General features: G+C 46.3%; 1 protein-coding gene across 1 annotated transcript; it reads left to right on the top strand.

The window, feature by feature from the left end:
• Positions 1-44,834: 44,834 nt before the first annotated feature.
• TRH (thyrotropin releasing hormone) lies at positions 44,835-68,382 on the top strand. The gene is made up of 3 exons (XM_040358855.1): positions 44,835-44,942; positions 63,815-64,012; positions 67,394-68,382. The coding sequence occupies exons 2-3, from the start codon at positions 63,820-63,822 to the stop codon at positions 67,933-67,935; spliced, it is 735 nt and encodes a 244-aa protein (XP_040214789.1). The 5' UTR covers positions 44,835-44,942; positions 63,815-63,819; the 3' UTR covers positions 67,936-68,382.
• Positions 68,383-72,089: the final 3,707 nt, after the last annotated feature.

Raw genomic sequence — 72,089 nt, 5'->3', positions numbered from 1 at the left:
TTTAAAAGCCAGCAGCTACAAATACGGCAGCTGCTGCCTTTTAAAAAATGGACACTTACCTGTCCAGCGCGCCCGCGATGTCGGCAGCTGAGGCCGAGCAATCGCTCGTCTCTCGGCTGCCCCCGTCGTCATCCTCGGTGAGGGAATCAGGAAGTGAAGGGTTGCGGTTTCACTGCCCAGTTCCCTTCTGCGTGCGTGCGAGCGGCGCGGCCCGTCCTTACTGGTCCCCGCTCTCTCCTGGGACCTGTGTGTTTCCCAGACGACAGAGGGGGGGGGGGGGTGAGTGGTGTGACATTTTGCCCACCGCCCTTGGCTCCACCTCGGACTCCACCCCCTTTGCCCTGCCCATGCTGCAGAGAGAAGAGAGTAGGAACACCAGTGGCCAGGCGCCCTAGGCAGGAGGGCGCCATAGGCGGATGCCTAGATTGCCAAGTGGTAGCCTAAACCTTGTGGACGGCCTTCCCAGAAGAGTTGAAGCTGTTGTAGCTACAAAGGGCGGGGCGAACTCAATATTGAACCCTACGGACTAAGACTGGGACGCCATTAAAGTTCATGTGTGTGTAAAGGCAGGCGTCCCAATACTTTTGACAACATAGTGTATGAACCTAGGCTGAGCAAACTCAGCCCGGAGTGAAGTCTGCAGGTTCTTTTCCTCTCCTGTAATGGAATCGTTACGTTTATTGGCTTGTCCAGCAGACAAAGGGTGCTCAGAGAGATGCGCTGACGTCCGCTCGTCGCCTGTCTTTGCGTATAGATCCTCTGTCCGCTCTCATCGATCTCGCGGATTAATTATGACGTCTCCTGACTAGAAATCATTGTTGTTTTGTCGGCTGAAATACGAAACGCGGTTCGTTGGAAAAGCGCCTTTTTAAAATGCATCTGTACCAATCACTTTTTTTTAATCGATCTAAATTATTTATAGCCTCTGCAAACTCTCTAAATGGTTCCCAGTTTTTATTTAAAGGATCAGACCGCCGGAAAGTTGTCTAAAACACCACAAAAAAGGCAAAACATTTATTATATTGCAGCTTACCAATTCTCTGATGGGGACCCTGATATAAGAGGAGGGGGTCTGACTGGGATTATTTCGGCCTGCCAATCTTTATAAAATAATGTGGCCCCGTCATCAGGAATTATGGGGCCCCTTACACAGCTTCAGGCATGGGCCCCCTGGAGCAGAGAACCGGGGGGGGGGGGGGGGGGGGTGCTGCCGCCGCCTGAAATTGCGGGGGGGGGGGGGGCCTTTACAAAAAAAAGAAGAAATAAAGAAAAATATATATATAAAAAAAAATGGGGGGTAGCCATCTGGGGCCCTGGGGACCTCTGGGCCCTTTAACAAAAAGAAAAAAAGAAATAAAAAATATATATTGATTTTTTTTTTAAAAAAAGGGGGGTTGCCATCTGGGGCCTTGGGGACCTCTGGGCCCTTTAATAAATGTATTTATTTTTTTATAAAAAGAAGGGGGGTTGCCATCCGGGACCTCTATGCCCTTTAATAAAAAAGAAACCTCTGGGCCCTTTAATAATATATATATAAAAAGATGTAAAAAGAAAAAAAAAGAAATAAAATAATATACATTTTTTTTTTAATAAAAAAAGGGGGGGGGGGTTGCCCTCTGGGCCCTTTAATATATATATATATATATAAAAATAAAAAATAAAAGAAATAAAAAAATATATAAAAAATAAAAATTATAAAAAAAAGGGGGTCTCCGGGCCCCTGGGGACCTCCGGACTCCTAAAAAAAACAAAAAAATATTGGCCCTTTAATAAAAAAAAATATATATATATTTTTTTATAAAAAAATAAATAAAAAAAAGGGGGGTTGCCATCCGGGTTTACGTTAGGCTTTTCCCGGCGTAAAGTTGCCCCTACTATATGAGGCGCGGCCAATGTTAAGTATGGCCGTCGTTCCCGCGTCGAAATTTTAAAAAGTTACGTCGTTTGCGTAAGTCGTCCGTGAATACGGCTGGACGTCATTTACGTTCACGTCGAAACCATTGAAGTCCTTGCGACGTCTTTTGGAGCAATGCACCCTGGGATATTTTTCGGACGGCGCATGCACAGTTCGTTCGGCGCGGGGACGCGCTTCATTTACCCGCCGAATTTGAATTCCGCCGGGTGATTTACGCTACGCCGCCGCAACTTTACAGGCAAGTGCTTTGTGAATAAAGCACTTGCCTGTTGTGAATAAAGCACTTGTAAATCGGATACGTTACGCCGCCGCAGAGATACGCCCAGTGGACAAGAATCTGGGCCCGTGTGCGTGTAAAGGCAGGTGTCCCAATACTTTTGGTAATATAGTGTATACTGTATATTGTACATTCACATCTGATGAAAATGATCAGTTTACCTGCGCAAGCCTGAAAAGCTCTTTCCTGTTCCATCGGTCCGTGGCGCGCATGATCTGCTACCCCCAAGTTATTATTTTCTTGAGATTATTTTATTAAAGTTTGTACACTATGGAGATCTTTTGCACTTTTTTTCTGTTTCTTTTTATAAAGTATCTTTTCATCCTCCATCCTCTCTCACCCCTCCCCCATCTTTGATATAATGACACACGCCAAGATGGAGGAAGCTTCATGCATTAAGAACACTTGAGAACCCCTCCGCTCCATAAGAGTCCTTCAGCTTCGGTTACTTGTTAGCGCAGAGATGATTCTTCCAGCCAATCGGGAAAGGTCGGACTTTTAACTAGTTAGAGAAGCCAGCGATCGTTTTACCATTCTTTGCCTCCATGTGACGCTCCGTAAGGGGAACTATTCATCAGATATCCTAAAAGAGGACAGAAAAAATATATTTAAAAATATAGGCCCAGATTCACAAAGCACTTACGCCGACGTATAACAAGTTACGCCGACGTAAGTGCCAATGTGCGCCGTCGTATCTGTGCGCCAGACCCACAAACAGAGATGCGCCTAAAACCAGGCTACACCCCGCCGACGTATCTTGCTTACGCCGGCGTAGGGTGCCGCTCCCGTTGATTAGCCATTCAAACATGCAAATGAGGGAAATACGGCGATTCACGAACCTGCGTGCGCCCGACGCGAGGTGCGCGCAAGATGTACGTCCGGCGTAAAGTTTTTCCCCATAAAGGAGGTGCAACCCGGCAGCAGACATGCACAGGTCTGCACCAGGGAACACAAGCCGGCGTATTTTACGTTGGACGTGTGTCTGGCTTGGCGTAGGTTACGTTCACGCCGTACGCGGTGATTCGGCGTAGTTTAGGCAGTTGTTCCGACGTGGTTGTGAGCATGCGCAGGGGCATGCGTTCACGTCGCATGCGCAGTTTGTGATACGTATCTGTCTGGAGCTCGGCCCATCATTTGCATGGGTCACGCCCACTTCCACCTCCACCTACGCTGGCCGCTAGGTGGCGTTTACGTTGATTTCAGCGTCGCAAATGCAAATGAGCCGATACTCCGATTCCCGAAAGTTTTTGCGCCGCTTCGCCGTAGTTTACGTCGTTTCCGTAAGCATAAGGTTACCCCTGCTATATGAGGGGTAACCTTACGTCGGTCCGCCGTATGCCATGTTAAGTATGGCCGTCAGGACAGCGTCGGGTTTTCTGTCATTTACGTCGTTTACGTAACTCGTCGCGAATAGGGCTGTGCGTTAATTACGTTCACGTCGCAACCAATGTATTTGCGGCGTACTACGGAGCATGCGCAGTGGCCTACGTTTAAGGCCGGCGCATGCGCAGTTCGTTCGGCACGGGGGCGCGCTTAATTTAAATACAAGCCGCCCCCTTTGATTTACGCGGGGATACGCCGGGCCATTTAGACCACGCCACCGCAAATTACGGAGCAAGTGCTTGGAGAATACGGCACTTGCTCCAGTAAGTTGCGGCGGCGTAGTGTTAATGGTTAATGACCCTTTTCCAAAAGAAAGGACAATGTCTGCGCCGCCGCGTTCCTTGAACCCGAGTCTGGTTGTCATTCTGTGGGCTCATGAACAGTATTATGTTGGTTGTGTGTAGGGGGGGGGGGGGGGAGGGGGCGTATCTTTTCGACGGCGTCAAAAGTGCCAAATTTGATAACGCTTTAACCGTTTACACCTTTTGCGGGTTGTTGGATCGCACAGTCGTCCCCATCCTGTAAACTTTGATGCGCCGCAGTTCTGCGGGTGACACGGCGGACCTTCGTCGGGGCCCTGCGGCGAATCATTTGTATTCTATTCCCCCCCACAAGCGTCTTTTCCTCATTTCTCTTCGACGTGCGAGGATAGGATACAAAAAAAAAAAAGCGGCGAGAGGCATTGACATCAGCCGGTGACGTTTTGTTGATTTCTCGGGGTCTTGCGATCGGTGTGGAGAATGAATCTGAGCGCGTTACAAACACGAAGCCCTCCCCCCCCCCCTGCTGCCGCGCTGACAGGTAGAGCGGCTCGCACCTTAATGAACCAGCTGCCGAGGTGGGCACAGACGCTGCGCACGGCGGGCGCCGCGGATTATCCTGGCAGGAAGTGTCCTGTTTCTGGGCAAAAGGGTGCAATTAGGGTCAATTTGTCCATCTCCCTTCGTGTTAACCCTTGTGCTGCTGCTTCCTGCTTCCCGCCGCGGGAACGCGGGGCCCTGCGAAGCGCCATTTATGTGCCGTATATCTACGCTGGCCGCGGGATACAGCTCAACGCAATTCTACTCCGGGTTCTGCTGATTGTATCCTGCAGAAATGAAAAATAAATCTTTTGCCGCAGTACTTACCTTCCCTATGGTGCTGCCCCTTTCCCCCGGCATTTCTCTGTTGTCATAGGTCACTTCCTGTGAGCCCAGGTTGTCATGGGCCTACCCCCCCCCCCCCCCGCCTCAACACAAATACCCAAAATTCACTACTCCTAGCACACCTCCCCCAATTTTTCGCACCTAGAACAATTTTTATCCCCTGCTGCCCCCCCAGGTGTAATTCTTCGGCGCCCGCTGGGTGGAGTTTGCGCCGTTTTCCGCGTCGGGTATGCAAATTAGCTGTTTACGGCGATCCACGAAGGTACGCGCGTTCGTCGCATTCTCTTACATCGTCGCTAGTCGGCTTTTCCCGGCGTATAGTTACGGCTGCTATTAGTGGTTTTACTGAGCCTGGCAACCCTGATGGGGCCCCATTGTGGCATGGGGCCCTCGGGCAGTGGAGTGTTTCTTTAATAAGGTGGGTCAGCCAATCATATCAGAGCGCGAGGGATCGCGCCACCAGGGCTGCAAATTCAGCATCTTTTTTTTGGGGGGGGGCTGTAATTAAGTTTAAGAAAAAAAAGAAGGAATGATAAAATGAGCGAGGGCCGCCGCGGGCTGCGGGCACCGCGCATTATCTTATAAACGGAGGCAGAGAAGAGGAAAAAAAAAATTGCTGTTTAATTTCAATAAATCATGGAAATGCCAACACTCTCCCCGCTGCTTAATATCCCTCCTGCGACGGCTAATAAATTAATCCATCGCGAGCGGGCGGCTCCGTAATGAGCAGAAGGAATATTGCTCCGGGCGAAATGTGGGCACCGCGCTTTTAACGCCTCATCTGCCAGGCTGAGTCATGAAAAATCAGCCCGCCCGGGTAACCATTTCAAGGGATACCACTGGCACCTCATGAGTTTGGGTCAGTGTGGGTTGGGTGGTCAGCGCCCGGGGCAAGGCAAGTATTTTGCACCCCCTAACCTGTGGACTTTTAGAAACCCTCCACCCCGATCACACCCCAGATCCTTCCACTCTGATCACACCTCCAGATCCTCCACCAGATCCCTCCACTCTGATCACCCCCCAGATCCCTCCACTCTGATCACACCCACAATTACCCCCTCCCTGATCACACCCCCACATCCCTCCACTCTGATCACACCTCCAGATCCCCCCAGATCCCTCCACTCTGATCACACCTCCAGATCCCTCCACCCTGATCACACCTCCAGATCCCTCCCTGATCACACCCCCACATCCCTCCACTCTGATCACACCTCCAGATCCCCCCAGATCCCTCCACTCTGATCACACCTCCAGATCCCTCCACCCTGATCACACCTCCAGATCCCTCCACTCTGATCACACCTCCAGATCCCTCCACTCTGATCACACCTCCAGATCCCTCCGCTCTGATCACACCTCCAGATCCCTCCACTCTGATCACACCTCCAGATCCCTCCGCTCTGATCACACCTCCAGATCCCTCCACTCTGATCACACCTCCAGATCCCTCCACTCTGATCACACCTCCAGATCCCTCCACTCTGGTCACACCTCCAGATCCCTCCACTCTGGTCACACCTCCAGATCCCTCCACCCTGATCACACCTCCAGATCCCTCCACTCTGATCACACCTCCAGATCCCTCCACTCTGATCACACCTCCAGATCCCTCCACTTTAATCACACCTCCAGATCCCTCCACCCTGATCACACCTCCAGATCCCTCCACTCTGATCACACCTCCAGATCCCTCCACTCTGGTCACACCTCCAGATCCCTCCACTCTGATCACACCTCCAGATCCCTCCACTCTGATCACACCTCCAGATCCCTCCACCCTGATCACACCTCCAGATCCCTCCACTCTGATCACACCTCCAGATCCCTCCACCCTGATCACACCTCCAGATCCCTCCACCCTGATCACACCTCCAGATCCCTCCACTCTGATCACACCTCCAGATCCCTCCACTCTGATCACACCTCCAGATCCCTCCACCCTGATCACACCTCCAGATCCCTCCACCCTGATCACACCTCCAGATCCCTCCACCCTGATCACACCTCCAGATCCCTCCACTCTGATCACACCTCCAGATCCCTCCACCCTGATCACACCTCCATGCAAAAGAAGAAAGATATGGACAGCCGCACTCCAATTTCTTAAAAAAGTTGTGCCCTTTATTGGGTAAAGGAAAAATGCACTACAAGTATCAGCACACAGTGGGGAAAACAGCTGACGCGTTTCGCATTGGATATCAATGCTTAGTCATAGCAGATGATATTTTCTTATATCCCTGTGCTGAACTTTAAATGCTCTGTATGAAGTTCTGACACTTTTTCACATGTGCCTCATTCCTTATAATGAGTTGAATGTCAATCCCCAGACTGGATTTATCGATATGACGTACAAAGCAGCAGAGCGGCGCTCAGAGACCTGGCGCTGGTACTGTACATTGAACAATGATGAGGGATTAAGGAGATGGATCTGATCAGATCTACTTATAAATACGGTGACCTCAGAGGCAGAAAATGTCACCCCCCCTCCCCCTCCTCCCCCGATCTGTCTCACTTATCTGGTCTGCGGTGCAGAGCCTGGATTGTACAGATGATTGGGGGGGGGGCAGATTGTTTTTTAATAAAAAAATTATTAACCCAAAACTAATATTTCAGTTGTGTGTGACCTATAGGAAGGTAAAGCAACCCTGTCACCCTATTTAAAAAAAAATGAAAGCAAAAAAAAAAAAAATCAAGTATTTTAAATGCTTGCAGTGGGGTGGATTCAGGTAGGGGCGCGCACTTCTACGGAGGCGCAGCGTACCGTTTTTACGCTACGCCTCCGTAAATTACTTGAGCTACGCTTCATTCACGAAGCATTTTCTCCGCAATTTGCGGGGGTGTTGCGTAAAAGTGGCCGGCGTAAGCACGCGTAATTTAAATGATCCCGTAGGGGGCGTGGATCATTTAAATTAGGCGCAGTCCCGCGCCGAACGTAGTGCGCATGCTCCGTCGGGAAACTTTCCCGACGTGCATTGCGGTAAATGACGTCGCAAGGACGTCATTTGCTTTGACGGGAACGTAAATGGCGTCCAGCGCCAATCACGATCCACTTACGCAAACGACGCAAATTTCGAAAAAACGCGACGCGGGAACGACGTCCATACTTAGCATTGGCTGCGCCTCCTAATAGCAGGAGCAGCCTTACGACGGAAGCGCCGTACGCAAACGACGTAAAACTCGAACGCCGGGCGCGCGTACGTTTGTGAATCGGCGTGAGTATGCAATTTGCATACTCTACGCTGACCACTACGGGAACGCCACCTAGCGGCCAGCGTCAGAATGCAGCCTAAGATACGACGGCATAAGAGCCTCATGCTAGTCATATCTTATGCCGCATACACACCATCACTTTATGTGATGAAAAAAAACGACATTTTCTGTGAAGTAAAAAAGTTGACGTTTTGAAAAACGACACATAAAATTGAAGCATGCTTCAATTTTTTTTGGTCGTTTTTTAGAAGACATAAAACAACGTTTTCCCCCACACACGGTCATTTAAAGTGACGTTTTTAAAAACGTCATTTTTTTCATCACATAAAGTGATGGTGTGTACGGGGCATTAGGCTACAGTCGGCGTATCTAGCTTTCTGAATACAGAAAGTAGATACGCCGGCGCTACTTAGCAATTACGCTGCGTATCTATGGATACGCAGGCGTAATTGCTACTTGAATCTACCCCAGAGTTTTTCCTTTCTATAAATACTTTTTTTATTCACTAATAATGTGATTTTGAACTTGCTAGGTAGTTTAAATTAAATTTATAAAATATTTTTTTTTGTGCTATAAACAGAAAAAGGCCAACAATTAAAAAAACAAAAAAAATATATATATTTTTTACATCTTGCTATAATAAATATCCCCCAAAAAATAAAAAAAAATGTCTTCATCACTTTAGGCCAATACGTATTCTTCTACATATTTTTGGTAAACCAAAAAAAATCGCAATAAGCGTATATTGATTGGTTTGCGCAAAAGTTATCACATCTACAAAATAGGGGATAGATTTATGACATTTTTATTATAATTTTTTTTTTTTTTTTTTTACTAGAAATCGCCGGTGATCATCGATTTTTAGCGGGACAGCAACATTGCAGCGGACAGATCGGACACTTTTGACACTTTTTTTTTTTTTTTACACTGATCAGTGCTATAAAAATGCATTGATTACTGAATAAATTACACTGGCAGGGAAGGGGGTTAACACAAGAGGGCGAGTGGTCTTTGGCAAAAGTCTAATCGTGTCACATGATTGGGGGGGGGGGGGGATAGCATGCACAGCCCTGCCTAAGCTTTGACTTCTCAAAAGGTCAGCATTAATGGAGCCATTCCTGGGGACTGGGAGTGTATTGAGGTGACTATGCCACGCAGGTTCCAATGTACCGTATTTATCGGCGTATACCGCGCTCCGGCGTATAACGCGCACCCCAAGCTTAGAAGGGAAGTTTAAGGAAAAAACTTACATTTTGGATGTCTTGCCCGGCGTCCATCTGCGGCCTTGCGTGGGGTCCGTCCAGCCTTGTCGGTGTCCGTCTGCTGTCTTGCCTGGCGTCCATCGGCAGCATTGTCTGGCGTCCTTCTGCAGCCTTGCGCGGGGTCCGTCCAGCCTTGTCGGTGTCCGTCTGCTGTCTTGCCTGGCGGCCTTGTCCGGTGTCCGTCTGCTGTCTTGCCCGGCGTCCATCGGCGGCCTTGTCCGGCGTCCGTCTGCGGCATTGCGCGGTGTAACGTCCAGCCTTGTCGGTGTTCGTCTGCTGTCTAGCCCGGCGTCCATCGGCGGCCTTGTCCGGCGTCCGTCTGCGGGGGGTTGCAGCGTTGTGTGTTTGAGTTTGGAGCCTCGGTCGAGCTGTACAGAGCCGGATTTCCGGTGTGTTCAGCTCCTCTCGGCTTCTCTCAGCTCCCCTCGCGTGGCTGCGGGCGGAGCCGAGCGTGGCCGAGCTTAGCCCAGTGCCCAGTACACTCGGCTCGGTCGGCGGCGCTCTGAGACAGCGAGGATCGGCGTATAATGCGCACCCACGATTTCTCCCTGATTTTAAGGGGAAAAAAGTGCGCGTTATACGCTGATAAATACTGTATTTATTAAAAAAAATATTCTATTGGTTAATGGGAATATTTGTATTAAAATTCTATGGATTTGTACCTTTTTCAACCTTTATGACTACATAACTCTGCCTGCTATCAAGTGAAGCAGACACTTAGCCCACCATTGTCAGAGTACAAAACCAAAACGCACTTCGAGCCGAGGGATTTCCTCTGACAGCTCAGTGCTGGGAATCCCAGAGCGGTAAATTCTGACGCATTTTCGGGTCAGTGTCTAATGGTCGTCTGCATTTTTGATTCTTTTCTCATAGACCGGAGGCAAAAGTATTGGACCAGCAGGGGCCCACGTGGGAGGTGTCAAAGTCAGAGGGGGAATGGAAAATAAAACCTCTTTCTGAGACGGGGGTGGCTCGCGGCTTTGATGCGTCAGAGGAATCTCATATCGTGTGTGAAAACTGCGGCCTCGGCCTCCCCTGAGTGAGAGATTGCACGGACGGATGGCGCTCTGTCAGGCCCTGTTTATTTCTAGTCATTTCTAAGCTCAATGTTCCTTATAGAAGAACACCGGTAAAAAAAGAAAAGTATAACTGTTCTTATTCAAAAATATGCTTTATGGTGAAATCTTTGTACCGGTAGCATGTTCTTCATGAATAAACACTGCTCTAGTCAGGGCCGATCCTAGGCAGGGTGCATTGCACCCAGGCGCCTGCAGAGGTGGGGGCGCCGAACATCTAACAGACTCTCTAACAGAAGCCCTCTCTGTATCCATCAGAGATCCCCCCCCTCCAGGTCCCAATAAAGTACTCTGCTTCTCTTCCTGTATTTTGTTTATTGTTAAGAGATCATGTAAGGATCCCAGGTGATGAAGATTTTGTGGGAGGAGCATCTCTGTGGTTGAGTCATTGCCATAGAAACATTTGTAAAGGGGAGGAGTTAGTAAAATGACGACGCCCATGTGGGGGCGCTAGAAATATTTCTGCACCCAGGCGCCTGTGACCCTAGGATCGGCCCTGGCTGTAGTTGTTCTAATCATCACTGGTCCGACACAAACTACTACACAGTACAAGCAGTCCCCGAGTTACGAACATCCGATTTACAAACGCGAGGCGGCTTGACGTCTCTGCCGTTCCGCGCGACCACTTTTTGACGGCGGGCACTTTCGTCAGAACATCGGAAAACGAAGCCTCTGCCGTTCTGAACTGAATTGCTCTAATCATCATCAGCTGACATGCCTGACTAAACACTGCTCTAATCGTCATCAGTCCAACACTTCCACTGAACCTTGCTCTAATCATCATCATCAGTCCAACACTACCACTGAACCTTGCTCTTATCATTATCACCAGTCCACAGCACCCACTGAACCCTGCTCTTATCATTATCACCAGTCCACAGCACCCACTGAACCCTGCTCTTATCATTATCACCAGTCCACAGCACCCACTGAACCCTGCTCTTATCATTATCACCAGTCCACAGCACCCACTGAACCCTGCTCTAATCATCATCATCAGTCCACCACGCCCACTGAACCTTGCTCTAATCATCATCATCATTATCAGTCCACCACGCCCACTGAACACGGCTCTAATTATGATTTTTCCTCCAGTGTTTGCAGTGTTTCCTCCAGTGTTTGCAGTGTTTCCTCCTAATCTGTACGTGTGTGTTTACAGTGTTTCCTCCTAGGTCAAGATTTTTTTAATTTTTTTTTTATGTATGTATTTTATGTTATTTTAAGTTTTTTCCCTATCCACATTTGTTTGCAGAGTACTTGCCATGCTCTTACCAACATTTTGCTACCATTTGCAGCCCTCTAGCCCTTTCCATTACTTTTTTAGAGACATTTTAGTACTCAAAAGTTTGGGTCCCCATTGACTTCAATGGGGTTCGGGGTCAAGTTCGGGTCCCGAACCTGGACTTTTTTCCGAAGTTCGGCCGAACCCGTCGAACCCGAACATCCAGGTGTCCGCTCAACTCTACTCTTAGGTGGTTTACCTCTCCAGCATCTGTCAAGAATGGAACGTCAGCTTTTGGGGTGGACTTACCCTTTAAATTTCCCTAATCTGAATGTGTTCTAGACTAAGCACCTCATGTTGTTAATTAAGTCGGTGTTCCAATATTTGTTATACAATCCAAATATCTCGGCGCTTATTAAATTGTTCAGAGGTGGGGCGGTAGCGAGGAGCTGCGTTCAGTCCGTGGAATGTGATATTCCGTAAAGAGGAAGTGTTAAGGTTATCCGGCCACCAGAGAGGACGCTGCAAATAACACGCCGTGCTCTTTTGTCGGGTTCACTGCCGATTCGTTCAAAAGGCTGCGGTGACCAGAATTTATTTTTAAAGCTGACTTTCAGGCACGCGGCAGTTATAGTGTATGTTTAGCTTAAACTTTTTTTAGGTAGATTCAGTAATCTACGCCGACTTATGTTTAAGCGTATGCTCAAACAGAGATACGCTTAAACATATCTAAGATACGACGGCTTGCACCGTCCTATCTTAGATTGCAATATTTCGGATGGCCGCTAGGTGGCGCTTCCATTGCGGTTGGCGTAGAATATGTAAATGAGTAGATACGCCGATTCACGAACGTACGCCTGGCCGCTGCAGTACTTTCACGCCGTTTACGTAAGAGATAGGCCGCGTAAAGTTAGAGCTGGGCCCTAGTTGGAATAGTAATGTCAAGTATGGCGCAGCACCAGGTGGGTGGTTGGGGGGCGACAGTGGCCATTGTAAATGCCCCCATTATAGTAAAATCTAGGTTCATCCTTAGGAACACATTACACCCGTATTTAGGGTGTATTGTAATATGCTCCCAATCAACTGTCTCCCACCGCCAGCGCCCCTTCCTGTGACAGCAGGTGGCTTTCATGTGCGTTTGAGCTTAGGGGTGCACACCCTAATGCAATAGGCTGCGCAGACCTGCGGATGGGGCACTATTCCTCCTACTGACACCAATGATGGGGCAGTATTCCTCCCACTAATACCAATGATGGTGCACTATTGCTTCCACTGATACCAATAGTGGGGTACTATCCCTCCCACTGATACCAATGATGGGGCACTAGCTTTCCTCCTACTGACCACAGGCACTATTTAAATTTTTTGACTACCATATTCTACTCCACCAGCTACAGTCTGGTCCCCATAAATTTAGAAGGGCAGTAAAGTGGACCTTTGTCTGGTGTAGGTGGATGGAGTTTTTCTTTCTTTTGGCATGTCGGCATCGTTCATTATGTTTGACATAAATCTGCATCGCTGGCTGACATGATTGGCAATGAATGTACCTCGGGAGGCTTTTTTTTTTTAATTACATTTACATTTCTTGAAAGGACTTGTAAAAAATTATGTGTGTTTTATTTCACAATTTTGACATTTTTTTTTTTTTGTGTTAAAAAAATTTAAATGAAATATTCCTTTAAATATCGTGCCTGGGGGGTGTCCTTAGAATGCCTGTAAAGTAGTGCACCTTTCCTGTGTTTAGAACAATACCACAGCAAAATGAAATTTCTAAAGGAATAGAATCAAATTTAAAACTACTCGCGGCTGTAATGAATTGTCGGGTCTCGGCAATATAGATAAAAATCATTGAAAAAAACGGCATGGGTTCCCCTTCCAGTCCATTACCAGGCCCTTTGCATGCCCCCCCCCCCCCAATCCATACCAGGCCCTCATGGGTGTCCGCTGAAATTTTTTCAGGGGGGGGGGCGCGCTTCCGCAGCGACGATACACAGTCGCATTTTACCCTTTCTTCAACCGCTAGCGGGGGTTAAAAGCGCCCCCCCCATGTTAAAATGTAAAAACACCCCATTGTGCCCCCTGCATCTTTCAATATCTCTTTGTCACTACTGTGTACCCCCTCTCCACAACTGCACCTCTGGACCCCTTTACATTACACAGCACCCCACAGCTCTGGACCCCTTTACATTACACAGCACCCCACAGCTCTGGCCCCCTTTACATTACACAGCACCCTGCACCACTGGACCCCTAACATTACACAGCACCCTGCATCACTGGACCCCTTTACATTACACAGCACCCTGCATCACTGGACCCCTTTACATTAAACAGCACCACTTTCCCTTGACTGAAACACTATACTATATTGACAGTATATTTATTTCAGGTCTAAAAGAGGAACCTTTTGGAATGAGGGACAAATGGATTGCTTAAAGCGACCCCAGGGCCAGGTCGGCCCTGCTCCTGGCTCTCCCTGGCGATTCCAGGGGGGGGAAACGACCCCCCTTGCCCTATGGAGGCCCTTCAGGTTTAGTATGGATATTAAGGGGAATCCTGCGACAATTAAAAAAAATGGCACAGGGGTCCCCCCAAAATCCATACCAGGCCCTTCAGGTCTGTATGGATTTTAAGGGGAACCCTGCGCCAAAATGTAAAAAAAAATGGTGTAAGGGTCCCCCCAAAATCCATACCAGACCCTTATCTGAGCACACAACCTGGCAGGCCGCAGGAAAAGGGTGGGACGAGTAGTGTCCCCCCTCCTGAACCGTACCAGGCCACATTCCCTCAACATGGGGAGGGTGCTTTGGGGTCCCCCCCAAAGCACCTTGTCCCTATGTTGATGGGAAAAGGGCCTCATCCCCACAACCCTTGCCCGGTGGTTGTGGGGGGCTCTGTGAGCGGGTGGCTTATCGGAATCTGGAAGGCCCCTTTAACAAGGGGACCCCCAGATCCCACCCTCCCCTCTATGTGAATGGGTATCGGGTACATTGTACCCCTACACATTCACCAAAAAAGTGTCAAAAATAGTAAAAATGACAGTAGACAATTTTAGCATTTCACAATGAAAAAGTTCATACTAAAAAAATGTTTTATGTGTTGAAAAATAATCTTTCTCTTGCCCCCCCGTTGTGTGTCTCGCCCCGCGTCCCTCACAGACGGCCGTGTCAGCACTCTTTGTGCAAGCCCAGCAGAGCCGTAGGGGGAGGGGGGAGATAGGTGAAGCCCCAGCTGCGGCTCCATAGGCAAATGTCAGAATCACACACTCTCCGCTATCTGGATCGTCACTGAGAGACGCGGACTTGTCACCGTTCCCGAAATGTAATCTCTCCATTGCACTCTGAATGTGACAAGGCGGACAAGACTCAGAAAACTGTTCTAACTATTCTTAGCTCAAATATATGATAATGACACAAGATATCCACAAGGCGGCTTCAAAGCTGACGTTTAAAATATAACTAAGGCAAAACATTTTTTTTAATTTTGGAGGGATATAACCCCTGTCAGTTTTATAATTTTTTTTCCCATTAGTGTCCTGTTGGGGGGAGGGGGGGATTTCCTTCCCTTCACTTCCCTTCCCATAGTCAAAACAGGAAGTGAGAGGAAATCCCTCCAAAGTGAGGGAATCCCTGGTTGTCACCAGAGCTAGTGTCTCCATTGGAGGATTTTCCCTCCATTCCTGTTCTGGTGACAGCCCAAAATGTTTCTTTTGCTTTTGGCAATAATGGTGTAACGGTCATCACCGTTTACGATTCTCCATTCCATCGCCCCACGACAGCTTATGCGACAATCCAGCCGACAGGACCCATTCCATTTCCCAGGATAAAGACGAGACATGCAGCTCTGTTCTCTTAGTCAAACGAATGAACACTTTTAATGGTACAGGTTTTTATACAGTTACAAGCATGCTACAGTCGTTACAGGGACAATGAAACTCTCCACCCAAAACATCACACAATGGGTGGTTAACGAGTTCCCCCTTCAATTCACCTTCCAGACAGACACTCTGGGCCAGATTCACATAGAGATATGACGGTGTATCTCCTGATACACCGTCGTGCCCTGTATGTAGATTAGGGGCCAGGGCGCATGGATTAGGAGCGCGGCGCCACTGGATGTCATTGGGCCCCATTGTTGGTGTCATTGGGAGGAATTATGTCCCATTGTTGGTATCAGTGGATGAAATGGCGCCCCAAGGGCCAGATAAAAGCAAGCAAAGGGCCGCTTCTGGCCCCCAGGCTGCAGTTAGGAGACCCTTGTATTAGAGGATTATTGCTACATTCTATAAGCACTAGGGCCAGAGCACCGGTTCTCCGTCTTCCAGGTAATTGGCGGTAGAGCATGTTGGACTGTATCCTTCTACTGTGCGGCTAACAATCTCCTCCATTCTTTCTTCTTTCCTATTTTAGGAAATACAATATTGAATTTATTTTTATTGGTGGTAATTAAAACCGCCTCCCCCCGGGGACGGCCTCTCCACCAAGCTCGCGTCGGATTGCTTGTCCCCTTAGCCGTTCCATGAAATAGCCACTTAGCGAGCGAAACCCGTCAACAGGCTTTCGGCGTTAATGAGAATCTTAATTCCCGGCCACTCTACAAGTCCCCGTCCCGCCGAGGGATCCCGACAAGGACCGCGCGCCACATCCCGACGCGTACAAATATTACCGCAGTGACGGAATCGTCTCCGAAAATTAATTTTCCATCTTTGAATCCCGCGGGGTATAGCCAGGCAAGTTAGCGGCTGGCTCTGATTTTCAGCGGAGAGATTGGGAAGTCTTGTATAATTACCGCTGACGCAAGGTATGGAAATTCAAATTATTTATGCCTTTCCGGGGCGCTAATCTGAAGCGTTCCACAAGATGATCAGAGAGTGTTCTTAGAAGTTAATTGCTGCCAACGAGATCTTGAATGAATTAGGTTAAGGTGGAACCCTAACTTTCTGAAAATTCGGCAAAAAAGTTCCTACCAAAAGATTGCCGTGTTCCATTCTGATTGTACAGCTTCCTGTTGGCTACATTGCATTGGACGCTTATCGTTTACACTTGCTTTGACTTCCACACACATTAAAACTCCTACCGCTGCAACACAACCGCTGCAACACTACCGCTGCAACACAACCGCTTCAACACTACCGCTTCAACACTACCGCTTCATCACTACCGCTGCAACACAACCGCTTCAACACTACCGCTTCAACACTACCGCTGCAGCACTACCGCTGCAACACAACCGCTTCAACACTACCGCTGCAACACTACCGCTGCAACACTACCGCTGTAACACAACCGCTTCAACACAACCGCTTCATCACTACCGCTTCATCACTACCGCTGCAACACTACCGCTTCAACACTACCGCTGCAACACTACCGCTTCAACACTACCGCTTCATCACTACCGCTGCAACACTACCGCTGCAACACTACCGCTTCAACACAACCGCTTCAACACTACCGCTGCAACACAACCGCGTCAACACTACCGCTGCAACACAACCGCTGCAACACTACCGCTTCAACACTACCGCTGCAACACAACCGCGTCAACACTACCGCTTCATCACTACCGCTTCAACACTACCGCTTCAACACTACCGCTGCAACACTACCGCTTCAACACAACCGCTTCAACACAACCGCGTCAACACTACCGCTTTAACACTACCGCTTTAACACTACCGCTGCAACACAACCGCTGCAACACAACCGCTTCAACACAACCGCTTTAACACTACCGCTTTAACACTACCGCTTCAACACTACCGCTTCATCACTCCCGCTTCAACACTACCGCTTCATCACTACCGCTTCAACACTACCGCTGCAACACTACCGCTGCAACACTGCCGCTTCAACACTGCCGCTTCAACACAACCGCTTCAACACAACCGCTGCAACACTACCGCTGCAACACAACCGCTTCAACACAACCGCTGCAACACTGCCGCTGCAACACTGCCGCTTCAACACTGCCGCTTCAACACTACCGCTGCAACACTACCGCTGCAACACTACCGCTGCAACACTACCGCTTCAACACAACCGCTTCAACACTACCGCTGCAACACTACCGCTGCAACACTACCGCTTCAACACTACCGCTGCAACACTACCGCTGCAACACTACCGCTGCAACACTACCGCTGCAACACTACCGCTGCAACACTACCGCTGCAACACTACCGCTGCAACACTACCGCTTCAACACTGCCGCTTCAACACTGCCGCTTCAACACAACCGCTTCAACACAACCGCTTCAACACTACCGCTGCAACACAACCGCTGCAACACTACCGCTGCAACACTACCGCTGCAACACAACCGCTTCAACGTGGACGTAAACAACGTTACTCCCGATTCGCGGACAACTTACGCAAACGACGTAAAAAAAAATCGAACCTCGCGGCGGGAACGGCAGCCATACTTTAACATAGGTGGAATAACTTTAGGCCGCCTAAGGCCTTACAGAAACAGCGTAAATCGACTGCGGCAGCCGGGCGTACGTTCCTGAATCGGCGTACAAACTAATTTACATAATCTACGCCGACCGCAATGGAAGCGCCACCTAGCGGCCATCCGAAAAATTGCAATCTAAGATAGGACGGCGCAAGCCGTCGTATCTTAGATATGTTTAAGTGTATCTCTGTTTGAGCATGCGCTTAAACATACGTCGGCGTAGATTCTGAGTTAGGCCGGCTTATCTACTGATAAGTCGGCCTAACTCTTTCTGAATCTACCTAATAGACTTCTATGGAGGCAGTGCGATTTTGCGCATGCAGTCGTCTGAACCTAGCCTAATAGTATGTGCTGTTGGCTTTGTGCTGCTTTAAGAGAAAATTGGGTTTTACCGCAGCTTTACCGTAAACGCAGTATTTTTGCCTTATGTTACCAATCATCGTTGTCCATTAGGAGTCATCCAGCGGGTCAGTTCCTGTGTCGCGGCTTGGAGACAATCACAGGAACACGATGGGATAAGATGTAAGCAGCCGCCTGAGCACACGGTGTTACCTGCCTGGAGAGACAGAACAGCCGGGCTGGCATCGGAACGCGGTTTCTGACGATGTGAAGTGCCCCCTGCGGCTCAGAGATCAAACATGCAAATAGCCGCTAATTACGCCGCCTGATTTCTCGGTGGGAAGCTGCTGGTAAGTTTTGTAAACACCGAGACCAGGGCCATTTGCATCTGTTTAAATTAATTTGCAAGCATTAAAATTTACCATCTTGAAATCGCATTTCGTAACGGCTGGAGAGGAGTTAGCGACGGCGGGAGCAAAATGTTTCCAAAAGTTCTGAGATAGCGCCAAGTCAGGCCGGCCCTCTTTTTTTTTATCTTCTACATGAAGAACATGACTTTTCAAGGGGTGTTATAAAGTGGCTCTGAAACGGAAAAATGAACAAAGCATATCCTTCTGTAGTGTGCACCTGCCTCCATTTTAGTCTGCTCTCTCTTCCCTCTGAAGAGTTAACCACTTCAGCCCCGAGCCTGTTTTTCAGACTCGGTGGGCTGGATTCAGAAAGATCAGCGGATCTTTCTGCTGGCGTAACGTATCTCAGATACGTTACGCCGCAGTAAATTTGGGCCCAAGTTCCGTATTCAGAAAGAACTTGCGCCCTAAGTTACGGCGGCGTAACGTATGTGGGCCGGCGTAAGCCCGCCTAATGCAAATGGGGATGTTGTGGGCGTGTTTTATATAAATTTAACATGACCCCGTGTATTTTACGTTTTTTGTAAACGGTGCATGCGCCGTTCGTGAAAAAATCACAGTGCTCATGCTCAAAATTACACCGCAAGTCGTCATTGCTTTAGACGTGAACGTAACTTACGTACAGCCCTATTCGCGAACGACTTACGCAAACGACGTAAAAATTTCAAAACTCGGCGCGGGAACGACGTTCATACTTAACATTAGCTACGCCTCATATAGCAGGGGTAACTTTACGCCGGAAAAAGCCTAACGTAAACGACGTAAAAAAAGCGCCGGCCGGACGTACGTTTCTGAATCGGCGTAAATACCTAATTAACATATTCCTCGCGTAACTATACGGAAGCGCCACCTAGCGGCCAGCGTAAATATGCAGCCTAAGATACGACGGTGTAAGACACTTACGCCGGTCGGATCTTAGGGAAATCTATGCGTAACTGATTCTCTGAATCAGGCGCATAGATACGACCACGCACACTCACAGATACGACGGCGTATCCGGAGATATGCCGTCGTATCTCCGTTCTGAATCCAGCCCGGTGTTTACAAGTTAAAAACAATTTTTTTTTTTTTGCTAGAAACCAAACATTATAAACTTTTTTTTCTAACAACCTAGAGAATAAAATGGCGGTCATTGCAATACTTTTTGTCACACCGTATTTGCGCAGCGGTCTTACAAGCGCAATTGTTTGGGGAAAAAAATTTTTGAATTAAAAAATAAGACAACAGTAAAGTTAGCCCAATTTATTTTTTTATATTGTCAAAGATAAGGTTACGCTGAGTAAATTGATACCCAACATGTCACGCTTCAAAATTGCGCCCGCTCGTTGGAATGGCGTCAACTTTTTATCCTTAAAAATCTCCATAAAAAATTCTACAGGTTTGCATGTTTTGAGTTACAGAGGAGGTCTAGAATTATTGCTCACGCTCTAATGATCTAATGAGAACATCAGGGCTCGAGTCCTGCGGGAACGGCGTCCCTGCACTTTTTTCACAGCAGGAACGCCGTTCCCTTTGCAGGACTAGAGCAGCCTCGAGCAGCAATGGGGCGGTAGTACCCCATTGCTGGTATCAGTGGGGGGGGATAGTGTCCCATTGCTGGTATCAGTGGGGGGGGGATAGTGTCCCATTGCTGGTATCAGTGGGGGGGATAATGTCCTATTGCTGGTATCAGTGGGGGGGATAATGTCCCATTGCTGGTATCAGTGGGGGGGATAATGTCCCATTGCTGGTATCAGTGGGGGGGATAGTGTCCCATTGCTGGTATCAGTGGGGGGGATAATGTCCTATTGCTGGTATCAGTGGGGGGGATAATGTCCCATTGCTGGTATCAGTGGGGGGGATAATGTCCCATTGCTGGTATCAGTGGGGGGGATAGTGTCCCATTGCTGGTATCAGTGGGGGGGATAGTGTCCCATTACTGGTATCAGTGGGAGGAATAGTGCCTCATTGATGGTATCAGTGGGAGGAATGGTGCCCAGAGGGCCAGATAAAGGCAAGCAAAGAACCGCATTCGGCCCGAGGGCTGCAGTTTGGAGACCCCTTGTTTTTCATTGGCAGATCCCCGTTCTGGCTCTCTGTGGAGCGGACATTGCGGCCGACGGCCACATGCATCGGTTTCCAGCCACGCGCCGTGGGCGCACTCCCGCGCCCACTGTATCTATTGCACGAATCGATGTACACCTACGGCGATTCGCGCAAGAGAGCCAATCTGCCGCAGTATAATGATGTCGGCAAGTGGTTAAGGAAGGGGGGGGGTGAAATAAAAACGGGGGGAGGGGGGGGCGCAGGTTTAGATGCGCTTTAATGTTGAAAAATGTTAAATATATTCACAGCCAGACTCGCCGGCATTACCGGAGGTCGATATGTGAAATGTCAATTGACATCTAATGCTGCATATGGATGTGTGACAATGACATGTACACGGGCCCACGCGCTGATCCGGGACCTATGGCATGTCTATACATTGCGCTAATGAATCAGTTTGCTTTCCCCCCCGTCCCTTCATTGGCGGATTAATATTCCAGCGTGCGTCGCCCCTGTGCAGGAATTTGCAGCCGCGTCTTATGTATTAGGACAGAGATGGGAGCGGACGGAAGGAGAACATTTCTTTCTAATTGAGCAAATCCCCCTTCAAGCACCCCGACGCCCAACCCGGGGCCCGGGGCTAATTCATATTAATACGAGATCTCTCTCCTCCAGCGTAGAGGCGGCGAAGACACAACGCGAGGCATGAGGCTCCATGGTAATAAGACGATTATTGGGAAGAAATTGAATGAAGCGGCATTAGAGTGGTGTCCGTGAAACGGGAGCCAAGTAATATGTGACAAATAAAAAGTCCTAATCACATTGAAGGGGGGGGGGGGGGCGCGTTTTAACGCTTTCTGTTCAGAGGCTGCGTCTGCCAAAAGCGTATCTAGAACCCAAGAACAAATATTTGATACAGCGCATCTGGGGAGTATTCACAGCGCTTCACTTTTTCCACATTTTGTTATGTTAAAGCTAGGGTTGTCCTGATACCCCTTTTTTAGGACCGAGTACCGATACTTTTTTTCATGTACTCGCCGATACCGATACTTTTTTTTAATACCATGTGACAGTTTGACTGATGGGCACTGATAGATGGCACTGACTGATGGGCACTGATAGATGGCACTGACTGATGGGCACCGAGTCCCATAGGCGTGCGCACAGGGTGTGCCAGGTGTGCCTGGGCACACTCTAATCCCCTTGTGCAGTGCAGATTGCCCCTGCACTCCCAACGTCCTTCCTCTTCTCTCCCAAAGGCTGCTGCTGCTGGTACACACTGGAGAAGTTTTAAAAGGGGTGGGGGAAGGGGTCGATAAATATATCAATTACCGGCCCCTTCCCTTTGTGAATGAACACAGTAAGTGATCGGTACCATGTGTTTGAGCTTTGGAGTGCACACCCTAATGCAATAGGCTGCGCACACCTATGGCACTGACTGATGGGCACTGATAGGTGTCACCTATGGGCACTGGCACTGACAGGTGCCTGGCACTGATGGGCGGCACTGACAGGTGGCACTGATAGGCGGTATTAATGGGCACTGATGGCACTGACAAGTGGCTGGCACTGATAGGCGGCAGTTATGGACACTGATGGCACTGACTGGTGACTGGCACTGATAGGAGGCAGTTATGGGCACTGGTGGCACTGACAAGTGGCTGGCACTGATAGGCAGCAGTTATGGGCACTGATAGGTGGCTGGCACTGTTAGATGGCACTGATAGGCGGCACTTATGGGCACTGATGGCACTGACAGGTGGCTGGCACTTATGGGCAGGCACTGAAATGCAGCAATAAATGACATCAGGAAATGCTATGCTGCAGCGCCCATCTTGGTACACCCTGCACTCGGCATTAGTAAGTATCAGCAGACATCTTGTTGCACCCTTCCCAAACTACATGGGCTGGGTGTAACAAGATGTCAGCTGCTAGCTTACTGTGGCCAAGTGCAGGGTGTGCCAAGATGACGGCGACCGCTCCGCCCACTGAGGCCGCCCGCCCACTAAGCCCGATCCGCCTACTGATGCCGAAACTGACCTCCCCGCCCACTGAATCCGTTCGACTGCTCCACCCACTGAGGCGGCCCGATCTGCCTACTGATGCCGCCCGCCCTCTCCGCTCGCCGCCGACCAAGTATCGGGTCAGGCATTGGGAGCATTTGTTTTTTGGAAATCTTTTCACATTGTATATCCCTGTAGGTTGTGGTGCTTATCTAATAGTTTCTTGAAACCATCGATGCCCCCCGCTGAGACCACCGCCTGTGGAAGGGAATTCCACATCCTTGCCACTCTTACAGTAAAGAACCCTCTATGTAGTTTAAGGTTAAACCTCTTTTCTTCTAAATTTAACGAGTGGCCACGTGTCTTATCAAACTCCCTTCCCTTTCCGATCACTGGGCCGGGTTACATGGGGTGTATGTGGGGGGGGGGGGGGTCAGCTATGGGTGTCAGGGTCTCTCTCTCTCTCACCACAGTGATCTCAGCAGGTCCTCCCGGGGGGGTAATGCTCCTGGTCCTGGGGTCAAGTTGCAGCCAGCGTCCAGCCCTGCGTCGCGATTCCCTGGCACACCCTGCTTCCAAGAATCCGGTCTCCGGGAGTTGTAGTTTCCTCTGCGCTGCTCTGTTTTCCACCCACCGGGAGCTTGAGCGTGGACTACAACTCCCGGAATGGAACAGCTAGTGGTCGGCCGCCGTGGCCATGCCCTCGACCCAACTTCCTAGACCAGAATAAAAAAGAAAATGGTAGCGGGCAGCGGCTGCCGGCCATAAGTCAGGGCAGCCTGGGAGGCAATTGCCACCCTGCCCCCTGGCCCAGCCCCCCCCCCCCGAACCACTGCCATTATTGCCAACACACATATAGAAAACTTTAGTGGACGCCTTTTCTAAATCCCCCATGCTATATTTCGTGTGCCACAGCCGGTACATTCTATTGCACACAATCCATCTTTTTTTATACTTATATCATTCAGTAGATTGGTCACAGAGAGAGAAGAGACCCAAACAATTCTATGTAAACTCAGTAGAGGAGTGTATCCATCTATTATAACGTTCCTGCTGGAGGCGGCCGGCTCTCCAGAAGAAAGTCATTAGAAAGGAGCAAATTAGATCTGTGCAGTGAAGGGGCCGCGCTGTCTATAGAGATGTATGTGGCAGTTCATTGCTAATGACCTTTGTTAGCAGATGTACATTGTGAGATGTCAGAGGGAAGCTGGGATAGAGATGTGTCTGGGCTGCTCCAGACAGCGGGGTCACCTCTGATCACCCATGCTGCCCTTTTGGGTGAATACTGAGCTCCTACATGTTCATATTCTGCAGAGACAGATTGCATAGTCTTTGACATTTTAGATACTATGCCTAACCTTCAACCTAACTTCTTTTTTTTTTCCTTTAACGTCTTTACCTAACTCCAATCCTAATACTCGACCTACTTCTAACCCTTAACCTAACTGCTAACACAAACTGTAATTATCATAAACCTAACTTGTTAACCTAACGCCAAACCCTTAAACTAAACCTAAACCTAAACCCTCAAACTTAATCTAAACCTAACCACAAACCCTCAACCTAAACCTAAACCCAAACCCTGAAACTAAACTTAACCCCAAACCCTCAACCTAAACTTAACCCCAAACCCTCAACCTAAACTTAACCCCAAACCCTCAAACTCAACCTAACCACAAACCCTTAACCTAAACACAAACCCTTAACCCAAACCTAACGCCAAACCCTCAACCTAAACCAACTCCCGGAGACCGGATTCTTGGAAGCAGGGTGTGCCAGGGAATCGCGACGCAGGGCTGGGTGCTGGCTGCAACTTGACCCCAGGACCAGGAGCATTACCCCCCCAGGAGGACCTGCTGAGATCACTGTGGTGAGAGAGAGAGAGACCCTGACACCCATAGGTTGAACCTCAACCTAAACCTAAACCCAAACCCTCAAACTTAACCTAAACCTGTCCCCAAACCCTCAACCTAAACTTAACCCCAAACCCTCAACCTAAACCTAACCAAAAACCCTTGACTTAAACCTAATGCCAAACCCTCAACCTAAACCTAAACCCAAACCCTCAAACTTAACCTAAACCTAACCCAAAACCCTCAACCTAAACTTAACCCCAAACCCTCAAACTCAACCTAAACCTAACCACAAACCCTCAACCTAAACTTAACCCCAAACCCTTAAACTCAACCTAAACCTAACCACAAACCCTCAACCTAAACCTAAACCCAAACCCTCAAACTCAACCTAAACTTAACCACAAACCTTTAACCTAAACCTAAACCCAAACCCTCAACCTAAACCTAAACCTAAACCTAAACCCAAACCCTCAAACTTAACCTAAACCTAACCCAAAACCCTCAACCTAAACTTAACCCCAAACCCTCAAACTCAACCTAAACCTAACCACAAACCCTCAACCTAAACTTAACCCCAAACCCTCAAACTCAACCTAAACCTAACCACAAACCCTCAACCTAAACTTAACCCCAAACCCTCAAACTCAACCTAAACCTAACCACAAACCCTCAACCTAAACTTAACCCCAAACCCTCAAACTCAACCTAAACCTAACCACAAACCCTCAACCTAAACCTAAACCCAAACCCTCAACCTAACCACAAACCCTCAACCTAAACCCAAACCCAAACCTTCAAACTCAACCTAAAAAACAAAAACAAAAAAAAGTCTCCCCCCCCTGTTGCGGGACTGGGACTTTTAAGGCAACCAACAAATGGCACAAAATTGAAATTGAATGGTTTAATCTTAAATATTTAAGAAGCCAAGCATGTGATAACATGTTGTTGACTGATGAATAAAATGTATAGACAAATCAAAAATGCATAAAACATAATCAATTGAATACAAAGTTATCTCCAATCTTTGGGTGATGCCCGACAGGTTTCATGGAGATTCCCTTTCTTCAGGGGTGCATCCTTAAATGGAAGACTTACAGTATCTAAAGAAATATACAAAAAATATAATCGGTGACAAGCATACAAGGGACAGATGAGCAACGTTGAAAAAGGAGCCCAGACCCTCAGCCTAAACGTAACCCCAAACCCTCAACCTCAACCTAACTCCAAACCCTCAGGCTAAACCTAACTCCAAACCCTTAACCTAAACCTAACCCCAAACCCTCAATCTAAACCTTACCACAAACCCTCAAATTAAACCTAAACCTAACTCCAAACCCTCAACCTAAACCTAACTCCAAACCTTCAACCCAACTCCAAACCCTCAAACTAAATTGAATCCCAAACCCTCAACTTTACCCTTAACATCCAATCATAACTTCTTTACCTAACCCCAATCCTAATCCTCAACGCACGTCTAACCCTTAATCTAACTGCTAACACAAACTGTAACACCTAATTATCACAAACCTAACTTGTGGACAGCCTTCCCAGAAGAGTTATTGCTGCAAAGGCCAACTCAATATTGAACCCTACGGACTAAGACTGGGATGCCATTAAAGTTCATGCGCGTGTAAAGACATGTGTCCCAATAGTTTTGGTAATGTAGGGTATATTCCTTAACTCAACCTGTGACCTTCAGCCTCACTCATACCCAAACCCTCATCCTAGCCCTTTTACCCGAACACCCCTAACCCTCAACCTATCCCCAATTCTAACAATCAGCTCCATCCCTAAACCTACAACAATTTCACCCACCACAGGAAATTTTACAAAAATTTTCACAGCTGAAATATAATATGTTAACTCATCGGAACTGAAGAGACCAGACTGGGAACCTTTTGCTTGGAGGCCAAACACAACCAACAAGCTCTTTATGGTAGTCACAGATTTTGGTAGGCAAAAGAAAGTGTACCATGGTGCCGCAGTGATTGGTGGGCATGGGGAAAGGTGAGTGTTCCTAAGGTTTATTGTTCTTTTCACATCTTCCACAGCTCTCTGCTTTCGGTCACATGACCTCTAAGGAGTTGGCGTTAGAAGACTCCTGTCTGCCAGATGTTGGATTTGCAAGTCTGGACAGGCAGCAGGTAGCTGTATAATACCCTAGAGCTGTCATTGTCTCTGATCGATGTCTGAAATGTGAAGTATCTCCATTGAGGGCCACCAACCCAACTTATTAGTACTGGCTCAAATACCCAACTACCCCCAGCCAAATCCTGCTCTATCTGGGAATACCCATGCAAAACATGACAGTGAATGGCATTTCGAGCTATATAACGGAATACAGAGTGAGGCTGCTCGCTCTTGTCACCCTCTATTCTCCGCTCCCGTGTAATTGGATGAATAGAGGGCTTGCAGATCCAGTTATCAGAGTTTAATTAGTCCTGCCACAGCATCTTTATTATGAGTCCAATTATTCCAATTGTTTGTCGCCGCCATCATCACAGTGAGATAATGTTAGACGGGTTTCCCCGGAGTAGGGAGAGGTGATACATAAATTGAGATGACACGGGAAGCTAATGCTGGCTCCTTGCAGGGCTGATGTGGACCAGCAACACCATTCACCTCCCCATTCATTCATCAGCTCATTCATTTCCTAAATATTGTTATAGAAAAAAGGTCAGACCTTCCCCCCATGTGACAGCGACGGGTTTCAGAGTTGGTTAATGCATCACTGAGAAAAGTTAAATGGAAGCCTTATATTTATAGTGACATATCTTAAAGTGCCGGCGACATTTTGTTAATGGTTAGATTGGCGGCAGTAACAGCAATTCGCAGCATTTAAAGGGGGTCTCTGCCGTATCTTTAAATATATATAATACCTGACCTCCCTGATAGTTAAATAAAGATACTAATTCCTGCAGGATTCAGGTTTTTGTTACCACTCACTGTTATGGCACCTCCAGCAGGTGACATGTGCTCAGTGGAGGTTCGGAGTTTAAGTGAGAGTTGTCACCAGAGAAACCTGCAAGGGGTGATGGGCTGAAAACCCTAGTGGTCCCCCCAGACTTTTCTTGGCTGCAAACTTGCACCATGGAATCGCCCCACAAAGGTTTTGTTGAATAGAAGGGCCATGGTGCAGAGACTGTTCAGAGTGGTAGGCAAGAAAGTAGTCAGGTCTAGACAATGATCGAGGCAAGCGGCAGGAAAAATAGTAGTCAAGTCTAGACAATGATCGAGGCAGACAAGAGAGTAGTCAAGTCTAGGCAATAATCAAGGCAGGCAGCAGGCACGAGAAAAGTCAGGTCTTGGCAATGATTGAGGCAAGCAGCAGGCAACAGAGTAGTCAGGTCTAGGAAATAATCAAGGCAGGCGGCAGGCAAGAGAGTAGTCAGGTTTAGCTAATGATCAAGGCAGGCAAAAAAGTAGTCAGGTCTAGGCAATGATCGAGGCAGGCGGCAGGTAATAGAGTAGTCAAGTGTATGCAATGATTGAGGCAGGTGGCAGACAAGAGAGTAGCCAGGTCTATACTGTGGTCGAGGCAGGCAGCAAGCAAGAGAGTAGTCAAGTCTATTAAGTTTATGTAGTGTATTCAGGTCTAATAAATGATTAAGGCAGAGGGCAGGCAATAAAGTATTCAGGTCTAGGCAATGATCGAGGCAGGCAGTAGGCAAGAGAGTAGTCAAGTCTAGGCAATGATAGATGCAGTGGGAGGCAAGAGAGTAGTCAAGTCTATTCAGTGTATGTAGTGTATTCAGGTCTAGGCAATGATCAAGGCAGAGGGCAGGTAAGAGAGAAGTAATGTCTAGGCAATGATCAAGGCATGAAGCAGGCAAGAGAGTAGTCAAGTTTATTCAGTGTATGTAGTGTATTCAGGTCTAAGCAATGGTCAAGGCAGGGGCATGCAAGAGAGTAGTCAGGTCTAGGCAATGATGGAGGCATGCAAGAGAGTAGTCAAGTCTAGACACTAATCGATGCAGGTGGCAAACAAGACAGTAGTCAAGTCTATGCAATGATCGAGGCAGGCAGCAGGCAAGAGAGTAGTCAAGTCTATTTAATGATCAAGGCAAGCAGCAGGCAAGAGAGTAGTCTGGTCTATGTAATGAATGAGGCAGGCAGCAGGCAAGAGAGTAGTCAGATCTATGCAATGATCGTGGCAAGCAAGAGAGTAGTCAAGTCAACGCCATGATTGGGGCAGGCGGTAGGCAAGAGAGTAGTCAGGTCTATGCAATGAATGAGGCAGGCAAGAGAGTAGTAAAGTCTGGGCAATGATCGATGCAGGCAAGACAGTAGTCAAGATTATGCAATTATCGAGGCAGGCAAGAGAATAGTCAGGTCTATGCAATGATTGAGGCAGGCAAGAGAGCAGTCAAGTCTACGCCATGATTGAGGGAGGTGACAGACAAGACAGTAGTCAGGTCTATGCAATGATTGAGGCAGGTAAGGGAGTAGTCAAGTCTAGGCAATGATTGAGGCAGGTGGCAGACAAGAGAGTAGCCAGGTCTCTCTGCAATGTTTGAGGCAGACAAGAGAGTAGTCAAGTCTATTTAGTGTATGTCGTGTATTCAGGTCTAATAAATGAAAGAGGCAGAGGACAGACAAGGGAGTAATCAGGTCTAGGCAATGATCGAGGCAGGCGGCAGGCAAGAAAGCAGTCAAGTCTAGGCAATGATAGATGCAGTGGGAGGCAAGAGAGTAGTTAAGTCTATTCAGAGTATGTAGTTTATTCAGGTCTAGGCAATGATCAGGGCTGAGGGCAAGTAAGAGAGCATTCATGTCTATTCAATGTTCAAGACAGGCAGCAGGCAAGAGAGTAGTCAGGTCTATGCAAATAATGAGAATGAGGCAGGCGATAGGCAAGAGAGTAGTCAGGTCTGTGCAATGATTGAGGCAGGCAAGAGAGCAGTCAAGTCTACGCCATGAATGAGGCAGTTGGCAGACAAGACAGTAGTTGGGTCTGTGCAATGAATGAGGCAGACAGCAGGCAAGAGAATAGCCAGGTCTACGGAATGGTTGAGGCAGACAGCAGTCAAGAGAGTAGCTAGGTCTATGCAATGATTGAGGCAGACAAGGGAGTAGTCAAGTCTAGGCAATGATAGAGGCAGGTGGCAGACAGGAGAGTAGTCAAGTCTAAGCAATGATTAAGGCAGGTGGCAGACAAGACAGTAGCCAGGTCTATGCAACGATTGAGGCAGGAAAGGGAGTAGTCAAGTCTAGACAATGATCGAGGGAGGCCGCAGGCAAGAGAGTAGTGAGGTCTATGCAATGAATAAGGCTGGCGGCAGGCGGCAGACAAGAGAGTAGTCAAGTCTAGGCCATGATGGAGGCAGGCGGCAGGCAAGAGAAGTAGTCAGGATGCAAGCAGATCATGGCTGGTGGGAGGGGCGGGCAGTGTGCTGTACATTATTATTATTATACAGGATTTATATAGTGCCAACAGTTTGCATGGCGCTTTACAATATAAAGGGAGACAGTACAGTTACAATACAATAAAATAGAAGAGGGTTAAGAGGGCCTTGCTCATAAGAGCTTACAAGGAGGAGACCGTATAACTGTACAAGACTAAAGGGAAGGCTTGAGTTCGGCGGTGGAAGTCAAATCGATGGATTACTCTATAATAATGAGGTCAGGGTTCTTCTTTATTATTACAGAACGTGTCGGATTTTCCCGCCGCGGGGGCGATTACAATCATTATTCCGGTGCGCTCCGTCTGCCGGCTGCTCCCCTCGCAGATATATATATATACGGCCTCCCCCCGGCTCAGTGTAATATATGTGCATTTTTTACACCGAGAACATTGGAAGAACATTGTGTTGAAGAAACAGCTTGAAGCATGCGGGGTCCGGAGTCAGCGCAACCCTGTGATTGGCCGCCTAGACTAATGTCATTATTCCTGTGCAGACGGCAGGCAAACACAACGGCCACTGGATCCGAGTTATTCGGGAAAAACGAATGTGTGTGTGTGTAGAGGGGAAAGGGAGGACACAGATGAGCTGGGGTGAACCGTGTCCACAATCATATGGAAGATAATGTCCCCGGTAATGATAAAGCATGGAGCAATTATTGAGCTTCAAAGGCAATCAGATACTCTCTGTTAATTGTATGCATGCTCTGTAACGTGTCGGTGTAATACATCCAGGTATTTATTACCTCTTACAGAGATTACAGGACTCCCCCTGACAATGCCTTCATCTTCTCAAGAAGGCACCATCTTTGTTCAGGCATCATCTACTTCCTAGACTGAGACGCTAGCTCAGAGATGACCTCCACTACTTAACCACTTCCTTCCCCACCCATAGACATATGACATCCGCAGATAGGATCTCCCATCCTGGGCGGGCGTCATATGACGTCCTCGGCTTCCCGGCGGTATAGGGGGTGCGCCACAGCGTCACCGAGGAGCCGATGCGCGTGCCTGGCGCCCGCGATGTCCGCCGGGCACCCGCGATCGCGCGTGACAGAGCAGGAACGAGGATCTGGGTGTGTAAACACAAAGATCCACATCCTGTCAGGGGAGGAGGAGACAGATCGTGTGTTCCTGGTATATAGGAAGATCGATCGGTCTCCTTCCCTAATCAGACCCTTTCCCCCTACAGTTAGAATCACTCCCTAGGTAACACACTTAGGCTGCTTTCACATTGGGCAGCGGAGGTGCGGTGACGGTATAGCCACGCTATTTTTAGCGCCGCTATACCGTTGTATTTACCGCGATATTCGGGCGCTAGCGGTGAGGTTTTAACCCCCGCTATCCGCCGAAAAAGGGTTATTTGCGGGCGGTATTACCGCGGTTTCCCATTGATTTCAATGGGAAGGCGCGGTATAGGAGCGGTAAACACCCCGCTCCTATACCGCTCCAAAGATGCGGCTAGCAGGACTTTTGGAGCGGTCCTGCTACCGCACCGCTTCAGTGTGAAAGCCTTCGGGCTTTCACATTGAAGCCTGCAGGGCACGATTTTTTCATGCGGTATAGCAGCGCTATTTTTAGCGCTGTACCGCATGAAAAACGCCTCAATGTGAAAGGGGCCTAAACCTCTTGATCGCTCCCTAGTATTTAACTAATTCCCTGCCAGTGACATTTATACAGTAATAAGTGCATATTTATTGCACTGATCGCTATATAAATGTCAATAGTCTCAAAATAGTGTTAAAAGTGTCTGATCTGTCCGCCGCAATGTCACAGTCACGAGAAAAAAAAAATCCAGAAAATAGAGATTTTTTTTGGTGATATTTGATCACGTCTGCGGTTTTTATTTTTTTGAGCTATAAACAAAATAAGACCGACAATTTTGAAACAAATAATTTTCTGCTATAAAACATATGCAATAATAAAAATAAAAAAAAGTTGAATTTCTTCATTAATTTAGGCTAATATGTATCCTGCTACATATTTTTGGTAAAAAAAAAAAAATCCCAAAAAGCGTTTATTGATTGATTTGCGCCAAAGTTATAGCATCTACAAACTATGGAATATATACATATTTTCATAAATTTTTTTACTAGTATTGGTGGCGATCAGTAGACATGTGTAGAACCAAAACAAATTGTTTTGTTTCGATTCGTTATTTACATAAATGTGTTTCATTTGTTTCATTTCTTTTCGGAATTCGTTTCATTAATTCATTTTCAAATCGATTCAAATTTTTTGAATTTGGATCGATTCTAAAGGTTTTTAAAACAATTTTGAATAGTTTTTGAATTCGAAAGTTTTTTTCAATTTCCAAAGAGAATAAAAATAGAAAATAAAGGAAGAGAATATACATTTTCTTTCTATTCTCTTCCTTTATTTTCAATTACATTTTTTTTTCTCTTTGGAAATTGGAAAACGATTCGAATTTGAAAAGTTTTCGAATTTAAATTAGAAAACGATTGAATTCGAATTTTGTCTGAATTTTTTTTTTTTTGTTATTTCGGATTCGTTTAAATTGGGTACTATTCTAATTGGGAAATTCGGATACATCCGAATTTCTAAAAATGAAAATTTGTCCAAATTTTAATTCGGAACTAAACATGTTTCGCGATCGATGGCTTGCGATATTGCGGCAGACAAATTGGACACCTAACCTACACTTTTGACTCTTTTTGGGGACCAGTGACATTCATACAGTGCTACAAATATGCACTGTCACTGTACATCAGGAGCGATCAAAGGGTTAAATGTGTCCCTGGGAGTGCTTACTAACTTGTGGGGGAGGTGCTTGTACTGTGGGAAGACAGAGATCTGTGTTCCTGCTTAGCAGAAACACAAGATCGCTACCTTCCCTTGTCACAGAACGGCGATCTGTCTTGTTTACATAGGCAGATCACCGTTCTGCCTATCTCCCGAAAGATCGGCGGATACCGGTGGACGTCGCGTCCGCCAGACCTACTGATTGGATCTCGCTATGTCCAATCACAGCGGGGGCAGGTCGCCGGCAGTGCAAGCTCCAGACCCGGAAGTACCAGATTAGATACAATGTTGCAGAAAACGGAGGGAAAAAAAAGTTTTGACTTTATTCTATTTAAATTTGTTACAAAATTTCAGACATCGTAGTAAGAACATCAATACTTGAGCCATAGGTGCTGCATTGTGAGGCTTTAACCCGGAGAATTTCTCAGCCTGTAATACGCCACTACAGAGGATTCACGGTTGGTTTCCAAACTCCATTCATATTTTTTGCTGTTTATAAATTTCCCCGGTTAGTTGTTGGTAAACAAAAAAATAAATAATCGCAGGGAATAGCGGGCGCAGCACGCAGTCCCTGGATACATAAATGAGAATCAGGATCAATCTCACAAGGTAATTCCGTCGGCAATCAGCAGCCGGCCGCGGCAGATGAAGGGTCCGCGCCTTTGTGGATTAGTTTGCCCGCTTTGTGATAGAGTGCGGCACAGACAGACGTAGTTTGCATTCATTCCCTGGGCGGTCTGTGTTCATTCAGCCGATCGCCTTCGCCGCAGGAATGCAAATCGTCTGGTGCGCAAGATGGCCGGGGTCTAAAAGTCCGAGGCAGATATCCGCAGAGAAGCAGAATTGACTGTCAGGCTTAATGCACAAGGGGGCTTTCGTAAACGGTTGCAGGAAAAAAGCAGGTTCGAAATTGCACCAATGCCGCAGTTTTGCAAACGCGTTTAGCCGTGTCAAGAGTTTGGGCTTTTAATTTCTTTCATTGGCTAGAATATTAACCACCCAACTATCGGCCCCCAACCCCTACTGACAGACCTCCAACCCCCACAACTACTGCCCTTCCACCCATCCCACCAACTTCCACCCCACCCACCACTGACAGACTCCACCCCCAAGCACCGCCCCCCACTCACAGACCTTCACCACCCAACGACCACCCCCCAACCCCTACTGACAGACCTTCAACCCCCACAACTACTGCCCTTCCACCAACTACCACCGCCATCCACAACTGACAGACTCCCCCAACCACCGCCCCCCACTCGCAGACCTTCACCACTCAACTACTGACCCCCCAACCCCTTCTGACAGACCCCCAACCCCCACAACTACTGCCATTTCACCCATCCCACAAACTACCACCTCCACCCACCACTGACAGAATCCTTCCCCCCAGCCACCGCCCCCCACTCACAGACCTTCACCACCCAACTACTGGCCCCCCAACCCCCACAACTACTGCCATTTCACCAACTACCACCGCCACCCACCACTGACAGGCTCCCTTTCCCAACCACCGCCCCTCACTCTCAGACCTTCACCACCCAACTAACATCCCTCAACCCCTACTGACAGACCCCCAACCCCCACAACTACTGCCATTCCACCAACTACCACCGCCACCCACCACTGACAGACTCCCTCCCCCAACCACAGCCCCCCACTCACAGACCTTGACCACCCAATTACCGGACCCCAACCCCCACAACTACTGCCATTTCACCAACTACCACAGCCACCCACCACTGAGACTCCCTCCCCCAACCACGCCCCCACTTTACAACCCAACTAACATCCCCCAACCCCTACTGACAGACTCCCAACCCCCACAACTACTGCCGTTCCACCCATCCCACCAACATAACCCCCTCCCTCCACTGACAGACTCCCTCCCCAACCACCGCCTCCACTCACAGACCTTCACCACCCAACTAACATCCCTCAACCCCTACTGACAGACCCCCAACCCCCACAACTACTGCCATTCCACCAACTACCACCGCCACCCACCACTGACAGACTCCCTCCCCCAACCACAGCCCCCCACTCACAGACCTTGACCACCCAATTACCGGACCCCAACCCCCACAACTACTGCCATTTCACCAACTACCACAGCCACCCACCACTGAGACTCCCTCCCCCAACCACGCCCCCACTTTACAACCCAACTAACATCCCCCAACCCCTACTGACAGACTCCCAACCCCCACAACTACTGCCGTTCCACCCATCCCACCAACATAACCCCCTCCTTCCACTGACAGACTCCCTCCCCAACCACCGCCTCCACTCACAGACCTTAACCACCCAACTACCGGCCCCCAATCCCTACTGACAAACCCCCACCACTACTGCCACCCCACCAACTACCACTCCCTCCCTCCACTGACAGACTCCTTACCCACAACTACTGCCCCCCACTTACAGACCTACACCACCCAACTACCAACACCTATTGACAGACCCCCAATCTGCATAACTACTGTCATTCCACCCATCCCACCAACTACCACCCCCACCCACCACTGACAGACTCCTTCCCCCAACCACCGCCACCCACTCACAGACCGTCACAACCCAACTACCAATCCCAACCCCTACTGACAGACCCCCACAACTACTTACCTTCACCTGAACAAATGTTCTGTGCAAGATAATACAAGATTTATAAAATACATGCAGTTTCACAGAATAAATAGCCCTGCATTTTTTTTAAAAATACACCCCAGGGTGGGGGGGGACGAAAAAAAATTCAGCCAATCACTACATCCCCTTTTATTGATCAACTGCTTTTTTTTTTCTAAATATAGAGCCAATCACAAATGAGCGCACTCTTAAGAGACCTTCCAATTACACTTTTAGAAATTCAGGAGGATGTTGAGTCCTCCAAGGATTCTCCTACTATTTATGAATATTCCACAGATCCTCGCAGAGAGCCCTCCAACAATGAGAGCGTGAAAACGCACCACAGTCCTACAAATTGAGAAGCATTCGCATTCCGCTCAGCGAGCCCTCCGGAGACGGACGCCGGCCTCATTACTACAAATAAAGTTTGATGCACAGAAACCAGATTTGCAGATTTTCTATCTGGCTGGAATGTCATTAGTGAAATGCCTGTACATGGAATCACAGATGGGAGCCGTGCCCGCTCTCCCCCGCTCTCTCCCGCTATGAATCCTCGTGCCTGGGAGTCCCCCTAGTGTCGCTGCCGGTTATTAAAGCTTCATATTGTCTGCCTGTGTGTGGGATGGGACTGACTTTCCTTCCACACAAAGTACTAAAGGATGTCTTTGTTTTTGGTCTCCTGTCCCCAGTCCTCACTGACTAGAGTGTGTTTTGATACTTAGATCTATCTACAGTATTAGCTAGATTCAGGTAGGCAGGCTTATCCTTGCGGCGGCGTAGTGTATCGTGTTTACGCTACGCCGCCGTAAGTTAGCGAGGCAAGTACATGATTCACAAAGGGCCAGATTCACGTAGAATCGCGGCGGCGTAACTTATCCTAGATAAGTTACACCGCCGCAATTTTTCATCGCAAGTGCCTGATTCACCAAGCACTTGCGATGAAAACTACGCCCGTGGCCTCCGGCGTAAGGCGGGTCAATTTAAATGGGCGTGTGCCATTTAAATTAGGCGCGCTCCCGCGCCGGACCTACCGCGCATGCTCCGTTTCCGAACTCCCGCCGTGCTTCGCGCGCCGTGCCGTCATTTTTTTGAACGGCGACGCGCGTAGCGTACTTCCGTATTCCCGGACGGCTTACGCAAACGACGTTGATTTTTAAATTTCGACGCCGGAACGACGGCCATACTTTAGACAGCAATACACTTGCTGACTAAAGTTAAGGCACCAAAAAAAGAGTGTAACTTTGCGACGGGAAACTTGACTAGCGGCGACGTAGCGAACGCAAAAAAACGTTGTGGATCCGCCGTAACTGCTAATTTGCATACCCGACGCTGGTTTACGATGCAAACTCCCCCCAGCGGCGGCCGCGGTACTGCATCCTAAGATCCGACAGTGTAAAACAATTACACCTGTCGGATCTTAGGGCTATCTATGCGTAACTGATTCTATGAATCAATCGCATAGATAGAAACAGAGATACGACGGCGTATCAGGAGAAACGCCGTCGTATCTCATTTGTGAATCTGGCCCAAAGTACTTGCCTGCTAAGTTACGGCGGCGTAGCGTAAATGCGGCGGGCGTAAGCGCGCCTAATTCAAAATAGGCTGAGGGGGCGTGTTTTATGTTAATTTGGGTTGACCTGACGCGATTGACGTTTTTTTGGAAACGGCGCATGCGCCGTCCGTGTACATATCCCAGTGTGCATTGCAGCTAAGTACGCCGCACAGTCCTATTGGTTTTGACGTGGACGTAAATGACGTAAATCCCTATTCACGGACGACTTAAGCAACCAGCGTAAAATTTTCAAATTTCGAAGCGGGAACGACGGCCATACTTAACATTACTATTCCAGCTATTTGATGGAATAACTTTAGGCCTGATAATGCGTTACGTAAACGGCGTATCTGTACTGCGTCGGCCTGGCGTACGTTCGTGAATAGGCATATCTAGTGATTCACATATTCTACGCCGACCGCAATGGAAGAGTCACCTAGCGGTCAGCCCTAAAAATTACACTTTAGGATACGATGGTGTAAGACACTTGACAGCCTTCCGACCGTCGCATACAGCGCGTCACGTGTTACCGAAAGTAGGCGAACGTCGGTGCGCAGGTGCCGTATAGAGCCGCACCGATTTTCGGCTTCTTTTGGCAACTGGTGACGCGCTGTATGCGACGGTCGGAAGGCTGTCAATCAAATAGGAACGCCCAGTCCCGAAGACCATACCCGGAAGCGGCGGAGAACATCTATCTCTAAAACGGTAAGTACTGCATTGATTTAAAAAAAAACACCCGATTGTGCTTCCCACAATTAGCCTCAATCTAATGTTAAAAAAAAAATTCGGGTGAACCCCCCGCTTTAAAGTAACTCTAATGCCGCGTACACATGATCATTTTTCGGGTTCTAAAAAATGACGTGTTTTTTTTTATGTCATTAACCACTTACCCCCCGGACCATATTGCTGCCCAAAGACCAGAGTACTTTTTGCGATTCGGGACTGCGTCGCTTTAACAGACAATTGCGCGGTCGTGCGACATGGCTCCCAAACAAAATTGGCGTCCTTTTTTTCCCACAAATAGAGCTTTCTTTTGGTGGTATTTGATCACCTCTGCGTTTTTTATTTTTTGCGCTATAAACAAAAATAGAACGACAATTTTGAAAAAAATGAATATTTTTTACTTTTTGCTGTAATAAATATCCCCCAAAAATATATAGAAAAACATTTTTTTTCCTCAGTTTAGGCCGATACGTATTCTTCTACATATTTTTCGTAAAAAAAAATCGCAATAAGCGTTTATTGATTGGTTTGCGCAAAAGTTATAGCGTTTACAAAATAGGGGGTATTTTTATGGCATTTTTATTAATATTTTTTTTACTAGTAATGGCGGCGATCAGCGATTTTTTTTTCGGTATTGCGACATTATGGCGGACACTTCGGACATTTTTGACACATTTTTGGGACCATTGGCATTTTTATAGCGATCAGTGCTATAAAAATGCATTAGATTACTATAAAAATGCCACTGGCAGTGAAGGGGTTAACACTAGGGGGCGGGGAAGGGGTTAAGTATGCCTGGGTGTGTTCTTACTGTGGGGGGGGGGGTGGCCTCACTAGGGGAAACACTGATCTTCTGTTCATACATTGTATGAACACAAAATCAGCATTTCCCCCCCTGTCAGGAACGAGAGCTGTGTGTTTACACACACAGCTCCCGTTCCCCGCTCTGTACCGAGCGATCGCGTGTGCCCGGCGGCGATCGCGCCCGCCGGGCACACGCACGGGAGTCGGGGGCGAGCGCGGGTGCGCCCCTAGTGGCGGCTAATAGGCAGGACGTCCATTTACGTGGTCTCGCCTAGGAGAGCCACCTTGTGGACGTATTTCGACGGTGCGGCGACGGCAAGTGGTTAAAAATGATTGTGTAAGGGCTTCGGAGCATTTTTCGGGTTCTAAAAAATGGGCAAAAAAAAAATCGAACATTTTAACGATGTGAAAAATCCGCGCATGCTTAGAAGCAAGTTATGAGACGGGAGCGCTCGTTATGGTAAAACTAGCATTCGTAATGGAGTAAGCACATTCATCACGCTGTAACAGACAGAAAAGCGCGAATCGTCTTTTACTAACACAAAATTAGCTAAAGCAGCCCCAAGGGTGGCGCCATCCGAATGGAACTTCCCCTTTATAGTGCCGTCGTAAGTGTTGTACGTCATCGCGCTTTGCTAGAGAATTTTTTTTTCAGGATCCTGTGTAGGCAAGGCCGTTTTAATGATCAAGTTGAAAAAAACGTTGTTTTTTCTAGAGCCTGAAAAACGTAATTTTTTAGAACCCGAAAAATGATCGTGTGTATGCGGCATAACATTTCATTAGAGGAAGCTAGTTTTGTGAATGAAAGCACACAGAAAGTTTTCATCGTTTCACAATATAGCTGTGTGCCTTCTGGTGTAGTGTTAGGCCCCGTACACACGATAGAATCCATCCGCTGAAAAATCTCAGCGAATGGGTTTGAGCGGATAGATCCTATGGTGTGTACACTCCAGCGGATCTGTTTCCGCGGATATTTCTCCCCTGGGATGGATTCCAGCAGATCGAATATTTGTTGACATGCCAAACAAATCGATCTGCTGGAATCCATCCCAACGGATGGATCCGCTGGTCTGTATAGACTCACCGGATCCATCCGTCCGAAGGGATCCCCCGCATGCGTCGTAATGATTTGACGCATGCGTGGAATTCCTTATATGACAGCGTCGCGCACGTCGCCGCGTCATAATCGCGGCGACGGCGCGACACGTCATCGCCAGAGGATTTCAGCGCGGATTTCAATGCGATGGTGAGTACACTCCATCGCATAAAAATCCGCGGAAATCCTTGAGAGGATTTATCCGTGGAAACGGTCCGCTGGACCGTATCCGCGGATAAATCCTCCCGTGTGTATGGGGCCTTAGGCTACAAAAAGATAATTAGCGAAAAAATAACGCCAAAACGAACGCAAGATTTAAGCTCTAAATATCGCAGAACATAAATATTTACCGCATTTGGTAAACAATGCATTTTTTTTTGTGAATTGACTACATTTGAGATAAATACTACATTTGAGTTATTTTAACTCAAATATTTATGTCGTATTTATCTCTTGAGTGAATTGACCCCATAGTGAGGGGAATAGAGAGCCGAGTGTAAGGCCCCATACACACAGGAGGATTTATCCGCGAATACGGTCCAGCGGACCGTTTCCACGGATAAATCCTCACGAGGATTTTCGCGGATTTCCATGCGATGGAGTGTACACACCATCGCATTGAAATCCGTGCCGAAATCCTCTGGCGATGACGTGTCGCGCCGTCGCCGCGATTATGAAGCGGCGACGTGCGCGACTCGGTCATATAAGGAATTCCACGCATGCGTCGAATCATTACGACGCATGCGGTGGATCCCTTCGGACGGATGGATCCGGTGAGTCTATACAGACCAGCGGATCCATCCGTTGGGATGGATTCCAGCAGATGGATATGTTGTGCATGTCAGCAAATATTCGATCTGCTGGAATCCATCCCAGGGGAGAAATATCCGCGGAAACAGATCCGCTGGAGTGTACACACCATAGGATCTATCCGCTGAAACCCATTCGCTGGGATTTTTCAGCGGATGGATTCTATCGTGTGTACGGGGCCTAAGAGAGGGAGATTGGCAGGATACTGAATGGAATAGAAAGGTGGAGAGAGAAGAGAGAGAGCTACGAGAGATCAGCCGTGATCATCAGGATCTCGGCTCTTCTCTGTTTGATAAATGTACAAGAGAGGTGCCTGTAGATGAACTCAGGGGCTGGTTCTTTCTCTGTCCTTGCGGAACTGTTGTCATTGGAAGACAAACCCTTGTTTATTCCCGGGGATCGTTAAAGTGGAGGTTCACCCGGAAATATTAATTTTTAACCTTAGATTGAGGCTCATTTTGTGAAGGGGAATCGGGTGTTTTTTTAAAAACGAAGCAGTACTTAGCGTTTTAGAGAGCGATCTTCTCCGCCGCTTCCGGGTATGGGCTGCGGGACTGGGCGTGCCTATTTGATTGACAGTCTTCCGACAGGCTTCTGACAGTCGCATCCATCGCGTCACGATTTTCCGAAAGTAGCCGAACGTCGGTGCGCAGGCGCCGTATAGAGCCGCACTAACGTTCGGCTTCTTTCGGCTACTCGTGACGCGATGGATGCGACCGTCGGAAGACTGTCAATCAAATAGGAACGCCCAGTCCCGAAGACCATACCCGGAAGCGGCGGAGAAGATCGCTCTCTAAAACGGTAAGTACTGCTTCGTTTTTAAAAAAACTTGCCGATTCCCCTAGACAAAATGAGCATCAATCTAAGGTTAAAAATTAATATTTCCGGGTGAACCTCCACTTTAACGATCCCCGGGAAAAAACAAGGGTTTGTCTTCCAATGACAACGGAGAAGATCGCTCTCTAAAACGGTAAGTACTGCTTCGATTTTAAAAAAAACTAGCCGATTCTCCTAGACAAAATGAGCATCAATCTAAGGTTAAACATTTTTTTATAGGGTGAACTCCCGCTTTAAGGAATTCTCTAGCACGTGACTAGAAGGTCAATGTTTTCTGCCATCTTTATTTCAACCTTTACTTGTAGTTCTACATTGAACTCAGCTACTGTACATGGGTTGTGACTTCTTTCTTTTTGATAGAGGAAGAGAGAGGGATATGAAGAGAGAAAGAGAGGGATACAGAGAAAGAGAAAGAGAAAGGGATACAGAGAGAAATAGGGGATATGGAGAGAGAGAAAGAGAGAGGGATACAGAGAGAGAGGGGGGGGAGAGGGATATGGAGAGAGGGGAAGAGAAAGAAAGAGAGAGGGATACAGAGAGAGAGGGGAAAAGAGAGGGATATGGAGAGAGGGGAAGAGAGAGAGAAAGAGAGAGGGATACAGAGAGAGAGAGGGATGCAGAGAGAGGGGAAGAGAGAGTGATGCAGAGAGAGGGGAAAAGAGCGGGATATGAAGAGCGGAAGAGAAGGATACAGAGAGAGAGAGAGAAAGAAAGAAGAAGGAAAGTAAGAAAGAAAGAGAAAGGGATACAGAGAGAGAAAGAGAGAGGGATACAGAGAAAGAGAAAGGGATACAGAGAGTGAAAGAGAGAGGGATACAGAGAGAGGGGAAGAGAGAGAAAGAGAGAGGGATACAGAGAGAGAAAGAGAGAGGGATACAGAGAGAGGGGAAGAGAGAGAAAGAGAAAGGGATACAGAGAGAGAAAGAGAGAGGGATACAGAGAGAGGGGAAGAGAGAGAAAGAGAGAGGGATACATAGAGAGAAAGAGAGAGGGATACAGAGAGAGAAAGAGAGAGGGGAAGAGAGAGAAAGAGAGAGGGATACATAGAGAGAAAGGGAGAGGGATACAAAGAGAGGGGAAGAAAGAGAGAGGGATACAGAGAGAGGGGAAGAAATAGAAATGGATACAGAGAGAGAAAGAGAGAGGGATACAGAGAGAGGGGGAAGAGAGAGAAAGAGAGAGGGATACAGAGAGAGGGGAAAAGAGAGGGATACGTGGAGAGAGGGGAAGAGAGAGAAAGAGAGAGAGACAATCAACCGATTCAAATTCTGTGTAAAGAAATAGCTGGTTGTTAGGCAGTGGGCCAGGAAGCCAGCCGCCCGCGTCCTTAGCAACCATGAGTCATCATCTGTCAGCGGGCTTCCCCACTGACAGATGAATGTACTGTAAAGATAAAGAATTCCGGCATTGCCGGCAATAGAATAGTGTTAAGAAAAAATGGCGTGGTGTACCCCCCAGTCCATAACAGGCCCTTCGGGTCTGGTATGGATTTTAAGGAGAACCCTGCGACAAAATTTAAATAAAAACAGCGTGGGATCCCCCCAAAATCCATACCAGACCCCTATTCGAGCATGCAACTCCCCCTCCTGAACCATACCAGGCCATATGCCCTCAACATGGGGTGGTGTGTGCATTGGGGCAGGGGGGCTCTGTGCCCCCCCCCACCTCAAAGCACCTTGTTCTAATGTGTATGGGGACCAGGGCCTCTTCCCGACAACCCTGGGCTCTGGTTGTCAGGACCTGCAGAATTAGAAAGCCCCCTTTAACAAGGAGGCCCCCAGATTCTGCCCCCACCATGTGAATGGGTATTGGGTACATCGTACCCATACCTCAAAAAAGTAAAAAAGTAAGAACCACGGGAAACAGTTTTTAACAAATCCGTTATTGAGAAATAAAAAATCCATATTCTGATAAGCCCCCTGCCCGCAGATCCCGACAGCCAAAGCCCAGGTGTAGAGCCTATGACATTCTATTCATTGATTTTCTACTACATAACCTTACTTCTGGATTCAGTATTATTATGGAATGATTGCTACTCGTCTCCAAGTTTCCATACAGTTATCCATTGGTTATGTATAGTATTAATTGTGTAATTCTGTTGAATTACTGACTTCTCAATGTGGATGTTTTTAACATATTCTTTATATGTATAATACATGTTTTTTTTTATATTTATAACCTGTTCAGTTGTGTCTGTAAAGTCTAAGCCTTCTATTCCATATGTTTGAACCACAGCCCATTGTTTTGCCGGGAAGAGACCCTTGTCCCCATGAACATGAGGACAAGGTGCTTTGGGGTGGGGGACCCCCTGTTAAACAAATTTTATGAATGTAACGTATAATCTTGTAAACTTGAAAATTCTTTAATAAACACCATTGAAACCAAAAAGTTGCAAAGACCACAATTTTATTCCATTTGGTGTCTGCCAAAACAATATATATAATGTTTGAGGGTTCTAAAGTAATTTTTTAGCAAAAAAAATATGATTTTTACATGTAGGAGAGAAATGTCAGAATTGGCCTGGGTGGCAAAGGGTTACTTACCATAAGTAATATACAAATAATTATTATAAGCCCTGTGGCTCATCCTCTCAGTCTGCTGCAGAGTGTGCCAGCTTGTATTTAAACTGGCCGCTCTGTATGTAGCTTCTGACAGGCAGCGCAAGCAGGCCCGTATCCCCGGGACCATAAATGTTATATTCCCCATATTTTAAATAGTGATGGGGTAGGTCTTCATCTACCTACCTCCCAAATTTGGTGTCTCTGTGACCCCTGGTCGCCGAGCTACAACCCCTTTTGTTTTGTTTTTTGGGCAAATGGGCCTATATTGAGAAAGGGGCCTGGAGCTGCAGCTCCAATAGCCCCTATGTTAATCCGGCCCTGGAGGTAAGAGGGGTAGACCTGTCCAAGGGTGACAACACTTCTTCTGCATTGATAGGGTACAGGGAGTGTTGTCACCCTAGGACAGGAAATGTGTTACTGGCAGGATCACCAAGTGAAAATAAAGGGGGGGGGGGATGCAGCCACCACAAGCTGTAATATGTAAAATTTTTGTTCTTTAGATTTCCTTTAACAAACTGCATCAATATACATATTGTTAAAGGTTTTAAACTTATAGAAACCAAGGTGTGAAAATTTGTATATCTCGCAGCATTCAAGCAGAAGTCATTCTTCATTGATCGGAATTTGGTAAACTGAAACCTGATTGGTTGGTTGCTATGAGTTATGCCAATTTGCCTATCTTCATTGTTCATTGCTTTGCCTCATTATATAATCTTCCAAGAGAAGAGGAAGATATAATTCCGTACGGGGCGGGGGTCTCCTCTGCAATATGACTGAGATTTTATAAGGTGAGGCAGTCATAGGACCCTGTGTTCCTGTGTTCCCAATATTCACAATATTACTCTTATGAGACCTTTATTAGCTCTGGCATTGGGTTGCGTCATATTTTTTTAAGCAATAAACTCAGTTCGGATTCCTGGTGACCAAATATATATTCTGGAGCAGAAGAGGTTAATGTGGATTTATTTAGAGTCTGCTTTTCTGACATCAAACATATAGAGGAGACAGATGAAGACGTACCCCAAATTACATCACAGGCAGCGCCATCATTGGGCCAGGGGAGGTATAAATAGGGGAGGCAGGAGGCTGGAATAGAATAGAGGAGCCAGCATTGCCACCACTGCACACAGCCTGTCCCTGACTACTGGAGCCAACTGCCTGCAGAGGAGAAGAGCCTGCACCATACAGGTAATACCCCCCCACCATGTCCCTGACCCCCCACCTGACACAGGGTTACCTGTCTTTGACTCTTCCCTGCCTGCAGACAACAATACAAGAGACTCTGAGCAAGCTGGGGAGGGGGAGACTGAGAGATCCACACCAGATCACACTTTACAGTCAGGGGACTTGTTACTGTGTACCGGAGCCATGTATTTCTGTGTACCGTCTGTGTGTGAGTGACTGAGTGTATGTATGTGTTCCACTGGATTATAATTAGAGAAGACATTATACTGCAAGAAGAAAGAATGAGAACAGGGGAGACGAGGGATTAAAGTTATAGAGATAGATAGATAGATAGATAGATAGATAGATAGATAGATAGATAGATAGATAGATAGATAGATAGATAGATAGATAGATAGATAGATAGATAGGTAGATAGATAGATAAATAGATAGTGTAGAAAAGAAAGAAAGAAAGAAAGAGAGAAAGAAAGAAAGATTCTGTAGATAGAAAAGAAAGAAAGAAAGAAAGAAAGAAAGAAAGAAAGAAAGAAGAAAGAAAGAAAGAAAGAAAAAGTTTCTGTAGATAGAAAAGAAAGAAAGAAAGAAAGAAAGTAAGATACTGTGTAGAAGAACGACCTAACCCTAAGAACAGGATGATCATGTCTGTATACATTTTTCTAAAGAAAAATTTGTTGACAATCATAAAATAGATACATGGATAGATAGATGGATAGATAGATAGATAGATAGATAGATAGATAGATAGATAGATAGATAGATAGATAGATAGATAGATAGAGAAGAAAGAAAGAGAAAGAAAGAAAGAAAGAAAGAAAGAAAGAAAGAAAGAAAGAAAGAAAGAAAGAAAGAAAGAAAGAAAGAAAGAAAGAAAGACAAAATTAAAATAAACTACATTCTGTATTTATGATTTTTCTAAAGAAAAATTAGTTTACATTCGAAAATAGTTAGATAGAAGATGGAGGATAGATAGATATACAGAGAAGAAGGAGAGAGAAGGAAAGAAATATATATAGAGAGAAAGAAAGAAAGAGAGGGAAAGAAAGAAAGAGAGAGAAAGAGAAAGAAATAAAGAAAGAAAGAAAGAAAGAAAGCTAGACAGAGAAAGAAAGAAAGAAAGTGAGAGAGAGAAAGAAAGAAAGAAAGCGAGAGAGAGAAAGAAAGAAAGAAAGAAAGAAAGCGAGAGAGAGAGAAAGAAAGAAAAAGATACAGTAGATAGATATATATGCAGGAAAGAAAGAAAGAAAGAAAGAAGGAAAGAAAACAATGATGTGCATAGATAAGAAAGAAAAAAAGAAAGAAAGAAATTAAGGAAGAAAGAAAAATAAATGAAATTCTGTAATTATGATTTTTCTAGAATAGATAGACTGGAAAGAAAGAAAGTGAGACCTAACCCTAAGAATAGGATGTCTGTATGCATTTTTTAAAGAAAATGTTGTTGACAAGCGTAAAATAGTTGGATAGATAGATAGATAGATAGATAGATAGATAGATAGATAGATAGATAGATAGATAGATAGATGTACAGGGAAGGAAAGAAAGAAAGAAAGAAAGAAAGAAAGAAAGAAAGAAAGAAAGAAGGAAGGAAGGAAAGAAAGAAAGAAAGAAAGAAAGAAAGAAAGAAAGAAAGAAAGAAAGAAAGAAAGAAAGAAAGAAAGAAAGGAAAAGATACTGTAGATAGATATATATGCAGAAAAAAAAAAGAAAGAAAAAAAGAAAGGAAGAAAGAAAGAAACCGATACTGTAGATAGATAGATATATGCAGGAAAGAAAAATTAAGAAAGAAAAAAAAAGAAAGAAAAAGATTCTGTAGATAGAAAAAGAAAGAAAGAAAGAAAGAAAGAAAGAAAGAAAGAAAGAAAGAAAGAAAGAAAGAAAGAAAAAGATTCTGTAGATAGAAAAGAAAGAAAGAAAGATACTGTAGAAGAACGACAAAAAATAAATTGTTGACAATCATAAAATAGATAGATAGATAGATAGATAGATGATAGATAGATAGATAGATAGATAGATAGATAGATAGATAGATAGATAGATAGATAGATAGATAGATAGATAGATACATGGATAGATAGATAGATAGATAGATAGATAGATAGATAGATAGATAGATAGATAGATAGATAGATAGATAGATAGATAGATAGATAGATAGATAGATCTCAGCATTTCCTTAATTTGACAACAAAATTCTAACTAGAGAAAAAGGAACATTCTACTCTCTGTATAATTGGCGATCTTTCCCCGGGTATCGCACAATTAGATGGATTTATCATATCTGAGAATCCCTCTTCATTTGTATTGGATGAACTCTGTCGCTGTAGTGCGGCTCTGTAGAACAATGCAGAGGGGGGATTATATATCGGGGGGGGGGGGGGGAGATGAATAACTTTCAGAAATAATTTGTACAAATAAATAATTAGAAGACTGCAGAAGTGATATAGATACATAGTTATTGTTATTAATATAGACACAGAGTCTAATGCATTGTGCGCCGTCTCTGTAACATGGAAACACCTGCAAAGTCCATCATGGAAAGTTCCGTAACTAGAAAATCTTTTTACAAATTCATGGTGTTGAGTGTTAGTAGCCTCTGGTATATAATCCGTTTCCATCGCCTTCATTTAGAACGATGACATAGGTGAGAGCGATTTTTAAAGGTGGTTTGCTGTGCGTTTTTGTTTGCATGACAGCCGCAACAAAGTTGCACCTGATTTGAGATGTCATTCAGAATGAATTCCACCCAACGGCGCGTCGTGACTTTTACCACAATTACGAATCGCCAAGCGTGAATGGGGCCTGAGTGCTCTGTGCAGGTCAAATGATTAGACATTTATACCATTTTGCAAAACATTTTAGAGAGCGCAACTCTTTGATCCAAATGTTCCTCTGGAATAGGGTTTCCACCTTTTCTTCAAGTCAAACCCGTACACTTAAAGGGGTTGTAAAGGAATTATTTTTTCCCTAAATAGCTTCCTTTACCTTAGTGCCGTCCTCCTTCACTTACCTCATCCTTCCATTTTGCTTTTAAATGTCCTTATTTCTTCTGAGAAATCCTCACTTCCTGTTCTTCTGTCTGTAACTACACACAGTAATGCAAGGCTTTCTCCCTGGTGTGGAGAAAGCCTCTTGAGGGGGGAGGGGCGAGCAGGAGGGTCAGGACACTCTCTACTTTGCAGATAGAGAAAGGAGCTGTGTGTTAGTGGGTGTCCTGACTCTCCTGCTCGCCCCCTCAAGAGGCTTTCTCCACACCAGGGAGAAAACCTTGCATTACTGTCGCAGTACCGAAAAAAAATCGTTGATCGCCGCCATTACTAGTAAAAAAAAAAAAATATTAATAAAAATACCCCCTATTTTGTAAACGCTATAACTTTTGCGCAAACCCATCAACAAATGCTTATTGCGATTTTTTTTTACGAAAAATATGTAGAAGAATACGTATCGGCCTAAACTGAGGGAAAAAAATGTTTTTTTTTATATATTTTTGGGGGATATTTATTATAGCAAAAAGTAAAAAATATTATTTATTTTCCAAATTGTCGCTCTATTTTTTGTTTATAGCGCAAAAAATAAAAACCGCAGAGGTGATCAAATACCACCAAAAGAAAGCTCTATTTGTGGGGAAAAAAAGGACGCCAATTTTGTTTGGGAGCCACGTCGCACGACCGCGCAATTGTCAGTTTAAGTGGCGCAGTGGTGAATCACAGAAAGTGCTCTGGTCTTTGACCAGCAATATGGTCCGGGGGTTAAGTGGTTAAGTAGTTGGGGGATCGAGTCCAGCAAGTCAAAGGATGGACTCTCTCCAATTGTTCCCTGCGGGGAATGTTTGTTTTGTTTTGTTTTTTGTCTTTTTTTTTACAGTAAGTTATCAATTACCAGATGGCATGTGTATGCATAGGCCTTTGGGTTTTCTCCATTGTTATATACAGTTCTTTTTTGGATTCTTTTTTTTTTCCGTAACTTTTTTCAATGTGGACTCATGGTCACAAAAAAAATACAGGTTACTTTTGTCTCTTCTACGAATATCAGATGGAAAGATAAGGCATTGTGCGTTTATTGTGTTACCTTTATCTATGGTATTGGCTCCCGGGTGGAGCATTTTTTTCTCTTTTACATTTTTTTTCTTATGGCTTTATGTGAGATTTGTACATGTTTGTAAATTTTTTTTTTTTTTGTCTTATAGATTCATTGATTATGTATATCAGATATTTGAGGTGACTGTAGAGACTTTTCACTTATGCGAGGACTTTGTAAGAATATTGATTATTAATGGTATTATTGGTATGGCTATCGCCCATGTAAGTAGCTGCTTTTACCAATTCAATACCGGGCACTTATACACCTTACCGCCCAGATCAATTTTCAGCTTTCAGCGCTGTTGCACTTTGAATGACAATTGCGCGGTCATGCTACATTGTACCCAAACAAAATTTTTATCATTTTGTTCCCACAAATAGAGCTTTTTTTTGGTGGTATTTGATCACCTCTGGGGTTTTTATTTTCTGCTATAAAAAAAATGAAAACAGAGCGCAAATTAAAAAAAAAAACACAGTTTACACACAGCTCTCCCCGTTCTTCAGCTCCGGGGACCAATTGCGGGACTCCAGCGGCGATCGGGTCCGCGAGTCCCGCGGCCGCGGTCACGGAGCTTCAGACCGGGTCGCGTGCACGCGCCCGCGACCCCACGGCTGGGCTTAAAGAGCCACGTACATGTACGTGGATGTGCCCAGCTGTGCCATTCTGCCGACATATATCGGCGTGAAGGGGTCCTTAAGTGGTTAAAACTGCCACTTTACAGGGCACAGTGGCAGCATTTTACAGGGCACAGTGGCGACAATTGATGTGCACAGTAGCGGCATTTTACAGGGCACAGTGGCGAAAATTGATGGGCACAGTGGCAGCATTTTACAGGGCACAGTGGCTACAATTGATGGGCACAGTGGCAACAATTGATGGCACGGTGGTAACAATTGATGGCACAGTGGCTGCGTTTGATGGCACAGTGGCTGCGTTTGGCATGGCACAGTGGTGACAATTGATGGCACAGTGGTGACAATTGATGGCACAGTGGCTGCGTTTGATGGCACAGTGGCTGCGTTTGGCACAGTGGTGACAATTGATGGGCACAGTGGCGACAATTGAGGGCACAGTGGTGACAATGGGCACAGTGGCGACAATTGATGGCACAGTGGCTGCGTTTGATGGCATGGCACAGTGGCTGCATTTGATGGCATGGCACAGTGGCAAAAATTGATGGCACAGTGGCGACAATTGATGGCACTGTGGCGACAATTGATGGCATGGCACAGTGGCGACAAGTGATGGCACAGTGGCGACAATTGATGGCACAGTGGCTGCATTTGATGGGCACAGTGGCTACGTTTGATGGGCACAGTGGCTACGTTTGATGGGCACAGTGAGGCATCAAAGTTTTTTTTTGTTTGTTTGCGCCCCCCCCAAAATTTTTGAGCACCAGCCGCCACTGGTAGAAGCCTTTATAGTCGGATTGGGAAATGAATGGGTGACCAGACACAACATAACGTTTTTTTAAATTGCTGCACACGTGCCAATCTCGTCTTCCTCCAATTTCCTCAAAACACCCCGCTGTCCGTCTTACTGCGGTTTAGCAGATTGTCCAATTAGGTGGGATTGTGTGATTCTAAGTAAGATCAATGCGTTGAAGACATCGGCTGTGATGAGCCTGATGAATGGCCCGACACGTTATCTATCCTCATTGATCTATGAAGGGGGTAAACAAAAAATCGATGAGACGAATCTTCGCTCAGTCAGGTTCTCCCCATTACGCCATTTATTGTTCCAGGGAGGGTATCGAAAAAAACATCTTCACCGTATTAACTTCCAGAAATCATTTTATCAAGTAGGCGCTCCGCGCCATTACCATGTAAAGTGAAGCCGTGCCAGACGCAACTGATGACTTATTCTCTAAAGCTGAACGCCGGGCACAGTGACGCCGACTGGGACCCAACATTGTGGGGCTGATTCCTAAAACCTGAAGAAAAGAGAAAGAGTTCAGCCATAAAGTTGTTACTGATGGTAACCAGTGGCGTCACTAGGGTTGGTGTCACCCCCTCAGTACAGACCCCCCTCCACTAAGTACAGACCCCCCTCTGTCAGTGCAGACCAACCCACTAAGTATAAACCCCCTCCATCAGTATAGACCCCCCCTTAGTACAAACCACCCCTCCTCCATTAGTACAGACCCCCGTCAGGACAAACCACCCCCCCCCCCTCGATTAGTACAGACCCCCCTTTAGGACAAACCACCCTCCTTCATTAGTACAGACTCCCCCCCCTGCCCTCAGGACAAACCCCCCTCCATTAGTTCAGACCCCCCTCAGGACAAACCACCCCCCTCCCTCCATTGTTACAGACCCCCCTCAGGACAAACCACCCCCCATTAGTACAGACCCCCCTCAGGACAAACCACCCCCCCTCGATTACTACAGACCCCCCCTTTAGGACAAACCACCCTCCTCCATTAATACAGACCCCCCCTCAGAACAAACCCCCCTCCATCAGTAGAGACCGCCCTCAGGACAAACCACCCTCCTCCATTAGTACAGACCCCCCCGCCTTCAGGACAAACCCCCCTCCATTAGTACAGACCCCCCTCAGGACAAACCACCCCCCCTCCCTCCATTAGTACAGACCCCCCTTTAGGACAAACCACCCTCCTCCATTAATACAGACCCCCCCTCAGAACAAACCCCCCTCCATTAGTACAGACCCCCATCAGGACAAACCACCCTCCTCCATTAGTACAGACCCCCCCCCCGCCCTCAGGACAAACCCCCCTCCATTAGTACAGACCCCCCTCCCTCCGTTAGTACAGACCCCCCTCAGGACAAACCACCCCCCCTCCCTCCATTAGTACAGTCCCCTCTCAGGACAAACCACCTCCCCTCCCTCGATTAGTACAGACCCCCCTTTAGGACAAACCACCCTCCTCCATTAATACAGACCCCCCTGAGAACAAACCCCCCTCCATTAGTAAAAACCCCCCTCAGGACAAACCACCCTGCTCCGTTAGTACAGACCCCCCTCAGGACAAACCCCCCCTCTATTAGTACATACCCCCCTCAGGACAAACCACCCTCCTCCATTAGTACAGACCCCCCTCAGGACAAACCACCCTCCTCCATTAGTACAGACCCCCCTTTAGGACAAACCACCCTCCTCCATTAGTACAGACCCCCCCTCAGGACAAACCACCCCCTCCCTCCATTTGTACAGACCCCCCCAAGGACAAACCACCCCCCTTCCCTCCATTAGATTCGATGGTATTCTGCACACCTTGGATGTAACAAGTGGTTATTTGAGTTACTGTTGCCTCTCTATCATCTGGAACCTGTCTGCCCATCATTCTCCTCTGACCTCAACAAGGCATTTTCCTCCACACAACTGCCGCTCACTGGATATTGTCTCTTTTTCTGACCATTCTCTGTAAACCCAATAGATGGTCCCAGTAGATCAGCAGTTTTTGAAATACTCAGACCAGACCGTCTGGCACCAACAACAATGACACGTTCAAAATCACTTAAATCCCCTTTCTTCCCCATTCTGATGCTCAGTTTGAACTTCAGCAAGTCGTCTTCGCCACGTCCAGATGCCTAAATGCATTGAGTATATGTATATATGTAAGTTATACGGTCGGCAAGCGGTTAATGACGTATTAGTGATTACAGAGCTGCATTCATTTCTGTCTTTTACGTCTGCCAAAAATAAGCTAAAAATTAATAGACCGTTAAAAGATTTTTTTTTTTAAATAGCTTTTTCTGCAATACAGTGGAACCTTGGATTCCAGGAGAATGCTCGTAATTCAAAGCACTCGCATATCAAAGCGAGTTTCCAGATAGAAGTCAATGGAAACGAAAAAAATCTGTTCCGCATTGACTTCAATGGCATGCAATACCGCATGTGGCCAGAGGTGGGGGGGCGCCGGAGAGTCTCGGAAACAGTCAGAAAGGCCCAAGGACAGCTCGGCTGAACTCGGAAAACCTCAGAAAGGCTAGAGAACAGAGTATTTCCGAACGGCTGCGCTCGGCTCTGCTCAGGTCCGGCGCCCCCCCACCTCAGGCCAAACGCTTTGGTTTTGAATCCTGCTCATTTTGTGAGACAACGCTCACAAACCGAGTCAGGATTTTTTTAAATACAGCGCTCGTATTGCGAAACGCTCGTTAACCGCGTCACTCGCAATCCAAGGATCCACTGTACTCAGCTTCAAATCAAAGATTTTCCAGTACATTTTTCTGCCACTAGATACCCTCAGTCGTCTGGCCAGCATGATTCAACCCACTGGGGTAGATTCAGATAGATTAGCGGATCTTTAGATCCGCGTAATCTATCTGATTTACGATCCGCCGGCGCAATTTTGAGAGGCTAGTGCAGTATTCACAAAGCACTTACCTCGATACTTGCGACGGCGGATCGTAAATCCCCCGGCGGAATTCAAATTCCGCGGCTAGGGGGAGTGTAGTATTTAAATCAGGCGCGTCCCCGTGCCGATTTAAATGCGAATGCGCCGCCGGCTAAATTTCCCAGCGTGCATTGCTCCCAATGACGTCGCTAGGACGTCATTGGTTTCGTCTTGAACGTAAATTACGACCATCCATATTCGCGACCGACTTACGCAAATGACGTAAAAATTCAAAACTCGGCGCGGGAACGACGGCCATACTTAACATTAGCTACCCCTCATATAGGGGTAACTATCCGCCGGAAAAAGCCGAACGCAAACACCGTAAAAAAAAAGCGACGGGCGGGCGTTCGTTTCTGAATCGGCGTATCACCTCATTTGCATATTCGCAAGTAAAACACGAAACGCCACCTAGCGGCCAGCGGAAGTTTGCAGCCTAAGATCCGACGGTGTAAGTCACTTACACCTGTCGGATCTGAGGCCTCGTACAGACGACCGGATCTATCCGCTGGGATTGATCTGCGGATCAGTTCCAGCAGATAGATCCGGTCGTGTGTACGTCCTAGCGGACATTTCACGGCAGATAAAAATCCAGCCGACTGAAAAATAAGCATCTATCCGCTGGAATCCAGTCCAGCGGACTGATCCGGTCGTCTGTACAGACTCACCGGATCAGTCCGTCCGCTCCCCTCCCTCGCATGCGTCGTAATGATTGGACGCATGCGTGGAAGTATTTACCTTCCAGCGTCGCGCACGTCGCCGCGTCATGTCACCGCGGATTTCGATCTGATGGTGTGTACAGCCATCAGATCCAAATCCGCCAGAGGATTTATCCGCTGGAAACGGTCCGGCGGACCGTTTCCAGCGGATATCCTCTCGTGTGTACGGGGCCTAAGGGAGATCTATGCGGAACTGATTCTTACGAATCAGTCGCATAGATCCGACCGTCGGATCTCAGAGATACGACGGCGTATCAGGAGATACGCCGTCGTATCTCTTTGTGAATCTCCCCCACTGAGCCCAAGTCATCCCGGACCAGCCCCCAACCCGCGACTGGACTGTGAAAGGAGAAGCAGCACAGTGATAAGCTCATTTTATTTTCCCCGGGTTTTTAGGAATCAGGCTCAAAATAACATTTCCCATATGGTGCCAAATGTCATTGTGTAAGGGGGGGGGGGGGGAAGCAATTAAATAGCAATTTTATATCTAGTATGTGAGTCCGGTTTTGCTCTGCGGTAACAGCGCAGGCTTTTGAAGTATCCACTGTCACTGGAGAGAAAGAAATAATTGCCTTTATTGTCCCTGATCTCCGGGGACAGCAGAGGTGTCCCTAGAAATGTCCCTGATATTTAAAAACGTAGTGACTGTAGCATGCCCTTTCTCTTTATCAGTCCATTAGGATTACTTATCATCTATGGGGATTCACTGGTGCATATTTAGGGGCATCATTTAAAATGTACGTATATTATGTATATAAGTTCCGAAGCGTTGGCCCAGCAACAAAAGGTTAATCAGTTTAATATACTGCCAGCTATGGAAGTTATTAACAGCAAAGCCCACCCAACCATTCATAGATGGATAGCGGTGAACCAATCACGACCATAGGCGTGCACACAAGGTGAACCTGGGCACACCCTAATCACCCTGTGCGGTGCCGCACCCCCCTGCTTCTTGGTGCCCTCCACCGTCTCCCCCCCTTGCAGTGCTGCCAGCTTCCATTCTCTCCTCTCCTACACGCTGCTGCGTGGGATGTTTCAGGATGGGTGAATGAATGAATGCAGTGAGTGATCTGTACCGGTCGCTCTTGTGTTCATTGTGTTCAACTATGTTTACTATGCTTCAGGTTTTTAATTAACAGGAAGCCACTCCACACAGAGCACTTCCCATTCGTTCACTGTCCGGTGAAGCTGGGGCTGCAAAGAAATGGACTGGGGAAGCTCTGTCCTCAGTCCCTTCTTTCTCTGTTTAGATCAGGGATCCTCAAACTACGGCCCTCCAGCTGTTGCGGAACTACACATCCCATGAGGCATTGTAAAGCTCTGACATTCACAAATATGACTAGGCATGATGGGAATTGTAGTTCCTGAACAACTGGAGGGCCATAGTTTGAAGACCCCTGGTTTAGACCCTCGATATTTCACCAAAGCCCCCCCCAACGGGGCTCCTAAAAAAATTGTAATATACATATCTATATCTATATTTATATAGATATAGATATATATATATAGATATAGATATAGATATATCTAATATATATATATATATATATATATATATATATATATAGACACAGTATTACATTTTTTTTAGTGGGCAGTGTCAGTAGTTTTTATTTACATTTTTTATTATTTTTAACAATTTTATTTTTTTAATAATTTTTTACAATATATATATATATATATATATATACCGTATATATATATTGTAAAAAAATATTTAATAAAAATTTTAAAATTATAATAAAAAAAGCACTTTCCATTCGTTTACTGTCCGGTGAAGCTGGGGCTGCAAAGAAAGGGACTGGGGAAGCTCTGTCCTCAGTCCCTTTCTCTCTGTATAGACCCTCGATATTTCACCAAAGCCCCCCCAACGGGGCTCCTAAAAAACTTGTAATAAACATATCTATAGATATGTATAGATATATCTATATCTATACATATCTATATCTATCTGTATAGATAGATATAGCTTATATATATCTATATCTATATAGATATAGATAGATACAGTATATAGCAGTGGGCAGTCTCAGTAGCTTTTATTTAAATTTTTTATTATTTTTAACAATTTAATTTTTTTAATTATTTTTTACAATATATATATGCGCATGCATGGGTAGGCAACCAAGCTAAGTGCTTGTTCATGAGTTTTTCCAGGGACTGTCTCTTGATAACATCCAGTTGGATGAAACACGTCGGGACTGTCCCTTGATGCCATCAATTTTGAAAAAAAATATTAGGACTGTCCCTTGATAACGTCTAGTTGGATGAAACATGTTTGGACTGTTCCTTGATAAGGTTAAGTTGGACAAAATATGTCGGGACTGTTCCTTGATAACATCCAGTTCGATTAAACATCAAGTTGAAAACATAAAGTTTTAAGAAACATGTCAAGACTGTCCCTTGATAACATTCAGTTGGGCAAAACATGTCGAGATTGTCCCTTGGTAAAGTCCAGTTGGATAAAACATGTCAGGCCAGTCCCTTGATTGGATTAAACATTTCAGGACTGTCCCTTGATAACGCCCAGTTGGACAAAGAATTTCAACCTCCTGTTTTACTAATATTGTCAGGACTGTACCTTGATCACATCAACTTGAATGAAACATGTCGGGATTGTCCCTTGATCATCTCCAGTTTGAAAAAACCTGTCAGAGCTATCCCTTGATAACGTCCAGCTGGAAAAAACATGCCAGGACTGTCCCTTGATAACAACCAGTTGGATAAAACATGTCAACGTCGAGTTGGATAAAACATGTCAGTACTGTTCCTGGATTAAGTCCAGTTGGATGAAACATGTCAAAGTCCAGCTGGACTAAATATGTCCGGACTGTTCCTTGATAACGTCCAGTTGGACGAAACATGTTGGGACTGTCCTTGTTAACGTCCAGTTTGAAAAAACATGTCGGGACTATCCCTTGGTAGCATCCAGTTTGAAGAAACATGTTGGGATTGTCTTATGGTAACATTCAGTTTGAAGAAACATATCGGGACTATCCCTTGATAATGTCCAGTTGGATGAAACATGTCAGGAGGAGCTTCTGCATGCCCAGTTGGACTAAACCTGGCAGGACTGTTCCTTAATAACGTCCAGTTGGATGAAACATGTCGGGATTGTCCCTTGGTAACATTCAGTTTGAAAAAACATGTTGGGACTGTCCCTTGTTAACGTCCAGTTGGATGAAACATCTCGGGAGGAGCTTCTGCATGTCCAGTTGGACTAAACATGGCAGGACTGTTCGTTGATAATGTCCAGTTGGATGAAACATGTCGGGATTGTCTCTTGGTAACATTCAGTTTGAAGAAACATGTCGGGACTGTTCCTTGGTAACATTCAGTTTGAAGAAACATGTCGGGACCGTCCCTTGATAACGTCCAGTTGGATGAAACATCTCGGGAGGAGCTTCTGCATGTCCAGTTGGTCTAAACATGGCAGGACTGTTCGTTGATAATGTCCAGTTGGATGAAACATGTCGGGACTGTTCCTTGATAACATTCAGTTTGAAGAATCATGTCGGGCATAGGCGTGCGCAAGGGGTGTGCCAGGTGTGCCTGGGCACACCATCATGGGTGTAGGAACCCTTACAAATCTGGGGGGGACAGCATTTTTACCCCTGACACCTACCTGACACATACACTGACCCCCGACACACCAACCTTACACCTACACTGAAATATGTTAAATGAAGTACAGCGCTAAATGAATAAATACATGAATGTCAATAGGTGTAATTAGGTGTAATGGTGTAATTATTAATCCTCAGGAATCGGATTAATAATTTACTGCTACACACCACTACACTACACTACACACTGACCACACTGACACACTGACCACTAACCCGCACACCACTACACTACACACTGACCACACTGACACACTGACCACACTGACCACTAACCCGCACACCACTACACTACACACTGACCACTAACCCGCACACCACTACACTACACACCGACAACTAACCAGCACACCACTACACTGAACACTGACCCACCTGACCATTACACTGACCTACCTGACACCTACACTAACCTACACTAACCTACCTGACACCTACACTAACCTACCTGACACCTACACTAAACCACCTCACTCCTACTTCCTGCACTACTCACATTACACTGACCCACCTGACACCAACACTGACTATTACACTGACTGACACATACACTGACCCCCGACACACCGACCTTACACCTACACTGAAATGTGTAAAATGAAGTACAGCGCTAAATGAATAAATAAATGAATGTCAATAGGTGTAATTATTAATCCTCAGGAACCGGATTAATAATTTACTGATTTTTATGATGTTATCCCTCAGGGCTTTCAGCATGTAAGCCTGTGAGGGAGGCAGAGCAACCGCCGGTCAGCAGCAGTAAGGCCTCTTTCACACTGAGGAGTTTTTCAGGCGGTACAGCGCTAAAAATAGCGCTGCTATACTGCCTGAAAAACTCCTGCCCAGCCTTCTCAATGTGAAAGCCCGAGGGCTTTCACACTGAGGCGATGCGCTGGCAGGAGAGAAAAGCCAAGCAGCATCTTTGGAGCGGTATGTATACCGCTCCTTCACCGCTCCTTCCCATTTAAAACAATGGGAAACCGCGGTAATACCGCCCGCAATGCGCCTCTGCAGAGGCGCATTGTGGGTGGTATTAACCCTTTATCAGCCACTAGCGGGGGTTAGCAGCCGCTAGGAGAGTCACGCCACGTGTTAATGCACAGATAGTACTGACAGAGACCGTTACATGCCAAAAGCCCCCTCCAAGCCCCCCCCCCCCTTAGGAATCGGATTAATGGATTTACTGAGCTTTATGATGTTATCCCTCAGGGCTTTTAGCATCATGTAAGGGGTTAAATTATGAATCCTGCTAGGTTCCCTGAGGGGTGCATTATATAGCAGGATTAACCCCAAGGGGTTAAATAATCCAGCTATATAATGTATCCCTCAGGGAATTCGACATGCCAAATACCTAGCAGGATTCATAATTTAACCCCTTACATGAAAGCCCTGAGGGATAACATCATGATGCTCAGTAAATCATTAATCTGATTCCTGAGGGGAGGGGACTTTTGGCATGTAACGGTCTCTCTGTCTATACTCTCCTCTCCCTAACTAACTGCTGCTGACCGGCGGTTGCTCTGCCTCCCTCACAGGCTCACTTGTGACTCACTTTTTGTTGTCCATCGATCTGGTATGCCACACTGACACTGCCGAGTTGTTCCACTTCCCGGTCCCAGATGAAGGCTCTGAGCATTTCCAGGTCCGGTCAGGGAGGAAGGGTGGAGGAGAAGACGGCGGCGGCTTACAGATGCGCGGGCGGGCCTTCGCGCATGCGCCGCCCGCGTTCAAGGACTGGCCAGCCCCGCCGGAGCACCTGATCACATTCGCCCAATCCCAGGGCACCATCTGCCGCAAAATGGCGGTCGGCCGGTGACACAATAACGGAGCTTAGAAATGTGACACAAGTCCTCCTTACCTGGGGGGGATTTTGCCATACCTGTCCCCCCCGCATTTTTTCCTGGGGGGGATGCGTCCCCCCCGTCCCCCCCGGTTCCTACGCCCATGGTGAATCCTGGGGTGGGCAACCCATCAATGGTCCAGCAGGTGACAGCTCAACCGCAATCCTTCCTTGCCAACACTCATAACCTGGACAGGAAACCGGCGGGGGTGGAATTCAGTGGAACCGATCCGTATTTTCCTTCTGCAGCAGCTGAAAGTAGACTTCTCCTCGTCTCCCTCTTATCGTCATTCAGCTACCACAGGAGGAAAATACATGGGATGGGTACCAATATATGCAGGACTGTCCCTTGGTAACATCCAGTTTGATGAAACCTGTCAGGACTGTCCCTTGATAATGTCCAGTTGGACGAAGAATTTTAACATCTGTTTTTACTAAAAATGTCGGGACTGTACCTTGATCAGTTCTTCAAGTCTTCAGTTTGAAGAAACTTATCAGGACTGATCCTTGGTGACATTCAGTTTGAAGAAACATGTCGGGACCGTCCCTTGGCAACGTCCAGTTGGATGAAACACGTCAGCAGGAGCTTCTGTATGTCCAGTTCGACTAAACGTGGCAGGACTGTTCCTTGATAATGTCCAGTTGGATGAAACATGTTGGGAATGTCCCTTGTTAATGTCCAGTTGGATGAAACATCTTGGGAGTAGCTTCTGCATGTCCAGTTGGACTAAACATGGCAGGGCTGTTCGTTGATAATGTCCAGTTGGATGAAACATGTCAGGATTGTCCCTTGGTAACATTCAGTTTGATGAAACATGTCGGGACTGTTCCTTGCTAACATTCAGTTTGAAGAAACATCTCGGGACCGTCCCTTGATAATGTCCAGTTGGATGAAACACGTCAGGAGGAGCTTCTGTATGTCCAGTTCGACTAAACGTGGCACGACTGTTCCTTGATAATGTCCAGTTGGATAAAACATGTCGAGACTGTCCCTTGTTAACATTCAGTTGGATGAAACATCTCGGGAGGAGATTCTGCATGTCCAGTTGGACTAAACATGGCAGGGCTGTTCGTTGATAATGTCCAGTTGAATGAAACATGTCAGGATTGTCCCTTGGTAACATTCAGTTTGAAGAAACATGTCAGGACTGTTCCTTGGTAACATTCAGTTTGAAGAAACATGTCGGGACCGTCCCTTCATAATGTCCAGTTGGACGAAGAATTTTAACATCTGGTTTTACTAAAAATGTCGGGACTGTACCTTGATCAGTTCTTCAAGTCTTCAGTTTGAAGAAACTTATCGGGACTGATCCTTGGTAACATTCAGTTTGAAGAAACATGTCAGGACTGTCCCTTGGTAACGTCCAGTTGGATGAAACACGTCAGGAGGAGCTTCTGTATGTCCAGTTCAACTAAACATGGCAGGACTGTTCCTTGATAATGTCCAGTTGGATGAAACATGTCGGGAATGTCCCTTGTTAACGTCCAGTTGGATGAAACATCTCGGGAGGAGCTTCTGCATGTCCAGTTGGACTAAACATGGCAGGACTGTTTGTTGATAATGTCCAGTTGGATGAAACATGTCGGGACTGTCCCTTGTTAACGTCCAGTTGGATCAAACATCTCGGGAGGAGCTTCTGCATGTCCAGTTGGACTAAACATGGCAGGACTGTTCGTTGATAATGTCCAGTTGGATGAAACATGTCGGGATTGTCCCTTGGTAACATTCAGTTTGAAGAAACATGTCGGGACTGTTCCTTAGTAACATTCAGTTTGAAGAAACATGTCGGGACTGTTCCTTGGTAACATTCAGTTTGAAGAAACATGTCGGGACCGTCCCTTGATAACGTCCAGTTGGATGAAACATCTCGGGAGGAGCTTTGGCATGTCCAGTTGGACTAAACGTGGCAGGACTGTTCCTTGATAATGTCCAGTTGGATGAAACATGTTGGAATTGTCCCTTGGTAACATTCAGTTTGAAGAAACATGTCGGGACTGTTCCTTGGTAACATTCAGTTTGAAGAAACATGTCGGGACCGTCCCTTGATAACGTCCGTTGGATGAAACATGTTGGAATTGTCCCTTGGTAACATTCAGTTTGAGGAAACATGTCGGGACCGTCCCTTGATAACGTCCCGTTGGATGAAACATCTCGGGAGGGGCTTCTGCATGTTAAGAGTGAACTGCCTTGCACCGCCTGAACAATCCCTCGCTCCCCTGATGTCGGCTCAGTGGGTGAGAGGCATTATATCGGGCATTTACTTTCACCCTATCTGCATGACTAGTTGGCAAGCAGCTAGCAGATGGGAGGGGGAGGAATTGTCAATACCACGATCATTAATAAGCTCGGTTAATGGAACTGTGATCTCCGACTGATATTTGAAGTGCGGATTGAGCTCCACGAAAGGTGAGTGCATTGATTTTAAAATGTCTTAATGTGTAATTACCATTATTACACTATTTGGAGTGTCTTTTCTCTCTTTCTGGAGAGGAGTTTACTTCCGAAAATAAGCCTTGTAGACCTTGTTGCATCGGTCAATACGTTCTGGTGAGGGACCCTGGAGGTCACCGCGTCACGCGTCACAGCGGTGGATTTCGTTTTCTGAAGATGGGAAGGATACACTGTGGACTCAGAGCGGAGTGCTGATTTGGACCCCACTTTCACATCTCGTGATTTTGCCCGCAATCCCAAATCGCTGCAGAACACGCAAAGTGCTTTTGGGTGCCATTATACCTCAATGGCACCTCAAAAGGAATGCAATTCTGCCGTGATTGTGGCACGGCAATCGCAGCAAACCATGGGCCGGATTCAGCAAGAAGTTACGCCGGCGTATCTATAGATACGCCGCGTACATTCAAAGCTGCGCCGGCGTATCTTCTTTCTGTATTCAGAAAGCAAGATACGCCGAAATTAGGCTAAGGTCCGACTGGCGTAAGTCTCTTACGCCGTCGTATCTTAGGGTGCATATTTACGCTGGCCGCTAGGTGGCGCTTCCGTCGTTTTCGGCGTAGAATATGCAAATTACCTAGATACGCCGATTCACACCAAAGTGTACCGCCTACCCCAACTAAGTCGGGGAATGAACAAGTTGGGGAAAGCGTCTTGCGCCCTAACCCTCTAACCCCAACCCCAACCTAGAGTTACTTACACTGCTTGCATTTAAACAAAAAATAATAATTTATTGATGCAATAATGATTACAGAGCCGCATTCATTTGTGTTTTATTTTTTATTTTTATAACAGCATGGTATTAAAAAAAAACAAAAAAACCTTTAAGGTTACTTTGCCTTAGCAATGGTTTTGCTGTCACCATGATTTGGGATTTTCAGTGATCTCTACAGATAAAATTACAGTGTGCCACGGTGCGCTGTGGAGGCGGGTTTAAGAGCGGCGTGTAATTGGGATGATGTGTAATAATTATGTGCAGATCCGGCTCCGACGTTCTCTATAAAGAGGGAGGAGCCGCCAGTGTCTGGGGACCGGCAGGTTTAATCATCATCATCGCTATTTCAGTGATAATAATTGATCCAGAGATGTGCTGATCTGCCACACCGAGGGGGGTGCTTATGAAATACCTCAACGAATGAAATCTCCGACGTTGCCCAAACTGACCAATCAGAAGCTTGCACCTATTTTCTAGCCTTCTCTAAAGAGACAGTAGATAGAATTTGATAGGCCACTGCAGGGTTTGACAAATTTGCTTGGAATCTAGGAGCCAGCTAAAAAAGTTAGGAGCCAGAAAACGCGCCCCGTCCCGCCGAGCTCGCGCGCAGAAGCGAACGCATACGTGAGTAGCGCCGGCATATGAAAGCGGTGTTCAAACAACACATGTGAGGTATCGCCGCGATTGGTAGAGCGAGAGAAATAATTCTAGCTCTAGACCTCCTCTGTAACTCAAAACATGCAACCTGTTGAATTTTTTAAACGTCGTCTATGGAGATTTTAAAGGGTAAAAGTTTGTTGCCATTCCACAAGCGGGCGCAATTTTGAAGCGTGACATGTTGGGTATCAATTTACTCGGCGTAACATTATCTTTCACAATAAAAAAATAATAATTTGGCTAACTTTACTGTTGTCTCATTTTTTAATCCTCCTTTAAGGAGGCGTGTCAGGGGGGTGTGTCCTATGCCTATATACTTTTTCTAATATAGTGTCCCTCTTTCCCCTCTCAAAAGGTTGGGAGGTATGAAGAAATTGAATGTATGAGAGTTTTTCTCAGTAAAAAAAATTGCCTTTTTCTTTGTGTCTTGCAGCTGTGATGACGTCCACTTGGTGGCTGCTACTTTTAGGAACCGCTCTGTCGCACATGACGGTGGCGCAGGAGCAGCCTTTGCCCGACGACGAGGACTCATTCCCCGATGACGGTGACGTTAGTAGTACACTGAAGAAGACACACGGGGCGCTAATCCGCAGTATTCTCCGCAGGATTGAAGAGGAACAGACTGAGAAAGGTGGGCAAGGCTTTGTTTACATGGCTATAGGCAAGGCTTTGTTTACAAAGTGCAGTATGCAAAGTATTTAGGGGTGATGATTGCACAGAGGCTTTGTTTACATGGCTAAAGGCATGGCTCCTCCCCGGCGTCCCCCGCGTTCTGCCTCTCCGTGACACGATCGCGGGCCCACCAGCGAACATCGAGTTTGCGGGGCCCGCGGGAAACGGTCAGGGAGAGTGCAGCGAGCACGCGCCTGCCTCACGGCTTCTTAAAGGGGACGTACCTGTACGCCCATTTGCCTTCCGCTGCCATTCTGCCGGCGTATATCAACGTGCAGCGGTCGACAAAAGATCCTTGGTATCATGACATGGACTCTGCCATGTGGCATTGGCCCCAGAACTTTACAGGCACCATCAAATGGGGGGTTAAATAGCCACAGCTCAAGGAAGCCCTAGCAGCCTCTGGAGGAACCCTAGGGATCCATGGAACCCTGGTTGGGTATGGTTGATCTAAAACAGGAGTGTCAAACTCAATTTGCTTGTGGGCCACATCAGCATTATGGTTGCCCTCAAAGGGCAGGTTGTATCAGCACCCCACCTCCCCCTTACATCTGGTGTCAAGAGCCCCCCAACATCAGAAGTCGAGCATCCCCCCCCCCACTATCCCTTACATCAATGCACCCCCTTGCCTCGTGCTGCTGCCAGGAGGGTTGGACAGAGAAGTGCAGAAGTGGAGGAGTCCATCCTCTCTGCTGCTGACTGCTGAGACCAGGTGGGGGAAGAGACGAGGGGGGTGTGAGGGCCACATGAAATGACCCGGAGGGCCGGATTCGGCCCGCGGGCCTTGTGTTTGACACCTGCGATCTAGAAAGTAAGTCAACTGTTTGTGTAAAGGATTTATTAACCACTTCCGGACCGCCCGCCCCAGTTTTACGTCCTCTGTTTGAAGATGAATACCGTTGTTATGGTAGCAGCCAGGGATGGACTGGCCATTGGGACTACAGGGAGTTTCCCGGTAGGCCGATGGCTCAGTGGGCCGGCTTCAGTGACAGCAGCAGACTGCCGCCCCCCTCTGCTCCTCTGTCTCTCCCTTCCCACAGCGCTCACCTCCTCTCCCTCCCCATAGCGCTCACCTGGGGGGAACAGAGGAGCAGGGGGAGGACCAGAGGAGCAGGGGGAGGACCAGAGGAGCATGGGGGAGGGGACAGACTGCTGACTCAACAGCTATGGCCTGGGAGTTTCTCACTTCTGCCTAATCTTGTCCCATAAGGGGGGCACCGAACTGATTCTTTGCCCCGGGTGAAATAATGTCTAGCTTCCCCACTGGTACTGCCTATAAGAGTACTAGTACCAGCCGTTCTACTCTAATAAAGTAGAACGGCTAGTGGCTAGTGAAGGGGGAGAGGGGGCTTGGGTGGCCGGGAGGGGGTGCGGGAGTTGCCCGGCCGCCATGGGAGAGACCTGTCTGGATGAAGTCCAGGGCCAAATTTCTGTCCCAGTCCAGCCCTGGTAGCAGCTAGCTACCATAACCCCGGTATCCTCTTCTTCAGCGGGCGGTCCGCTACAAAGTGGTCTTCGCGGCGGATACGCCAAAAGATCACTTTTATCGGCGGTGGGAGAGGGCCCCCCCACCGCTCTCCGGTGCCCTCCACCGCTTACCGGAGCCATCGGCAGCGGCGGAGGCGATCGGGTCCTCTCAGTTGCTGTGTATGGAGATGAGTGAGGGGGAAGATGGCCCATCTCCATATCACTGCAGGGCGGAAGCGACGTCAAAACGCCACTTCCGCCCATACGTCTTAAAGGGACATTTTTTTGTTGTCATTTTTTCAAATGACAATTTTTTTTTTTTTTTATTGCATTTAAGTCCAAATATGAGATGTGAGGTCTTTTTGACCCCAGATCTCATATTTAAGAGGACCTGTCATGTTTTTTTCTATTACAAGGGATCCTTGTAATAGGAATAAAAGTGACACAATTTTTTATTTTTTTTGGAAAAACAGTTTTAAAATTAATCAAATAAAGTAAAATAAATAAGAAAACTTAGGGCTAGATTTAGAGAGAGTTACGCCGGCGTATCAGTAGATACGCCGTCGCAACTCTGAATCTACGCCGTCGTAAATTTAAGCGTATTCTGGAAACCAGATACGCTTAAATTAGGCTAAGATACGAGCGGCGTAAGTCTCCTACGCCGTCGTATCTTAGGGTGCATATTCACGCTGGCCGCTAGGTGGCGCTTCCTTCGATTTCAGCGTAGAATATTCAAATGAGCTGGATACGCCGATTCAGAAACGTACGTGCGCCTGGCGGATTTTTTTACGTCGTTTGCGTAAGGCTTTTTCCGGTGTAACGTTACTCCTGCTATATGAGGCATAGCCAATGTTAAGTATGGACGTCGTTCCTGCGTCGAATTTTGAAAATTTTACGTTGTTTGCGTAAGTCGTTTGCGAATAGGGCTTTGTGTAAATTACGTTCACGTCGAAAGCATTGACTATTTGCGACGTGATTAGTAGCATGCGCACTGGGATACGTTCACGGCCGGCGCATGCGCCGTTTGTGAGAAACGTAATTTACGTGGGGTCATGTTTTATTGACATAAAACACGCCTACCTCTTGACAATTTGAATTTGGCGCGCTTACGCCGGCAGATTTACGCTACGCCGCCGCAACTTACGGAGCAAGTGCTTTGTGAATACTGCACTTGCCTCTCTAAATTGCGGTGGCGTAGCGTAAATAACATACGCTACGCCCGCACAAATTTTCGTCGCCCCTACCCGAATCTAGCCCATTTTTTTTAAAGCGCCCCGTCCCGGCGAGCTCACGCGCCAAAGCGAACACATACGTAAGCAGCGCCCGCATATGAAAACGGCGTTTAAACCACACATGTGAAGTATCGCCGCGATTGTTAGAACGAGAGCAATAATTCTATCCTCAGAAACTCGAAACAGGCAACCTGTAGAATTTTTTAAATGACGTCTATGGAGATTTTTATGGGTAAAAGTTTGTCGGCATTCCACGAGCGGGCGCAATTTTGAAGCCTGTCACGTTGGGTATCAATTTACTCGACGCAACATTACAACATTATCTTTCACAATATATAAAAAAAAAAAAAATTGGGCTAGCTTTACTGTTGTCTTATTTTTTTTATAAAAAAAGATCATTTTTTCCAAAAAAGTGCGCTTGTAAGACCGCTGCGCAAATACATTGTGACAAAAAGTATTGCAACGACCGCCATTTTATTCTCCAGGGTGTTAGAAAAAAAAAAGTATAATTTTTGGGGGTTCTAAGTAATTTTTTGGGAAAAAAAATAGATTTTAACTTGTAAACACCGAGTCTGAAAAACAGGCTCGGTCCTTAAGTGGTTAAATACAATATTATATTAACTTGGTCTTGCCCTTTGCAGACACCGACTCGCCTGCTCTGGAATGGATCTCCAAACGGCAGCACCCGGGGAAAAGGTTCTTTGAAGAGGTGGAGAAAAGACAACACCCAGGCAAGCGAGAGGAAGGGGACTTGTATCTGGAGCTGCCCAAGAGGCAACATCCCGGGAGGAGATCCCTTTTCGGCGACCAGCTGCTCGATAATTCCAACCCTCCTTTAGGCCTCCTGACCGATATCTCCAAGAGGCAGCACCCCGGCAAACGCGGACCGGCCTACGCCAAGCGCCAACACCCAGGCAAGAGAAGTTGGGACGAGGAGGAAGACATGGATCTCGGAGACCTCCAAGAGGTGGACAAACGCCAGCACCCAGGTAAGAGGTACACGGAGCCGGAGAACGTTGACTACGTGCCGCCATGTGAAGGACCTGACCCGTTCAACTGCAGCAAAGGAAGTCTTTTGTTGGAGCTTCTAGACAATGTCAACCGGGGCCGAGTGGAGGAGAAGCGGCAGCATCCCGGACGGAGGTCAACTTGGGAAGCAGAAGTCCCGGTAGCTCAGGAATGACCGGCCCCCTTTCTGGTCCTCCAACCTGGCAAAGAAACACCTTCACCGACCCCTTCACTACTGGAAAACTGACACTTCCTCCGACCGTAGCTCCAAATGTACTATCCCACCGTGACTCTTAATAAATTTACTACCAGCGCTGTCTTCGCAGGGCGCCAAAACACGCAAAACATGACGTACCGTGTGTTCTGGTGGAAGGTGGTGTAACCCAACTCCAAAATGTAACCCACACCAGTCCGCCCCCATCGGGGTCCAAATAGATATTGCTATTTAAAGTGCTGTTTTCACTTTATTACCCATAAAATATTTGTTTCTGTTTTAATGGTTTGTGTTGAATGCGGGTCCGGATCCACGTTATTTATTTTTTTGTGTGTGTCGAAAATGTTTCAAAATCAGATCTTTAACAGATGTGCAATAAATGGTATTTGAACCTCTGAGCGCAATTTATAAATTCACGTCCATTCTGTTATTTCTTAGTCTTTCTATGGAATTCTCTTTGATCGAATGACATCTCTTGGGTCAGTTGATTGCCGATCTAAGATTCTGGCCCAGCCAATGGGGTACGATTCCATTGATGCCATGTAAGCAAAGTTACATTTTCACGGTCACACCCGATTTCCTGATATTGCCGCGCTTGTTCCGTCTTTTACAGGTTTCTCCATTTAAACCAACCCGTCTGTAAGAATCCTCATTGTCAGTTGGGAGTCTGTTTTCTTTTTTTACAACAATGGGGTGGATTCAGGTAGGGGCGCGCAAAACTGCGGCGGCGTAACGTATGACATTTACGTTACGCAGCCGCAAGTTTTACGGGCAAGTGCTTGATTCACAAAGCACTTGCCTGTAAAGTTGCGGCGGCGTAGCATAAAAGGGGCCGGCGTAAGCGCGCGTAATTCAAATGATCCCGTAGGGGGCGTGGATCATTTAAATTAGGTGCGTTCCCGCGCATGCGCCGTCCCTAAAATTTCCCGACGTGCATTGCGGTAATTGACGTCGCAAGGACGTCATTGGTATCGACGTGAACGTAAATGGCGTCCGGCGCCATTCACGGACGACTTACGCAAACGACGTAAAAATTTCAAATCGCGACGCGGGAACGACGTCCATACTTAACATTGGCTGCGCCTCCTAATAGCAGGAGCAGCCTTACGACGAAAACGGCGCACGTACGTTCGTGAATCGCCGTAAGTATGTAATTTGCATACTCTACGCTGACATCTATGGGAGCGCCACCTAGCGGCCAGCGTCAGAATGCACCCTAAGATACGACGGCGTAAGAGACTTATGCCAGTCGTATCTTAGGCTAAAGTCGGCGTATCTAGCTTTCTGAATACAGAAAGTAGATACGCCGGCGCTACTTAGCAATTACGCTGCGTATCTATGGATACGCCGGCGTAATTGCTCTCTGAATCTACCCCAATGTTTTCCCTGTTAATGCCAATCTGGATGTTAAGGGGGGACTCTGATGGGGGCTTTTTATGTAAGAGGGGATTCTGATGGGGACTCTCATGTAAAGGAGATGAGACTCTGATGGGGACTCTCATGTAAGACGGCACTCTGATAGGGACTGTGATGTAAGACGGGACTCTGATGACCGATGGGGACTATCATGTAAGAGGGCACTCTGGTAGGGACTGTGATGTAAGACGGGACTCTGAGTGAGTGAGTGAGTGAAAAACTTATAGAGCGCAACACTTGCGAACTGAATCGCCTCTGGGCGCTGTTTCCATTCCTTCTGTAAGGACTCTGATGACCGATTGGGACTATCATGTAAGACGGCACTCTGGTAGGGACTGTGATGTAAGACGGGACTCTGATGACCGATGGGGACTATCATGTAAGAGCAGGGATGGACTGGTCATAGGGACTACAGGGAGTTTCCCGGTGGACCGATGGCTCAGTGGGCCGTTTAAAAAAATAAATACAATTTAAAATGGAGACTCTCTCAGACCCCCCCTGTCTCTCAGTCCCCCCTCTGTCTCTCATTACCCCCCTCTTTTAGCCCCCTCCTCTGTCTCTCAGCCCCCTCTATCTCTCAGTTCCCCCTCTGTCTCTCAGCTCCCCCCCTCCCCCTGTCTCATTCACTCTCTAAATCTTAGGCTGCTTTCACACTGGGGCGGGCATTGACGGTAAAACACTGCTAGTTTTAGCAGCACTTTACTGTCGTTTTAGCTGCACTATTCGGCGTCTAGTAATGAATTAACATATTTGATCTTATTTTAATTTATTAAGTGGTAGTAATAAAAATGATGTAGATAGTAATAAAAAAATTATAATATTTGACCCATCATTGAACTTGTTTTTTTCCAATAGTAAAGTCATTTAATATTTTTTTATTACATTTTTTAAGCTTTATTAATGAATTAATTTATTTGATCGTATTTAAATTTATTAAGTGATAGTAATAAAAAAATAAGTAGATAGTAATAAAAAAAATAAAAAACATGTTGACCCATCATTGAACTTATTTTTTTTTCCAATAGTAAAGTAATTTAATATTTGTTATTTAATTTTTTAAGCTTTATTAATTTATGTATTTATTTGATCGTATTTAAATTTATTAAGTGATAGTAATAAAAAAATTAGTAGATAGTAATAATAAAAAAAATTTGACCCATCATTAGACTTGTTTTTTTTCCCAATAGTAAAGTAATTAACTATTTTTTATTTAAGCTTTATTAATGAATACATTTATTTGATCTTATTCTAATTTATTAGGTGATAGTAATAAAAAAAATAGTAGATAGTAATAAAAAATAAATACATTTGACCCATCATTGAACTTTTTTTCTTATTACATTTTTTAAGCTTTATTAATGAATTAACATATTTGATCTTATTTTAATTTATTAAGTGATAGTAATAAAAATGATGTAGATAGTAATAAAAAAATAATAATATTTGACCCATCATTGAACTTGTTTTTTTCCTATAGTAAAGTCATTTAATATTTTTTATTAAATTTTTTAAGCTTTATTAATGAATTAATTTATTTGATCTTATTTTAATTTATTAAGTGATAGTATTAAAAAAATTAGTAGATAGTAATAATAAAAAAAAAATTTGACCCATCATTAGACTTGTTTTTTCCAATAGTAAAGTAATTAACTATTTTTTATTTAAGCTTTATTGATGAATACATTTATTTGATCTTATTTTAATTTATTAAGTGATAGTAATAAAAAAAAATGTTTTTTGTTTTTCCATTAAATGGCCCAATTTTTTTTATCTACAAGAACAACATGTTTTCACTCTTTTGTCGCATCGATTATGAAAAAGTTTCCTGCGCTACTTTTTTTCCAATTTCATTGCGACTTTTGCATAAACTTTAGTTAAATGAAGTCGCAATGAAATTGGCAGCGCAAACGGCGTTGAAATCGCGCTGAAGCAGCGTGAACCAGGCACCAACTCACTCTCAATGTCAGGAATGATAAAAGATCAATTCTGATTGGCTGATGAATTTCTATACCTTGTCAACTAATAATTAGTAAATATTCATCTGACCAATCTGACTCCTCGTAAAGCCGATTTCCCTGAGGCCAGTGTGTAAAATTCTCTAGTGTGTAAAAAAAAAAAGACAAAGAAATTAAAATAAAATCTGCCACTCTCCTGGGTATAAAAAAAAAAAAAAAATTCAATGAATGTGAAAAATTATTTTTATAGAGGAAGGATCTTTTGTGTGTTGTGGGTATATATACCTGTGTATTCTGTACATAGCTATTTTAATATGGATATTGGAAGCCTGTACATATGACGCATGGTCCTTTTACCACCTGTATATGACTCAATAAAGAATGCATCTCAATCGACGTCTCCATGTTATATTTTTCACCGTAGGTAGGTGGATTTTTTTTTTCCGTAAAAAAAAAAAAAAAAATACCCCCAAAAAAATAAAGGAACGCTATAGGAAGCTTATGGAAGGGCCATAATAAAAATAAAAAATAAAACAGAATTATGAGTTTGAAATATTTTTTTTTTTTTACAGAATTATGAGTTTACATTTTTTTTTAAACTCAGAATTTTTTTTTTTTTAAATAATTCCATCTCAAAATTATTTATGGGGGCCCCATAATCTCCTATTGCCGGGGGCCCCATAATCTCCTATTGCCGGGGGCCCCATAAACTTCTATTGCCTGGAGGCCCCAAAATCTCCTATT

The sequence above is a fragment of the Rana temporaria genome, chromosome 7, assembly GCF_905171775.1.
Source record: "Rana temporaria chromosome 7, aRanTem1.1, whole genome shotgun sequence".
NCBI classification, from domain to species: domain Eukaryota; kingdom Metazoa; phylum Chordata; class Amphibia; order Anura; family Ranidae; genus Rana; species Rana temporaria.
This window is presented reverse-complemented; position numbering and strand designations above follow the sequence as displayed.

Coding starts and splice junctions, on each gene's coding strand:
- TRH (XM_040358855.1), top strand. CDS start 63,820: ATGACGTCCACTTGGTGGCTGCTACTTTTAGGAACCGCTCTGTCGCAC. Junction 64,013..67,393: donor AGAGGAACAGACTGAGAAAG/GTGGGCAAGGCT, acceptor TGCCCTTTGCAG/ACACCGACTCGCCTGCTCTG.